The 71,110-nt window shown below is 45.9% G+C and overlaps 5 protein-coding genes across 5 annotated transcripts in view; 2 read left to right on the top strand and 3 right to left on the bottom strand.

Moving 5' to 3' along the window:
• The window catches only part of LOC134469517 (uncharacterized), a 16,344-nt gene extending 9,291 nt beyond the window's left edge, over positions 1–7,053 (top strand). Inside the window, exons 13-21 of the mRNA XM_063223819.1 lie at positions 69–268; positions 715–829; positions 1,158–1,327; positions 2,232–2,341; positions 3,570–3,703; positions 4,856–5,045; positions 5,297–5,438; positions 6,339–6,447; positions 6,950–7,053. Coding sequence (XP_063079889.1) covers positions 69–268; positions 715–829; positions 1,158–1,327; positions 2,232–2,341; positions 3,570–3,703; positions 4,856–5,045; positions 5,297–5,438; positions 6,339–6,447; positions 6,950–7,014 — 1,235 coding nt within the window. The 3' untranslated portion in view covers positions 7,015–7,053. The remainder of the gene's footprint in view (positions 1–68; positions 269–714; positions 830–1,157; positions 1,328–2,231; positions 2,342–3,569; positions 3,704–4,855; positions 5,046–5,296; positions 5,439–6,338; positions 6,448–6,949) is intronic.
• A 10,066-nt stretch (positions 7,054–17,119) lies between these two features.
• On the top strand, positions 17,120–30,945 carry zpax1 (zona pellucida protein AX 1). Its single transcript, XM_063223818.1, has 22 exons — positions 17,120–17,315; positions 17,406–17,464; positions 17,561–17,656; positions 19,659–19,783; positions 20,212–20,355; positions 21,084–21,182; positions 21,938–22,102; positions 22,497–22,593; positions 22,912–23,132; positions 23,855–24,005; positions 25,020–25,228; positions 25,397–25,514; positions 25,725–25,793; positions 26,132–26,262; positions 26,482–26,596; positions 27,090–27,259; positions 27,692–27,807; positions 28,666–28,796; positions 29,260–29,449; positions 29,837–29,972; positions 30,128–30,254; positions 30,801–30,945. Exons 1-22 carry the CDS (start codon positions 17,296–17,298, stop codon positions 30,875–30,877), a joined length of 2,766 nt encoding a protein of 921 aa, XP_063079888.1. The 5' UTR covers positions 17,120–17,295; the 3' UTR covers positions 30,878–30,945.
• A 1,328-nt stretch (positions 30,946–32,273) lies between these two features.
• Positions 32,274–33,311, bottom strand: ttc32 (tetratricopeptide repeat domain 32). The gene is made up of 3 exons (XM_063222586.1): positions 33,129–33,311; positions 32,842–33,008; positions 32,274–32,544 (listed from the first exon to the last, which is right to left on the bottom strand). The coding sequence occupies exons 1-3, from the start codon at positions 33,236–33,238 to the stop codon at positions 32,417–32,419; spliced, it is 405 nt and encodes a 134-aa protein (XP_063078656.1). The 5' UTR covers positions 33,239–33,311; the 3' UTR covers positions 32,274–32,416.
• Positions 33,312–46,288: 12,977 nt separating this feature from the next.
• matn3a (matrilin 3a) lies at positions 46,289–64,711 on the bottom strand. The gene is made up of 8 exons (XM_063222585.1): positions 64,529–64,711; positions 59,548–59,636; positions 58,564–58,827; positions 57,924–58,146; positions 55,027–55,152; positions 47,804–47,902; positions 46,831–46,900; positions 46,289–46,394 (listed from the first exon to the last, which is right to left on the bottom strand). Exons 1-7 carry the CDS (start codon positions 64,692–64,694, stop codon positions 46,845–46,847), a joined length of 1,023 nt encoding a protein of 340 aa, XP_063078655.1. The 5' UTR covers positions 64,695–64,711; the 3' UTR covers positions 46,289–46,394; positions 46,831–46,844.
• A 4,839-nt stretch (positions 64,712–69,550) lies between these two features.
• laptm4a (lysosomal protein transmembrane 4 alpha) overlaps positions 69,551–71,110 on the bottom strand; it is a 42,991-nt gene continuing 41,431 nt past the window's right edge. The window contains exon 7 of the mRNA XM_063223817.1: positions 69,551–69,693. Coding sequence (XP_063079887.1) covers positions 69,619–69,693 — 75 coding nt within the window. The 3' untranslated portion in view covers positions 69,551–69,618. The remainder of the gene's footprint in view (positions 69,694–71,110) is intronic.

Genomic DNA, 71,110 nt, shown 5'->3' with positions numbered 1-71,110 from the left:
CAAGGTGTGAGCTCAGGGTGTTGGGTGTAATGTACCGGCTCCTGATCTCCGTTCTCTTCCTGATGCAGACATGGCCACGGTGAGCGGGTCATGTGACCAGCGTCAGTTCCACGTCACCGTGCGGTACGGCAGCAAGGGTTCCAACATCGAGACGGTGATCGGCCGCCGCGTCATGACTGATCAGCTGGCTAAGGAATACGGCCTCCGCAAGAACGCCACGCACTTCAACCTCGTCATACCCTTCGACTCTGCTGATGTGGCCAATGAGGTAGGCCGCACAGGGAGGCTGGCTGGGGGTGGGGGTGCAGGGGGTGGCTGTCGGTTTTTCAGGGTCTCCATTATGGGTGTAAGTGCAGTGCAGTGGTCCCTGCGGAGCACTTTGAGTCCTCCGGGGGGACAGCCACACTCCTGCGAGAGCGGCACGATCACGAGAAGGCCGTTCTCCAGCGAGAACTAAGATGTATGCATACATGCTTAATCCAAATTTCAGAGCGTGAACTAAAGAAATGGTATTTTTTCGTTTGCCCAACTCATGACTGTGCACTACTTTTCGAATTTATCTCTTAGGAAAAATTGGAATCTGGTGAATTGCTTGGGTTTTAGTTGCACCATGCGTGTGTGTGTTTGGTGCACCGTGTGTGTTTGGTGCACCATGTGTGTGTGATTGTGTTTGGTGCGTCGTGTGATTGTGTTTGGTGTGTGTGTTTGTTTCAGGCGGTGACTTCTGGGTCTGTGAGGGCCAGGCTTGATGTGAGTCTGAGGAACCCCGATGTGGGAATGGACATCACCCACTTCTCTACAGCCTGCACCTTTCCGGCCCACACTATTGGTAATGTTTATTTTTAGTCATTTTAAAAGATCAACTTTCACTAAACTGACCACTGTTTAACCGTTTTTAGTGGGTCACCGTACTTGCATACACATGCTACACTAGGTGCCCAAGTGGCGCGTCACCTCCACAGGCTGCATTTCCCAATTGACGTGCTCAAATGCAAAGCCAAGAGAATCAGGAAAAGGAGAATTTATCTTGTCACCAGAATGTGATTTGAGAGGGATTTTTGACATCCCTGCTGTAGACTTTTGCAACCATCTCTCAAAGTGATGAGATTGAAGATGATGAGCATGCAAAAATTCCAAAATGATATGCGTGTCCCCAGAGTGTGACTCCAATGGCAACATCGCTGCGTTGGCCATGAAGCTGGACTCAGTGGCGAGCCTCAACCCGACCCAGCTGACGCTCAACGACCCCTCGTGCGGCCCGGTGTACAGCGACGAGCGCCTCGCTTTCTTCTACTTCACTGCGGACACCTGCGGAACCACCAGACAGGTACGTAACGCCACCATGCTGTGACCTAGTGCTTTAGGTCAGAGGGTTGCCAGTTCGAATCCCACCCGCTCAGCTATGACTTAGTGCTTTGGGTCAGAGGGTTGCCGGTTCGAATCCCACCCGGTCAGCTGTGACTGAAGTGGTTAAGGAGATGGGCTTTAGATCAGACATCTTTGGGAGCACCAGACTGGTATGTTGGCATCCTAGAGCCTATAGTAAGAACCACTGGACAGGTACGTTGGTTCCACAGGTGTATACCCCCAGTAATGGCATGCCACCAGACGGGTACGTTGGCAGCCGTGGCTTAGTGAAATAATTTCTCAGAGTAAGATTATTCAAGCCCGTGCATTTCCTGCATCCATGTGATGTCAGGTGATAATAATGTATGATGTCAGGTGAACGCCCCTTTAGGAGACCTGCGGATAGGAGGTCGTCTTAATATATTCTTAATCTAAAGCTTATAGAGATTGAATCCTCCTCTACTCTCTTTGATCTTAAGCCCTTCTCAACCACTAAGCCAGAGGGTTGCCGGTTCAAATCCCACCCCTTCACTCTCCCTACACCTCTGGCTTTGTGTGGATTGATTAAAGGTGTCGGCTATGGGTAATGTAATGGTTTCCCAGTCAACGAAAAGAACCCCTTACATTAAAGTCCACAACATGAGGTTCCTTGTGCATAAGAGAAATGGGAGCCTGGTGTTCTGTTCTTTGATGGGTGTCTCCATTTATTTCTTGGCTCCACATTCTTTTCCTTGCAGTGATCAAAGTTAACGGCTCAAGTTTCTCAAACTTGTGGTGATTGAAGGTGGATGGCAATTACAATGCCTCATGTTTTCAGTGTGTGCTTGTCTGCTAAATGTAGTGACGTTCTAATAGTCGCCTATTTTCTTTTCTTCTCTTCCCAGTTTGAAGATGGAATGATGGTCTACGAGAACATTGCCACCGTGAAAAACGCCCAAAATGACAAAGCAGCCGCGACGCAATCTGACAAGACGACATCTGAGCCTAAATATCGGTATGCATTACTATAATATAAATATCGGTAAGCATTTCTATAATATAAATATCGGTATGCATTACTATAATTTATTATATGGTTGTGACGTCATCTGTCGAATGCTCCATTCATTTCAACGGGGCTCCCCAACGTTCGCACGTCTGTTATTTTTCGATAACGGACGGGTTGGTCTATAACAGACCGCTGTCAATGGCAACAAGACTTTTCACTGCTAAAGCGACTTTTCAACAAGACTCTAATCAGCTGCTGTGATAGACAACACCTGTTGTCCTGGCTACCTAGCTGTTAGCGGTGTTCCACAACGGCACTGTTTTGTTTTGCGCAGCAACAATCTTTTGACATTTAAAGCCTAGACTTCACATTAAATAGGCCTAAAGAAATGTCCCCGCCATGTGTGAATCATTTAAGTATATCCATATAATAAGCGGGTTAACTTTCGGCGAGTCGGTCGCTTTGTGGAATAGCAGCACTTCAGAGAGAACAAGACCCCTCCGCTCCGCGTCGGGGTCTAAAGATTCTCTCTGTCGTGCTGCTATTCCACGGTAGCGACCTTCTCGCCGAACGTTAACCCTTACATAAATATCGGTATGCGTTTCTATAATATAAATATCGGTATGCGTTACCATAATATAAATATCGGTATGCATTACTATAATATAAATATCGGTATGCGTTTCTATAATATAAATATCGGTATGCGTTTCTATAATATAAATATCGGTATGCGTTACCATAATATAAATATCGGTATGCATTACCATTTGTGCTGAAGTCCAACACAGTGAGGTACCAGACCAAATGTGAAATTAATTGCAAACTTTTCCATACTGGAATACAAGAAGGTTTGCGATGTGGTTTATTGATGCATCGCTACATGGGCAAATAGGCTGTGTCTCAAAGTCATGTGATTTACAATAATAACTGAGCTGCATGCCTTGTATGAAGTTGGGCTATACAAAGTGCTTAACAAATGGTTAAACGATATTAAAATGATAATGGAGTGAGGTAGAAAAGGGAAATGAGAGGAAAGGAGACAGAATACAGTAGAAACGATAAGTAAATGGAAAATGAATTAATTAAGGAAGACAAGTATTGTAGACCCTCTTTAATATCTACTTGAGGCCCAAAACAAGTTGTGTAGATAGATGGATTTATTATTATTAATTTTCCTGCAGGTTTAAGTTCTCCTGATGTAGATTTATTATTCTTCATTCTTTTCCTGCAGGTTCAAGTTCTCCTGTGTCTACATGGTGAACAGCAGCAGGACGTTGGCCTTCTCCACCGCAGCGCAGCAGTCTAATGTCCCCATGTCCAGCTCCAGCGTAGGAGAACTCCGGGTCCAAATCAGACTCGCTAAAGGTACAAAACTGCTTAATAGTGTAGTACTGGCAGGGGAACAAGCCTAGACGGAGATGGAACCAATTCTGGGAATTCAAGTATGACTTGTCTCTGACTTGGTCTGTCCGGTAGCCTGTCTTTGTGTCTGTCCCCAGACTAAAGCTGCAGTGATTTCTATGGCTCTATTGCCTCCACTTATCTTCATGGTCGAAACTTACAACCTGACACACGCAAGTCGATAAATCCATGTCCACTAGACTTGTGCTACAGCCAGTAGTACAATGGAGTCAATTCTATGAATCATCTGACTTGGTTATTAGGGGTCAGTTGTCTCCGGACAGGAACGCGCAGTCAAGGGGCCTAGTGTCCACAGATGTGGAAGTTTCTCATGTGTCTGTAGCGAAGGGATAGAGTTGCCCAGCCGGGACCCGGACCTTCTGGGGTAGTGAACTGGGGCCCTGACCACTACACCAAAGAGCCAGGCTCGTTGGCGTGACAGTCAGAACTCACTCCCATCGCAGTGACATTGTTATTGACTTGGTCTGTCCGTATGCCTGTCCCCTGTGAGCTTTGCTGAGTTCTACAGCTAGGGCGAGTACCCCGTAGTTGTCATTAGGCTCATACGACTTATTTTTGTCGATCGATGGAGAAAAATCATGTGAGCGAGAACTTGTTGTTGGTGTTATTAAAACTGGTGTGAGCTCATCGTCTTATTCATATTTGTGGCCGACTTTAAATGCACAGTTTGCTCTACTAACACACCGCCTGTTAAGAGTGGGGGGACCGGCAGTGAGGGGGAGCTGAAGTGGGGACCTGCGCAAACTTGTGAAGGGTGTGAGGCAAGACTCATACACAAGTGACTGAGTTGTTGACCAACCAGTTGATGGGAGCGTGAACTCGGAGGCGGTCTGCAGACGAGCGTTGAAGGGGATAAGCAACTGCAGAGGTTGCAAGATCTGACTGCAGTTGCATTGATCCTGCGCTAGTTTGACACCAAGTGACCTGTCACCTCATCGACGCAACATCACCGAAATTTTGAAGTTTGGATGAAAATGCTGCATGACGGTTAGATTTCCTGTCAGAGTGCATTGCTGTCTAAATGCGCATGCATGCGTTGATGCCTAATCGAATGCACTTATTGACTTGGTCTGTTCGTGTGCTTGTCCTCTGTAGACGTGAGCTACAGTGATTTCTACAGCGAGGGCGAGTACCCCGTGGTGCGCCATCTGAGCCAGCCACTGTACTTTGAGGTGGAGCTGCTGCAATTCCAGAACCCCGACGTGGAGCTGGTCGTCAAGGACTGCTGGGCAACGCTGAGCGGCGAGCACAAATCTCAACCACGATGGGACCTGCTGGTGGATGGGTAAGGCTGCTTTTTTTTTTCATATATACCATATATATGTCTCCAGGGCTGTTAATGGCCCTTGAGGATGACTTAATCAGCCCCCCCAGGAATTTGGGTGCTCATTACATTGTATGTATTGGGTAGGGGGCCCTTTTAGATGACTGTCACGGGCCCAGCAAAAGCTGTCAGCCACCCTGCCCTCTGTCTTTGGTTCTGTAAAGTAATAAGCCTCTGTGTGCTTAACGGGTGTCTGATGCCTATTCCTCCAGCTGTCCGAACCCTGAGGACCCAGAGCATGTGGTTTTCCACCCTGTAAGGCCGGACAACAGGGTGATGTTCCCCTCCCTCTTCAAGAGGTTCCAGGCCAAGATGTTCTCCTTCGCCAAACACGAGGACGATCCCACAGGACAGGTTGGTTCAGCACCCCCACTTTTGTTAACCACCAGTTGACCACTATGCGGCAATCAGTCATATATTAAATTGCAACAAGGGAGCAATAGGCTTTAAAGAATGAGCACAACTCTATAAAAACAAAGTAACGGGATGCTAATTCGCCAAAAAGTTGACTAAAATGTCAAAAGAGGAGAGGACTGCACTACTAGGCCCTAAACATTGTAATCTTCAGTCCTGGTTACAGTTTGACCAGACACTGTTCCGTTTCTTTTTTATTTCATTATTGAGAGTGACCAATATCTTCAGGTTTGCTCCCAACACGTTGCTAGTTTTGCTCCTAAGAGGTAGAAATTGTGTGGTTATTTTTGCTGTGACGTCCTGACTTGCAGTTAAATTGAATCAAGACTTTTGGCATCTTGCCCGGTGTAGTATTTGAACACTGAAACAAAAAAGCATCAAAGTGGTTTCCTGTTGTAGCCACTTCAATTGAAACATGAGTCCATTACTGTAGAATGTGGACATCGTAAATGACCCAATGACTCGTGCTGTGTGTTGCAGGTGATTTTAAATGACCCAATGACTCTATTTTTGACTGGCGATTTTCCACTGCAACATTGCTTTTGAAATGATGTGATGTAGTGGTCCATACACCGGGTATGAGCTCCAACAAATATAAACTTAAAGCTTTTCATTCTACAATCGGCAAGTTATGTTTTTGGGGGGCTCCTACAGTATGCGCACTGTGCAGGCACTCAATCCAGGTGCCAGACAAAAGCGGTAGAGTATACAGTTTGATAATTGTTTTGTGGATGTGCCGTGCGCATCCCAACTTCCAAATGGGCACCGAAAATGAGCCTGTTCTGTTTGGCAGGTGATTTTAAATGACCTCATGACTCATGCTCTGTTGTGTGTTGCTAGGTGCTGTTCCACTGTAACGTGGTCATCTGTGATCGGGGAGCCCAGCAGAGCGGAGTGTGTGGTGGACCATGCGCTGGCCTGCAGATGAGCACACAGGCTGGGAAAAGGGGTACGCTCAACCTACCCTTTACCACTTATACTTTTATTAAAGTCCTTCAAAATGAATATATGAAGAGTGACTTAAAACGAATAGGCTGGTTTATTCACACCAGTTTTATTGCTAAAATGACACCACGTGCCATTGTACTGCCCAGGTTGTGAAAAGGTGTACGGTGAAACTATTCACATTTTCAGAGGACTTAAAATTGTATGACGTGCCAATGTGAACAGGCTTGTGTTATTCAGAACAGTTTTTTTTTGGTTAAAATGGCACCACATGCAACTCTTGTGACATTGTGTTGTGTTCTTTCAGAGAGGAACATACCGCACACTCTAGCCGAAACGCTGTTTCTGTAAATAAAATTCAGCACGATGGACATGTGTGCGCTATCTTCCTCTCAAAGTGATCTTACACACGCTACCTGCACCTCGAAACCTCTGGTGTGCGTTGGTTTCCTCTGACTATTGTTTCATCACCAGATTCTGAGTCTCTCTTCCTCTTCCCTCCACAGGTTCTCGTGCTGCTCCTGAGCGCCAGGTGATGGATGTTGTCTCTGGGTTGATCATTTTGCTCTGACATTAAAAACAATAATAAACTTTGTTTTTAATCTCACAACACTTGCCTCTTTTTCTTTCAACACGACAATGATTTTGTCAATTGGTAAGCTTGTCCAATATCCCAACATTTAAGATGTTTCATCCCTTCTATATATCAATGGTTACACAGAGCAATATGAGGTTGAGTGGCTGTAGAGCAGTGTTTGCTAACCAGGGGTACGTGCGTGTACCACTAGGGGTACGCATGCTTGCTGCAAGGGTTATTTGGAAATATTTATTTTTTGTATGGAGTGGCCTAACTGTAGGGCACTGGGTTACTATGTTAGCGACCCAGGTTTGATTCTGTCGCGGGTCGTTTACTGGTCCTTACCAGTCCCTCCCCACTCCTTTTCGGTGTCTCCTCCACTGTCCTGTCAAAAATAAAGGCTAAAATGCCCTTAAAAAAAAAAAAATGTATGGAGCACAGTTCCAGTGGGACAGAGAAGGCACTCTAGGCCATGGTTTTGGGGTACTTAAGGCACAACTCCCTGGGTAATGGTTATAGCATGGGCAGCACCGTCAGCAGGGCATGTATTGCACATATCCAAGACCTGCTATAACCGTTACACTTTCCATAGTGTGCAGGGAAGCTGACGGTGATAAAGGGGTCAGTTGTAACGCCTGCATTCCACTTGGAGTCAACAAGGCATCAGACTTAGGTGCCGTTTCCACGGCAGGATATATTTTTAGCAGGGTTTTTTTTTTCTCCTCCAGGTGTAAATGCTACATGGGGATAAATCCTCCAACAAATGTGATTTAGCTCCCTAAATAGGATTTTTCCTAAAAAAAAAAAAAAGCCTGGGTTTTTTTTTATATCTGGACTTTGAAAATCTGCTACATGGAAACGGAAGGCCAAAACCAATGTAACCAGGAGAAAAATATCCACATATAAAAATATCCTGCAACGTGGAAACGGCTCCTTAGTCCTTCCATGCCATGAGGGCAAGTTGTTTCGAGTGGCCGGTTTAGGAGAATCACAATGGCGCCATCTGCTGGGGAAAAGACTTCCATGCCTACACCTACACCCATAGTTGTGAAAGTGTGAAGTGAAAGCCCAACTGAACTCTAACTCCCATTGTCATTGTGACTCAGCACGCCACAGGACACAAGTGCACACAACAAAATTGCATTTATGCCTCAGACGTGCAAGGGGGCAGCCCCAATGTTGCCTCAAGGGAGCAGTGCAGCAGGACGGTATCATACTCTACCTCAGTCATGGAGGAGGATGGGGCAGAGCACTGGTTAACTACTCCCCCCACCAACCTGGCGGGTCGGGAGTCGAACCGGCAACCTTTGGGCTCCTTTTTCCTGCTGTGAGGCATGGTGGTGCAGAAACTTATTTTTTGTTTAAAGTTATTGAATAAAACTTGTATCAATAACTCAAGAGTCTCTCATCATAAGGACTATGTTGAGTTGGATCCATAGCTGTTCAGGGAAATTCAAATAACGGAGAACAAAGAAAATGTCCCACAGACACTCCAGCCTTCCTGGTGACAGTCGAGGTTTAAAATAGAGTCGGGAGACCGCTGGCTTCTCAGTCTTTAACTTCTTTTTTCCCGCCATACATGGAAAGGCCTGTAAGTATGCACAAATGATAAGCCTTTATTCAAACATGGCTATTTTTAAGTTAAAACCATGAGGGCACACACCCTTGCATGCTCACTGGCTTTTAAAACAAATATTTTTTGGCTGAGAAGAGTGCCTTGAACTCATATTTATGATGACATTTTGTTTTCCACCACACCAAGAGCATCTTCAAGATCTTTTCCCACAACTCCTCAGCACTTTTTCTTCACTTCAGGCCAGTCAGTATGTTCACTCACTTCAGGCCAGTCAGTATGTTCTCTTCAGGCCAGTCAGTATGTTCTCTTCAGGCCAGTCAGTATGTTCACTTCAGGCCAGTCAGTATGTTCACTTCAGGCCAGTCAGTATGTTCTCTTCAGGCCAGTCAGTATGTTCTCTTCAGGCCAGTCAGTCTGTTCTCTTCAGGCCTGTCAGTATGTTCTCTTCAGGCCTGTCAGTATGTTCACTCATTCACTGAATATCTATAGAGGGTGCAAGTTTCAAGTTTTCTTGGCCCCTGCTGTCGACGGGTGCGGGGGGGATGGGGCTGGGCATAGGGGTATGTTGTCCCGGGCCCCTACTGTCGACGGGTGCGGGGGGGGATGGGGCTGAGCATAGGGGTATGTTGTCCCGGGCCCAGGGAAATAGGGGGGGGGGGGGTTCTGGGCATAGGGGTATGTTGTCCCGGGCCCAGGGAAATAGGGGGGGGGGGGCAGAATTGGGTCCCCATTACATTATATGTATTGTATGTCCTGGGCCCATCAAAAGATGTCAGTGTCCCTGCGTTTCTCAACGGGGGCACTGAGGAGGAGACGACTGAGGAGGAGACGACTGAGGAGGAGACCACTGAGGAGACGACTGAGGAGGAGGAGACCACTGAGGAGACGACTGAGGAGGAGGAGACCACTGAGGAGGAGACCACTGAGGAGGAGACGGCTGAGGAGACCACTGAGGAGACCACTGAGGAGACCACTGAGGAGACAACTGAGGAGGAGGAGACCACTGAGGAGGAGACGGCTGAGGAGACCACTGAGGAGACCACTGAGGAGGAGACGGCTGAGGAGACCACTGAGGAGGAGGAGACCACTGAGGAGGAGACCACTGAGGAGACGACTGAGGAGGAGACGACTGAGGAGGAGACGACTGAGGAGGAGGAGACCACTGAGGAGGAGACCACTGAGGAGGAGACGGCTGAGGAGGAGACCACTGAGGAGACCACTGAGGAGGAGACGGCTGAGGAGGAGGAGACGACTGAGGAGGAGGAGACCACTGAGGAGGAGGAGACCACTGAGGAGGAGACGACTGAGGAGACCGCTGAGGAGGAGACCACTGAGGAGGAGACGACTGAGGAGGCGGCTGAGGAGGAGGAGACCACTGAGGAGGAGACCACTGAGGAGACCACTGAGGAGGAGACCACTGAGGAGACCACTGAGGAGGAGACCACTGAGGAGACCACTGAGGAGACCACTGAGGAGACGACCACTGAGGAGGAGACCGCTGAGGAGGAGGAGACCACTGAGGAGACCACTGAGGAGGAGACCACTGAGGAGGAGACGACTGAGGAGACCACTGAGGAGGAGACCACTGAGGAGACCACTGAGGAGGAGACCACTGAGGAGGAGACCACTGAGGAGGAGACCACTGAGGAGACCACTGAGGAGACCACTGAGGAGGAGGAGACCACTGAGGAGGAGACCACTGAGGAGACCACTGAGGAGACAACTGAGGAGGAGGAGACCACTGAGGAGGAGGAGACGGCTGAGGAGGAGACCACTGAGGAGGAGACCACTGAGGAGGAGACCACTGAGGAGACGACTGAGGAGGAGACGACTGAGGAGGAGGAGGAGGAGACGACTGAGGAGACGGCTGAGGAGGAGACGACTGAGGAGGAGGAGACGACTGAGGAGGAGGAGACCACTGAGGAGGAGGAGACCACTGAGGAGGAGACGGCTGAGGAGGAGACCACTGAGGAGGAGACGGCTGAGGAGGAGACGACTGAGGAGGAGACCACTGAGGAGGAGACCACTGAGGAGGAGGAGACCACTGAGGAGACCACTGAGGAGGAGACCACTGAGGAGACGGCTGAGGAGGAGGAGACCACTGAGGAGGAGACCACTGAGGAGACCACTGAGGAGGAGACCACTGAGGAGGAGACGACTGAGGAGACCACTGAGGAGGAGACCACTGAGGAGGAGGAGACGGCTGAGGAGGAGGAGACCACTGAGGAGGAGACCACTGAGGAGACTGCTGAGGAGGAGACCACTGAGGAGACCACTGAGGAGGAGACGACTGAGGAGACCACTGAGGAGGAGACGACTGAGGAGACCACTGAGGAGGAGGAGACCACTGAGGAGGAGACGGCTGAGGAGGAGACCACTGAGGAGGAGGAGACCACTGAGGAGGAGGAGACGACTGAGGAGGAGACGACTGAGGAGGAGGAGACGGCTGAGGAGGAGACGACTGAGGAGGAGACGACTGAGGAGGAGACGGCTGAGGAGAAGGAGGAGACGACTGAGGAGGAGGAGGAGGCGGCTGAGGAGGAGACGGCTGAGGAGACCACTGAGGAGACCACTGAGGAGGAGACGGCTGAGGAGGAGACCACTGAGGAGGAGACGGCTGAGGAGGAGACCACTGAGGAGACCACTGAGGAGGAGGAGACCGCTGAGGAGGAGGAGACGACTGAGGAGGAGGAGACCACTGAGGAGGAGACCACTGAGGAGGAGACCACTGAGGAGACCACTGAGGAGACCACTGAGGAGGAGACCACTGAGGAGACGACTGAGGAGGAGGCGGCTGAGGAGGAGACCACAGAGGAGGAGACCACTGAGGAGACCACTGAGGAGACCACTGAGGAGGAGGAGACGACTGAGGAGGAGACCACTGAGGAGGAGACCACTGAGGAGGAGACCGCTGAGGAGGAGACCACTGAGGAGGAGGAGACCACTGAGGAGGAGACGGCTGAGGAGGAGACGACTGAGGAGACGACTGAGGAGGAGACGACTGAGGAGGAGGAGACGACTGAGGAGGAGGAGGAGACGACTGAGGAGGAGGAGACGGCTGAGGAGGAGACGACTGAGGAGGAGACGACTGAGGAGGAGACGACTGAGGAGACGGCTGAGGAGGAGACGACTGAGGAGGAGACGACTGAGGAGGAGGAGACGGCTGAGGAGGAGACGACTGAGGAGACGGCTGAGGAGACCACTGAGGAGGAGACCACTGAGGAGACCACTGAGGAGGAGACCACTGAGGAGACGACTGAGGAGACCACTGAGGAGGAGGAGACGGCTGAGGAGGAGACCACTGAGGAGGAGACGGCTGAGGAGGAGGAGACGACTGAGGAGGAGGAGGAGACGACTGAGGAGACGACTGAGGAGGAGACGACTGAGGAGGAGACGACTGAGGAGGAGACGACTGAGGAGGAGGAGACGACTGAGGAGGAGACTGAGGAGGAGGAGACGGCTGAGGAGGAGACGGCTGAGGAGGAGACGACTGAGGAGGAGGGAGGAGACGACTGAGGAGGAGACGACTGAGGAGGAGACGACTGAGGAGGAGGAGGAGACGACTGAGGAGGAGACGACTGAGGAGGAGGAGACGACTGAGGAGACTGAGGAGGAGGAGACGACTGAGGAGGAGGAGACGACTGAGGAGGAGACCACTGAGGAGGAGGAGACGACTGAGGAGGAGACGACTGAGGAGGAGGAGACCACTGAGGAGGAGACGACTGAGGAGGAGGAGACGACTGAGGAGGAGGAGACCACTGAGGAGGAGACCACTGAGGAGGAGACCACTGAGGAGACCACTGAGGAGGAGACCACTGAGGAGGAGACCACTGAGGAGACCACTGAGGAGGAGACCACTGAGGAGACAACTGAGGAGGAGACCACTGAGGAGGAGGAGACGGCTGAGGAGGAGACCACTGAGGAGGAGACCACTGAGGAGGAGACGGCTGAGGAGGAGACCACTGAGGAGGAGGAGACCACTGAGGAGGAGACGGCTGAGGAGACCACTGAGGAGACCACTGAGGAGACCACTGAGGAGACGACTGAGGAGACGATTGAGGAGGAGACGACTGAGGAGGAGGAGGAGACGGCTGAGGAGGAGACCACTGAGGAGGAGACTGCTGAGGAGGAGACGACTGAGGAGACGGCTGAGGAGGAGACGACTGAGGAGACGACCTGAGGAGGAGACGGCTGAGGAGGAGACCACTGAGGAGACGACCACTGAGGAGGAGACCGCTGAGGAGGAGGAGGAGGCGGCTGAAGAGGAGACGGCTGAGGAGACCACTGAGGAGACCACTGAGGAGGAGGAGACCGCTGAGGAGGAGGAGACGACTGAGGAGGAGACGGCTGAGGAGGAGGAGACCACTGAGGAGACCACTGAGGAGGAGACCACTGAGGAGACCACTGAGGAGGAGACCACTGAGGAGGAGACCACTGAGGAGGAGACCACTGAGGAGGAGGAGACGACTGAGGAGGAGGAGACCACTGAGGAGGAGACGACTGAGGAGGAGACGACTGAGGAGGAGACTGAGGAGGAGACGACTGAGGAGGAGGAGGAGACGACTGAGGAGACGACTGAGGAGGAGACGACTGAGGAGACCACTGAGGAGGAGACGGCTGAGGAGGAGGAGACAACTGAGGAGACGACTGAGGAGGCGGCTGAGGAGGAGACCACTGAGGAGACGACCACTGAGGAGGAGACCACTGAGGAGACCACTGAGGAGGAGGAGACGGCTGAGGAGGAGACCACTGAGGAGGAGACCACTGAGGAGGAGACGGCTGAGGAGGAGACCACTGAGGAGACCACTGAGGAGGAGACGGCTGAGGAGGAGACCACTGAGGAGGAGACGGCTGAGGAGGAGACGACTGAGGAGGCGGCTGAGGAGGAGACCACTGAGGAGACGACTGAGGAGGAGACGACTGAGGAGGAGGAGACGACTGAGGAGGAGACCACTGAGGAGACCACTGAGGAGGAGGCGGCTGAGGAGGAGACGACTGAGGAGGAGGCGGCTGAGGAGGAGACCACAGAGGAGGAGACCACTGAGGAGGCGGCTGAGGAGGAGACGGCTGAGGAGACGACTGAGGAGACCACTGAGGAGGAGACCACTGAGGAGGAGGCGGCTGAGGAGGAGACGACTGAGGAGGAGGCGGCTGAGGAGGAGACCACAGAGGAGGAGACCACTGAGGAGACCACTGAGGAGACCACTGAGGAGGAGACCACTGAGGAGGAGGAGACGACTGAGGAGGAGGAGACCACTGAGGAGACCACTGAGGAGGAGACCACTGAGGAGACGACTGAGGAGACGGCTGAGGAGGAGACGACTGAGGAGGAGACGACTGAGGAGGAGGAGACGACTGAGGAGGAGGAGACGACTGAGGAGGAGACGACTGAGGAGGAGACGACTGAGGAGGAGACGACTGAGGAGGAGACGACTGAGGAGGAGACGACTGAGGAGGAGGAGGAGACGACTGAGGAGGAGACGGCTGAGGAGGAGGAGGAGACGACTGAGGAGACGGCTGAGGAGGAGATGACTGAGGAGGAGACCACTGAGGAGGAGACGACTGAGGAGACGGCTGAGGAGGAGACGACTGAGGAGACGGCTGAGGAGGAGGAGACGACTGAGGAGGAGACGACTGAGGAGACGGCTGAGGAGGAGGAGACGACTGAGGAGGAGATGACTGAGGAGGAGACGACTGAGGAGGAGACGGCTGAGGAGGAGGAGGAGACTGCTGAGGAGGAGGAGGAGGAGGAGACGACTGAGGAGGAGACGACTGAGGAGGAGACCACTGAGGAGGAGGAGACGACTGAGGAGGAGGAGACGGCTGAGGAGGAGGAGACGACTGAGGAGGAGACCACTGAGGAGGAGACGACTGAGGAGGAGACCACTGAGGAGGAGACCACTGAGGAGGAGACCGCTGAGAGGCAGTCAGTTGCCCTTGAGGGGCATTAGTCCATTTTACTGAAATACATAGTGTAGCGAAGGGGAGTAGAGTTGCCCTGCTGGGACTCGAACCCAGACCTTCTGGGGTAGTAAAGCGGGGCTCTGACCGCTACAGCAAAGAGCCAGGCTATTTGGTGTAGCAGTCAGAGCCCCAGTTTACTACCCCAGTAGGTCTGGGTTTGAGTCCCAGCTGGGCAACTCTACTCTCCTTTGCTACACATAGCGATAAAACCGAAAGACAAAGTTGGCACTGATTATTGATTATTAGGCTAGGTGAAACTAGTACATGCGTATACATTTGACACTGAAAATAGAATTAAAATGTATAAACATTATATGATGCATACAAACACAGTAGTAACTGAATACAGTACGCATTATCTGTAATGCCATTACAATTTGCACTTTAGTCATTCTGGTTTCACCTAATAATTCTGTATGAGGAAACGAAGGGGGCAACTTTCTTTTCTTTTTTTTGTCTTTTACGACTTTATTCTACAGGACAGTGTGAGAGGTGGACGGGAAGCAAATGGGAAAAGAGACGGGGAAGGGTCGGCAAAGGCCCCGGGCCAAGAATCGAATCCGGGTCAGCCGCATGGTAGACGAGTGCCCTACCTGCTGGCCACGGCAGGGCCAAGGGGGCCGTTTTCAGGAGTAAACTAGAATGGGCACTCGGTAGAGCGCAAACCTTCGCCTACGCCAATTATTTTTTTCTGGCCATCTTCAGAGTGTGTGGCGTTTCATTTAAATCGGTTAGTTTCATTTAAATATTTGGCCCAGTCTTGACCTCTTATTCAATTCCGCATGCACACGTTGTTCTGGCATATAGTGCTTGGCAAAGAAAAACGTTTTTGACCTTTTCATGACCTTGACCTTGACCTTTGACCCAATCACTCCCAAAAAGTAAGCGATTGTTCCTTGGGTCATGACCAATCATCCCAGTAAATTTCATATAAATTGGCTGAATTTACGTTTTTGACCTTTTCGTGACCTTTGACCTTTGACCCAATCACTCCCAAAAAGTAATCGATTGTTCCTTGGGTCATGACCAATCATCCCACTAAATTTCATAAAAATCGGCTCAATTTACATTTTTGACCTTGACCTTTGACCTTTGACCCAATCACTCCCAAAAACGAATCGATTGTTCCTTGGGTCATGGCCAATCATCCCACTAAATTTCATAAAAATCGGCTCAGTTCTGTCTGAGTTATACGAAGTACAAACAAACATTTTGACCTTGACCTTTGACCTTTGACCCAATCACTCCCAAAAACTAATCGATTGTTCCTTGGGTCATGACCAATCATCCCACCAAATTTCATAAAAATCGGCTCAGTTCTGTCTGAGTTATACGAAGTACAAACAAACAAACAAACAAACAAACATATTAACAAATAAATAAATAAATAAATAAATAAATACACAGCGGTCAAAACATAACCTTCGCCGACTTTGTCTTGGCGAAGGTAATCATACATATATGTTTTATATAAATACTTCTACTAGGATTTACTGCTGAAACAATGTAAATAAAATTATTGAGAATTCTAAACCATTCTCCCATATATGATATGGGTCATGTAAGCCTGCCACATATTCCACACATATTGGAATGTTTATTCCCAATTGATTTCTCTAGTTTAGTAGTGTTTGCCTGCTAGTTCTCACTTTTTTGTCAAACCCTGTAAATAGACCTAGAGCACAAGGTCTACTTCATCGATAAATGTAACTAAGTTGCACCAGGGGGTGTTCACTCACGGAACTAGCTACTAGCCACAACTGGCTAACCCTAACCACGGGCCAGTGCAAAATGAATGGGTGTCAATGGAGTTTTCTACCATTATAATTTTTGTGATTTTTTTATAATTTTTTGTCCTGAAATATTAATATTAAGTTCGAAGCTAGAAATAATAAGACCCCATTTGAGTAGCGTTTCGATTATTTTGCGCCACTAGATTATTATATACTGGGTCACAAAGCTCAATTTTTATGGGGCCAAACCCATAAACATTAGCGCGATGCTAGCGAGTACAGGTTGAAATCTTCTAACCTGCTGTAAAACTACACAACTGAACGATTTGTCAATACAGCCTATTGTTAAACAACAGTCATAGTGCTTACCAGGAATGTTTTGTTGATGATATTTGTGACTGGAAATCGCAGTAGCAATGTATTTAGCATGGGTTCCCCTATCCATTCCATACATTTTCCCACATGAAGGACTGGCCTACGCTCGTTACTGCAGTATGCATGCAAAGCTAACTGGCTACAATGGGAACCAATGAGACTGAGCCTTCTCCCTGTTAGAGATTCTCTGGTTGCACTGATTTAGCAGACCTGAGGTTGTGGATCACATTTCCTGATGATAGATTAGGTAGGTCACGTGACTGTCCAATTAGCAACAGGTGCTGCTAGGCCTACACCTGCGACCCCCGTAGAACTCAACACGAGGAACTTGACTGGCCAATTAAACAGCCAGCTGTGCGAAATGAGTGGGGGGGTTTTTCAATCACCTGACAACGATATGAAACTGATGAAGACACGCCGGTGTCATTGTCCTCACCTGTGTCGCGAGTGTGGTTCGTGTCTTTATAACGATTGAGCCACCGGACAGACAGTAGGCCTACCGTTATCCTTCCAGCGGTGTCTGTTGTGAGGGTGTTCAGTGGGGTCACACATTGAGCCTTTTGTGGTCGTAAAGGGTTCAAGTTTGTTTCCCCCGTTTGCACTGACTGTTTTTTTTCTGTGGAGAAGATGGCTCGGGTTCTGCATTTGTGAGTAGCCTATTCCAGTTTTGTGTAGCCGAAATGTTCTGCCAGCCGTTTTTTGTCTTGTTTACTGAAATGTTGTTGGTTACTCTGTAGATTGCCATGGCTTTTGATGGTTACTGTGATGACTTCAGGTCAGGGGCGATACAAGCACAGTAAGTGTTTTTCTGTTGGACTGTTTGGAATACTTTGATCAAGTGAATTTTTGTAAAATTAAAACCGCTGTGTAATCCCTTTCTGTCGCTTTCAAGTAAAAGGTCTCCGCTCTCAGTGTCTTGGAAATATCATGCGTGTAACTTTGGATAAATCCCTTGCCATTGGAAACCGTTTGGAAGTTGATGTCCTCAGTGAGTTTTACATGCATTCATTTCTTTGCACTTTCCGTGTTTTTTTTTAGGAACACTATGTAGGTCCCATTCCATCAGCCCATGTTGGTAGTGAAATGGTTTAAGACCGTTGACAAACTTTAAAAATAATTGAGGCCTGATAAGTGTCCAAACCTACTTTAAAGGTGCACTGTAAATGTGTGTTTTCTTTACTGAATTTGGGTTGCACATTCAGAAATGTTACCTTTACCACGAGTAGTCTACTTACCACCACCCTCAAATTATAAGTAGGGCAATTTATATTTTTATGTCTGAACTTTTTTCATTCAAAGGTGATCTTCTCTAGGCTATGGATTTTTTTTTTTTTTGTGTGCTGCATACTAGTAAATATGAGGTTTTATTTAATAGATATTTATGAAAAGATCAAAACTGTTGTAAATCTTGCCAAATTCAACAAGCACCGTGGTAGCAATGGCCTACCTACTATGGCCACCATCCTGCACAGTGCGTCTTTAGCTGAATGAAAATAAAATGACTTTACTTGGACCATACTAGGAAATATCTGTTTATTACTTAGTAAACTTTCATGTAAAGATCAAAATAGGCAATAGGCAGCCCAGTTTCAATGAGCAGCATAATTGCAGTACCTTTTTGACTAAGGCTGTAACGATACACCCAACCCACGATTTGGTTTGTATCACGATATGATCCACGGTTCGATACGCCCCACGATTTATTATTTTTTCAAGGGAAAAAAATAAAAAGAAAATAAATTATGGGCTATATTTATATATAGGCCCATGCTTTTTTTTGCATTTACCTGCCTACATTAATTTTGTAGGTCTACTAAATGATGTTGCAGATATAGGCCTACCACTGCAACCTGTTCCCCAGGTGTTGACATCAAAGCACAGCACAGAGAAATGAATATTAATTCAACAAGGAAAAATAGGCTTAGATCATATCATGCTGAGATGCTGACCATGTGTGACAGACAGAGATGTAGAGAGAAGGGTCAGGGTTCCAGTATAGGTAGCCTATAACAACTGTCTCACATTATCAAACATTATCCAATTAATATCCAAACAGAAAACATTAACTGAAAACAACACTGGTCATATTTCATCAGGAAACATGTTGTATTAAGTTACTTACAGAAATGCAACACTTAATTTTGATGTTTAATATTTTTGTAACTGTTTTGATCGTGCAGCAGCGCGCACATGCTTATACAAACAAAACTCGAAATGAACCTCAGTTATGTTCTCAGTATTGGTATCTCAGGTTTGGTTTGTGATTTGACATTTTGTCAGCGGGAATAGATGCAGAGGCTGAAATGGAGCACGTTTTCGCTAGGCAGGCGGTCAATGTGGGGAAGAAATAATGCTGCCTAATATCCACATCGACCTAAACGTTCGCCCGGCGACTTCAGACACTCCCTTATGAGCGTATAGAGCTCTAGCAATTTAAAATTTGGGCAGGCGGAGCATCTCGCTCTCTCGCTCTCTTTCTCTCTCTCTCCGCTTAACGTCTATCTCCACTCAATATACATCGGCGCATGCATGAATCAAAAAAATCTTCACACGTTTGATAAAGCCTTCTTGGTCTGTTGTTCATTTCTGTGCTTTACCTTCCGACGTTTGCCCAAGTTTTTTTTGTCTCGCGGAGGTTGCTGAGGCAATGAATAACAACCAATGCACGTGCTGGTTGAACGGAACATTTTACAGGAGAGAGGGGAGAATGGAAGTGTTAGGCTACTCGCTCATGTGCGCCCCATTTCTAATTGTCTTTGAGCGCATACAAGCATTAAGCGCATATGCAAGCATTTGCCTGTATCCTGCTGTTTTCTAGACTGAGGGGTAACAACTTTAAAAGGGCGCATCGCGATTCTGCGAGGAAGGTTCGCGATAGGGGTTCGTGGGTCTGCGTACCGCGATCCCTCGGTTCGATGCAATATCGTTACAGCCTTATTTTTGACCATCCTGCACAGTGCGTCTTTAGCTCTACTCTACTTGTCCTGCAGATGGCAGCAGCTACATGGCCGTCTCCCCAGCGATGGCATCCCAATGTGGCTACAGCATGCACTCGGACCCCTGGGGCAACACCAGGCTCTACAGCACCGCCATGGCCTGCCATGTTGAGAATCGGGTATACACACACACACACACCTCACCCCCTCACCCCAGTGGCCTGCCATGTTGAGAATCGGGTATACAACCTGCCCCCCAACACACACACACACGCACACCTCACCCCTCACCCCTCACCCCAGTGGCTATGGTTTTAAAAACATGTTTTGAGCATCTTGGCAAATTCATACTCTTAAACGGCACCAGTGCTGAGCTTGATTTGATCTTTGCCAGAACTGGATTAGAGCTGTGTCTTGAATGGTGCACTTCAGTGTTGATGTTTCAGAGCATGTTGTGTATTAATTCTGCACTGAAACATGGTGCCCGAAGTGCACAAGAGCTCCATTTTGGGATTAAGCATTGGTCTTCAGTGACTGGAAAAAACCTTCCAGAATTTGTTTCGGGCCTTTTCCAATGTCTGTTCACCAATCCTCTTCTCCTGTCCAGGATGACGAGGTGTTTTCTGGTGGACTGCGTCTGCGGCTGTACGGTGAGCAGGGGACTGACGAGGACGCCCATGAGGTCAGCAAGACGTGCCGCTACGACCAGTGGGCCGACCGCGAGATCATTTGCCAGAGAAACTTCATGGAGGTACGGTAGCCTATATGGCCACATCTTATGGCATTGCCTTATGTATGACCATGTTTGTTTCAGCCTCTCACGGTTGGGAGGATGGATAAAACGACAGCACAGGTCTCCAAACTTCCTTGCATGGCTGCTGGATTGCTCATAAGGTGTAGAGGACATTTGGCTGGTCGACTGATTTTGGCCTATTCCTCTCCAATGCCGTGTTATCAGTCCTCGTACCGCTACAGCTGACTTCTCGAGTATCAGATTTAAATATATAATTTTGACTGTTGCGGTCAAAATGGCTCGTAATGGCTAACTAAAACTGTTACAGACTCTTTTTTTTGTCTCTCAATGCCTGGCGGACTGCTCCTGTCACATGCCCGACCTAATTTTAAATCCCAGTCCTGCTTCCTTGGTCCAATAATGGTCAGCAAGGCGTAGGACACATTGGCAAAGCTTTTTACAACAAAAGTCTTGCAAGGCTGACAACGATGTGTCCAATCCAAACATTTTTGACCGATAGACGGACCAATGTGATCCAGAGAGTTCAAGAATAACAGTTTTCATAGGAATCTTATTTCAGTTATTTTAATGTAGTTCTGAATGTCAGTCCGTTGGTCCATCCACCGTGACTAGTTTTCCCAAAGCCTCCTATAGAGATGCCTGGACGCATCTAAAACCCCTTCTTGCTTGGTTCCAGTGGTGACTATTTTTGAATGGCTGTTTGTCTGTCTCGTCTTTGCTTGCAGGTGTCTGTGAACAGGCTGCCGCCTCCAATTGAAGAGGGAAAAGACGTGATGATGGGGGCGAAGACTGGAGACGACCAGCTGACTGGGGCCGGCCAAGAGGCAAGTACTCTTCATCCTCATCCTCCTATTGTTTCTACCCAGAGCCATGGGACTCTGTACATTCTAGTGCTCTTCATACTCATCTCCCTCTTGTTTCTAGCCAGAGCCATGGGACTCCGAGTGCGTTTTAATATGTGACCTTGCCTCCTCCACTTGCTTCTCGTCATGATGACATCACTGACAACAGCATTATATTTCAATATCTTGCAAAAGCTCAATTGTAAAGTCTTTTTCTCATTTGCAATTGGGATGGTGAATGAAAAACAGTCCCTCAAAAGTTGTTGTGGCGAGGTTGACAGCTGGGAAACTTTATCGTTTTCTCCACGGAGGAGGGGCCAGGAGGCGGGACGAGGAGACAAGCACAAGTGGAGGAGGCAAGGTCACATATTGGGATGCACCCCCTTGTGTACATTCTAGTGCTCTTCATCCTCATCTCCCACCATTTTGACTGGCCCTGCCTCCTGGCCTCGCCTCCTGGCCGCTGCTCTGTGTAGAAGCGATGATGTTTCCCAGCTGTCAGCCGAGCCACAATGACTTTTTGGGGACTTTTTCATTCACCATTGCAAATGAGAAAATGACTTTACAATTGAGCTTTGACAACAACATTATATTTCAATATCGCACAGTGATGCCATCATGACTTATTACTTCTTGGTATGAGGCCACAAGCCCAAGTGGAGGACGCAAGGTCACATATTGGAACGCAACGCACACTCTTTTCTAATGCTTTCAAACTTCCTGTTTTGTCTTTGTAGCCGGTGACGTCTGCCAGTAACATCTGGAGGATGGTGTTCTTCACCCCTAAAGAGAAGTCCATGTCCCTGTCTGATGCCCAGCGAGCTGGATATGGGGTCGGCACCTCCCCCACGAGACTCTTCTTCCGAACCCCCTACAACAACTCCGAGACCTACTCTGAAAACGTAAGTTGTGGACATTGCCCTACTCTGAAAACGTAAGTTGTGGACATTGCCCTACAAAAGGCAAAGTGCAGTAACTACATATTGTCAATTGACATCACTGAATGATTTTGGTAACACTTCATTTTTAAAGTTATGTGATGTGTCCTTTGGTAAAGCTATTCATTTGTCAAATTTGCTGTAACTGCAATATCCTACATGCACGTAATATCAACTTGCCAGGCCTTTTTCTCAGTTTCATGTTGCTGCAGTTACTGCAGTTAGCCTTCTGTTGGCCAGTGCTGGTTGCTCTGACCGCTAGACCACATTTCAGGTTTGTTTTTTGTTTCTTTGTTTGTATAGTGTTTTATTGGAACACGGGCACCATTTTTACCATTACTTTTTTTTTTGGCTCTAGGTTGCGGGAGTTCAAATGAGGGTTGTGAAGGTCACCACCTATTTCAAGGACATGTGGTCTGTGACTATGCTGGACACGGCTGCAGCCTGCCCCACAGGTGAAGTCTATAGCCCTGATCTCATGAGATCTTTTCCAAAATGAGCAACATTATTGTATTGGGCATTCCATTGAATTGCATTGCAAAATGTATTTATTGAGGTTTAAAAAGTATGTTCTGAGAACATTTGAATGGCAAGAATTCACAAATAGTTTATAGGACTTCCTAACAGTCAATTTCAATATTTAACATGCATATGAAGAGCTCTTTTCCAAAACGCTATATCCACCATTTTTGCATTTTAGTCACTACTATCCAATATTGATTGCATGTTAGTTACTATCCAATCTTGCTTGCATTTTGCTGCTTGCCCTCCAGGTGGCACCCAGTTCAGTGAGCAGAGCATCACCTGGTTCCTCCCGCGCCACATCTACCCTCTCCTGGCCGGCCACTCGTCCGACACCCTGGAGGTCTACATGGGTATTGCAGCCGAGCGGCTCAGCGACCAGGAGATGAGCAGCAGGGGCTACATCATGGCCGTCACCGACTCCCACATCACCGTCCAACTGCCCGTGGGGGGACCCGATGGCTTCTACAAGGTACCGTAGGGGTGGGGGGGGGGACCCGATGGCTTCTACAAGGTACCGTAGGGGTGGGGGGACCCGATGGCTTCTACAAGGTACCGTAGGGGTGGGGGGGGGACCCGATGGCTTCTACAAGGTACCGTAGGGGTGGGGGGGGGGGACCCGATGGCTTCTACAAGGTACCGTAGGGGTGGGGGGACCCGATGGCTTCTACAAGGTACCGTAGGGGTGGGGGGGGGACCCGATGGCTTCTACAAGGTACCGTAGGGGTGGGGGGACCCGATGGCTTCTACAAGGTATCTACAGTCCCAACACATGGGTTTCGTTAATCCTTGCACATCTGTACACTGTTTCACACATTCGTCTGGTACAGCAATATTTGTTTGTTCCAAAGAGCCATGCCCCTGGTTACCAATGTCTCCTCTCTCCTCAGAGCCATGCCCCTGGTTACCAATGTCTCCTCTCTCCTCAGAGCCATGCCCCTGGTTACCATGGTTACCAGTACCACATCAACTACTCTATTGAGCCGATGTCCCCCCCCCACCCTCTCTCCTCAGAGCCATGTCCCTGGTTACCAATGTCTCCTCTCTCCTCAGTCATGCCCCTGGTTACCAGTACCACATCAACTACTCTATTGAGCCGATGCCCCCCCTCTCCTCAGAGCCATGCCCCTGGTTACCACATCACCTACTCTATTGAGCCGATGCCCCCCTCTCTCCTCTCTCCTCTCTCCTCAGAGCCATGCCCCTGGTTACGAATACCACATCACCTACTCTATTGAGCCGATGCTGGAGGTGCTGTGGAGGGAGGAAGACCAGCTGACGAGATACAAGGTCCTGTACCCCATCACCACCCCCGCCATGCCCAGACCCCCCCACCTCTGGGACGGTGAGTAGCGCTGTTGCATTGCACTACAAAGTCCTGTGTCATTTGTGTTGATTCAGTTTTAAATTGTTCCTTCGACTTTACACAATAGAGAATTAAAAGAGAGAGCAGTGTTTGTTGCATTACACAATACAGAATTAAGAGAGGTGTTTAGTGTTTAGTGTTTGTTGCATTACGCCCACTGTCTTGTTCGTTACTGTAGCTGAGGAGTGTTTTTGACCTGACCTTGGGCACCTTCCTCCATAACCTACTAAAATGACATTCTATTCCTTTTTAAAATGGCTTACCGGTATTTAGTTTCCATGTCACCTAGTTCAGTGGTTCCCAACCTTTTTCTTAAGGGACCCATGTTTTTACTATTGTAAGCTTTGGTGACCCAACCACGCGAGCGCCCGCATGAGACGGAGTCACAAGATGCCCTGTTTCCTGCAAAAACTAATTTTAGTTATTTTATTCCTCAATTTGTAATGTTTAATGTAGCACTTTGTTGCTTCTATGCATTTATTAGTTAAATGCTTTGTCTTTTATTCAACATGGGCTATATATATTTAAAATGAAACCCCTTAAAATCAAGAGGGCTCCGCGACCCCCTGTGGATCTTTGGCGACCCATAAGGTGGGTCCCGACCCATAGGTTGGGAACCACTGACCTAGTTTAATGCTCTACCTCGATGGCCATTGAGTTCATCTTTGACCTGACTCCGGGCGCCGCCCTATAACCTACTAAACTGGCATTCTATACCAGATTCTTTAAGTATATAGAGATATGCCAACATAATAGGTTTCTATGGGCACCTAACATGACCAGGTTCCGGTCTGCCTAAAGGGGTGTGTCATAATGCTCCTACAATGAATAGAACAGTCCTTAGGTCTGCCTAAGGGGGGCCATAATAGAACCAGGAAACAATGGGCCAATGGAACCTCTCTCTCTACTCTCTCTGCTATACCCTTAGACTAGAGGGGACACCGAAATGGCTTTTATTTAATTTCTAATGTTCTACCTCTCTCTGTTCCTTAGATACGGTTGCTGAGGAGCGCATCTTTGACCTGACCCTGGGCACCTTCCTTCACGACGTGCAGCTGGTGAACTTGACCTTCACTACAGGGGTCATGAATATCGAGGAGGCAAACTCCCGTGGCTTTAACGTCCAGGAGCATCGCTTCCCCAACGCCTCCAAGACATTCACGCTCCAAGTGCCCTTCGATGACCCTGTGGTTGCTAAAAGCGTATGTTGATTAACTTTTTTAACAATGCATTTGGCACTTTTTTTTTTTTTTGACGCTTTTTAACCAAGTGACTTACAATCAAGGACCTGATCATAGCCAACATCGCTAGTGATTTAAAAATTGATTTCTTCATTTATTTTTGAAAACTTTTCTTTCCCCCATTTGCAGCATTTCGATCGGGACTCCACAACCTACACGCTGCCTCTGACGTTCGGCTTCATGATCCTGCCGGAGCTCACTCCCTTCTCCCACTCAGTAGTGCTGGACGCATCTCTTCAGGATGTTGGTGAGTTGCAGCTTTATTAGTGTATTGTTCTGTATTCCGTCACACTTGTGCCTTATTTACCACTTCTGCCTTTAAAACTAAAACGCTGATGCAGGTGTTTTGCACCTGTTGCATAGATTTTTTGACAAGGTTTACGTTTAACTCTGGCTTTTTTTTTTAAAACTTAAGTGCCAATTGTCTTATCTGGCTACCTTGTCGTCTTCCCTCTAGTTTTTCCTGTTGTGACGGGCACCTGTGACGACGAGGCGTACTACGTTACTGTGGCATATGGTTCACAGGGTGAGTAGAGGCTTACTATGTGGCGTATGGTTCGCCATATTGACTCTTACTCAAGTGTTGCAAGCAGTCATGGCCTTTTTAAATCGGAGGGTGGCAGGTTCAATCCCACCTCTTTCCAGCACCTGCACTCGAAGTGCCTAACCCCACTTTGCTCCAGGGCCTGTAACCAATACCCTGCACCTAAACGCGATAATAAAAAAGGGCCATCTCAAAGTGTCATGTAAGACAAACTAGTGGGGGGGTGGGGGTTGTGCTCTGAAACGGTGGAACAGGACTCAATTACAAAACGGCATTCATTACACATAATAAATGCCGAACACATTTATCTGGTTTCCAAGGTAACAAGCTGAAGACTGTTGTGGGCAAGCGTGAGTTGACCTCTGAGCTGGCCAAGGAGTACGGTGTCCGTGACAACGCCACACACATGACCATGAGGGTGCCCTTCCTGTCGCCAGACTCCGTCTTCACGGTGAGGCTCTTGGTCCTTCTGGCTGAAGTGCCCTTTAGCAAGGCCGCTAACCCCACATTGCTCCAGGGACTGTAACCAATATCTGTGGCGCTTTGGATAAAGCATCAGCTGTTACAGGCTAAGTGTGATGTAATGACCTCTCAGCTTTTTGCGTGTCACTAATGTGCATGTCATGTCTTTGAGGTGTAGTTACTAGTTTGGCGTGTGTTTTTGTTCTAGTTTGTGATCCCCTTTGCTGCTGGCGGCCGGCTGGACATGAAGCTGCTGGAGCCCACTAACCTGTGGAGCCTCAACGACTTCTCTCTGGGATGCACCTTCCCCATGCCCCTAACTGGTCAGTACCCTGTAAATAATAACCACCTTCCCCATGCCCCTAACCGGTCAGTACCCTGTAAATAATAACCACCTTCCCCATGCCTCTCACCTGTACGGTTAAAACGATGCCCTGTAAATAGTAACCACCTTGCCACGAACCGGTCAGTACCTTCCCCATACAATACGTATTTATATACTTCCCCATGTCCCTAACTGGTCTGTAGCGTCCCTAACTGGTCTGTCTTCAAACTACTTCATATGTACTTCAGAAGAACAGTTTGCCCTGCAGAACTGCCCTTGCAGATATTGTCTGTAGCGTCAACGTGACGCTACCGCACAAGGGCTAAAAATTGGACTGTTAGAATGACGAGAAATAAAAGCAGCAGTGTATGACCGTTGGCCATGTTCTTGCAAACGTGTCGTAGTCCACAATGCTATATCTCCAGAGTGCCATGCCAATGTGTCATCCACAATATTAACCTGTCATCTACAATGCTGTCCTGTCTCTGTAGAGTGCCATGCCAATGGGACCATGACGGCGTTGGCCCTGAAGGTGGAGTCTGTCCCGGACCTGGTGCTGGAGCAGCTGACCCTGAGGGACACCTCCTGCAGGCCGCTCTTCACCAACGACCGCTTCGCCTCCTTCGCTTTCCCCGTCAACAGCTGTGGAACCACCAGGAGGGTGAGTGAAGAGTCAGAGTAGAAGGCCACACGCACTGTAGCTCTGCTTTGACTGGGTCTGACTAAACGCAGGACCTGAAGAAAACAAAAAACAGATCTTGTCTCCTTTAGTCAAACCCAGAGATCTCTCCTCTCCGCCTATCCATAGATCTTGCCTCCTCTCCTCCTCCTATCCAGACATCTTGCCTCCTCTCCTCCTCCTATCCAGACATCTTGCCTCCTCTCCTCCTCCTATCCAGACGTCTTGCCGCCTCTCCTCCTCCTATCCAGACGTCTCGCCTCCTCTCCTCCTCCTTTCCAGACATCTTGCTGCCTCCTTTTGTTTGTGGCCTCATGCTTCACTGGCCCCTCTGATCCAGTCATTTAATTTTCCAAAGACAAACACTTAATCATTTAAAGATGTTAACTGACTGACTTTCTCCATACATTGCAGTTTGTGAATGGCATGGTGGTGTATGAGAATGAGATCAGCGTGGCTGGTGGCAATCAGAAGCAGATCATCCCATTGGCTCAAAAGAAGAGTGGCAAGAAGGCCCAGCCACCATACAGGTACGCTTTTGGAACGCACCCTGCAGACGTGTGGCTTTGGATGTCCAATTGGGAACGCACCCTGCAGACGTGTGCCCTTGTGGCTTTGTATGTCCAATTGGGAACGCACCCTGCAGACGTGTGCCCTTGTGGCTTTGTATGTCCAATTGGGAACGCACCCTGCAGACGTGTGGCTTTGTATGTCCAATTGGGAACGCACCCTGCAGACGTGTGCCCTTGTGGCTTTGTATGCCCAATTGGGAACGCACCCTGCAGACGTGTGGCTTTGTATGCCCAATTGGGAACGCACCCTGCAGACGTGTGGCTTTGTATGCCCAATTGGGAACGCACCCTGCAGACGTGTGGCTTTGTATGTCCAATTGGGAACGCACCCTGCAGACGTGTGGCTTTGTATGTCCAATTGGGAACGCACCCTGCAGACGTGTGGCTTTGTATGTCCAATTGGGAACGCACCCTGCAGACGTGTGGCTTTGTATGTCCAATTGGGAACGCACCCTGCAGACGTGTGCCCTTGTGGCTTTGTATGTCCAATTGGGTGGGAAATAAACACTGCATGCCACCTTAGATGAAGTGTTTAGGAGGGCAGAGGATAAAAAGGGTATTGGTCAGGTTCTTACTGGATAAAAAGGGTATTGGTCAGGTTCTTACTGTAGACTTCTGGCTATACATGGGTTCAGTGTTGGAAAAAATTAGCTCGTGATGAGGGGCAAGACACTGGCAGCCAACCACAACAACGTGTTTACAATCAGAGGTTGAGCTGTGCGCAGACAGGGGAAAACCAACATTTAAAACCTGTATATAGAAGAGTGGGATGTACTGTCTGCACTGTAAAGTGTTCCCCGGTCTCCTGTCTTCCAGACTCACCATCTCGTGCTACTATGAGGACTACGACTTCAAGATGCTGGCCTTCGTGCCCTCGGCTCGCCAGTTCAGCCGCACGCCCATACACGGCATGGGGGAGATGAAGATGCAGATGAAGCTGGCCACAGGTGAGGGCATTTATTTATGAAACTGGCCACAGGTGAGGGGACTTCTTTATTAAGCTGGACACAGGTGAGGGCATTTATTTAGTTTGAAATGCATGTTAAATGCAGCTGGTGATTTATTTTGAATTGCACGTTTTGTTAAAAACGAAAGCTGGAGAGAAGCTCTCAGTGGGACCTTGTACTCCTGTGCTCGATTTGTTTGCTGCATAGACATTTCTCGGCCGTGGCAGTACTTCAGCACCACGGCCAGCGATCTTGCCCAATACGCCACGTAATCCATCTCTGCAGTGGTCCCTGCGGACCCCGTGAAGCGCTCTTTGATCAGTCCACCACGTGGACAGCCACTCTCCATGATCGTGCCACTCTTGCAGAAGTCCATTCTCCAACGATAACTAAGATGTATGCATACACGGTAGCCCCAAAACCTCTGTAGTAATGTTCTGATGTGTGCGCTCTCTCGCTCCAGATGCGTCGTACTCCTCGTTCTACATGGCGGAGGACTTCCCCGTTGTGGAGTACCTGAAGCAGCCGCTCTACTTTGAGGTGGAGCTGATTGGCTCAGAGGACCCCGAGCTGGTCGTCTTCCTGGAGAACTGCTGGGCCACCCTGGGGAGGGACCGCCTCTCGACTCCCCGCTGGGACCTCATTGTGGACGGGTACATAACACTACCCCTTCCCTAGCTCTCAACTAGAGAAATCGCATTTACTTAGCTGATGATTTTGCTTTAATCCACATACTGCTTTAGCCATGTCTGGGTTTTAAACAGTCAGTTTTTTGAGGGGGGCTAGAGCTTCATTTGTAAGCTAAAGTGTTCACAAAGTACTGTGGTTTGACTGTTTTTAAGTGAAATGTCTCCAAATATTTGCTTGAGACTGGTTGTTTGCCTAGAAATGTATGATCTGTAACTGCCTAGTATCTTTACTGTTAAGCAATGCTTAGGGTCCCTCAAAGTTTTTTTTTGCTTGAGAAATGGACCCAAAGTCATTGTTGTAAACAAGCACATGGTTTAAGGATGAATACTGCACATTCTATTGCCCAACAGGTGTCCAAACAACGATGACAGCTACACGACCACCGTTCTGCCTCCAGCCGCCGGGCTTCAGAACCCTTCTCACGTCAAACGTTTTGAGATGATCATGTTTGCATTCATGCAAAACGACACCGTGGTCAAAGACCAGGTAACTTGGGGCCTTCTCAAATATTTCTCCTACACTTCTTCTCCACTAATCTCAAGGCACTTCCTGGAGTGATATTAATACCTAATGTGTTTTCAATGAGGTCAATCGCAGTACAGGCTAAACTCATCCAAACTACAAAAAATGGTCTTGTGCAGATCTTCGTCCACTGTGATGCCGCCATTTGTGATAACAATAGACAGACGAGCGGCCTGTGCTACAGGGACTGTTCCAGTTACCCAGGACCCATGCGGGGACCCACGCGGCCAGACGGCAAGAGCAAAGGTGAGGATTTTTACGCAGTGATTTCAGACTGGGCACTTTAAAATGCTCTACTCCAAATGTCTTCTGAGACTGGGCAGTTTAAAATGACTAACTACATGCTCTACCTCAAAGTAATTAAAAATACCATAAAGATACTTTAAGTTTTCACTTTGTACTTGAATAGGTGGGTGTGTCATCTTTGAATCCCAAATCTTGCGTGCTTCCAGTAGCTTCATGATTATTTACTGTAGAGCTTGAATATGTACCTACACAAACTTAATTTGCTGTCCAAATGTGATCCTACGGTGACTTGTAGCAATCACACTAGGGATTTGTGTTTGCACTCATGTCATTTATTCTTAACACTCAGTTACTATACACATCTTCAGCCCTTGGCTAGGTCCCTTTTATTCCCCATCTATGCATGTCCTAGTCAGTGTATCACACTACTGAGCAGATGGCTCCACCCAGAGGCCTTAAACATAAATGTTAGGACATGTCATTCAGTCTACCTCAAAATGATTTGCCAATTTGAAGGTAATGATTCTCTTTCTCTCTTCTCTGCAGGTCAAAGTGGTGTCCAACTTCCCTCTTGGTCAAAAAAGCAGCAACTCTCTTCTGGTTGGATCAGTATGTCACGGTGACAAAGACTTGGCTTGAACGGAAATGGACTGGCTTTGAAATGAATAAACGGACTGTTGTCTTAACAACATCTCTCTTGTCCTGGTTGTTTTGAATGGTTGAATTGGTCTGGTAAATCCCATTGGGTCATTCGTAACTATGCAGTTGGTTGGAAAAGCTGTTTACATTTTTCTCCTCAGGTTGTTTGCTTTAAACAAAATAAAATGGCTTTCTGGTCATGTCAGATTCAAAGTGATTTTTGGTGATTGACGTCATTGACCCACAAACATGCATATTTGCATTCTAGAGCAGAAGTGTTGCGCCTGCCTTGTTTTCAAACTCCTTTTTTTTTAGTTCCCAACTGTGGTCAAGCAAATTCATTTAACCATTTGCCCTCCTGAATGCCAACTTTTCAATTGTCTTGACATGTTTTTTGGGACCCCTCTAACGAAAAACGACCCCTCAAACGAAATGCCTCATCTCAAAGGGCTATCCCTTAAAAAAATGTGGGTGTTCACCTCTTTCCCTAGGTGCCCCTCAGTGTAGGGCTCTCAAACTTGGTCCAGCTAACACACCCTGAAGGTCATAAAAGCCAAAGAGCATAAGCATTGTAGCCAAGTCACATGTTTAACCTTGAGTGCCTCATTTCCTCTACATTAAGTAAAACTCTTTGCAATGACTTGGTCCAGGTAATGACAGACTTAAAACAGCTGGTAACCACACACATTCTGGTTCGTATATTTCTGCAACTGACCAGTTCTGTGACATTGGACCTACACTATTGACACAAGGACCAGATGACCACTGAGCCAAAATTGCCCACGTCCCCCTGTACTAAACTCTAACTAACTTGTAGGCTATTAAACCCATAAACATTTCTGGACGTGTAAGCTTGTTTGCAGCATTTCAACCAGAAGGTCACTTCTCAAAGGACCTCAACACATTTTTTTTTTTCAATTAGTTTTACCCATTTCTTTTTAGTTTAGTGAAAGTTTCTTGTCTGTTGGCTTTGAAACTGCTTTTTTGTGATGCACACCTCTTGAAATGATCAAGATGGTCACATCACTGGAAGTCTTTAAATTAGTTTTTAGATCTGTCCTCTGGGAAGATGGGACACTATGTTGCCTATAATTCTGCACACCATTTAGTGTTCGGTTCTTCAGATCACAACCTCCCTCATTGTACTAATATGCATTTCCTGGAATAGGCCTACTTAAATCCAATAGGTTTTCTTGTCCATACAAGGAGTTGTGAAATATAAATGGACGATATGGTTCTGTGGGTAATGTCGCATGCATGCTACTTGACCCCTTAATTTCCCCCTGGGCTGGGATCAATAAACAATACTCTGCTCTCTAAATACAAACTTCCCTCATTGTGCATTAGCCCTGTGCAGCCACGAATCAAGACCATGTAGCAAACTGTTTAAAATTAATTTTATTTTTCAAGTCTTGTCAGCTTTGAGACTATGATTTGTGAAGTTCTGTGATTATGGCAAGTGTACAAAAGTGCAAAAAATTATTTGGTAAAGTGCTTCAGTTCTAGAAGTCCAAGTGTAGTGTTCAGTATCCTCTTGTGATCTTCTCCTGGCGGTCTGTGATGGTCTGCTGAAGACTCTGCTTGGCGTCTTCGAAACCAGGATTCAGTTCCAGAACCTTTCTGAAGTCCTTCTCGGCCTCTTCAAAAAATCCTGCAAATTTCAGACAATACAAACTGTTATCGTGTCAGGTACTTCAATAGCATACCTATGGCAAAAAAAACAAAAAACAAATAGCCTCTAGGCCTACTAAGAAGCTGGTTAAGGAGTAAACCAAACAGGTGTAGTTGAATTTAAAATCCCCTAATAAGATTGTGGGGTTCTTATTTTCTTCAGTACTCCAGACTCTGCTATTAGATGATTTACCTCAGTTAACCTGGTTGATTTTACTCCTGAAGTGAACCAGCTTTAGTAGGCTATTGTAGTACTATAATTTCTAAATGTTCATACCCAGTCTGTAGTGTATGAGTCCCCTGTTGTAGTAAGGCACCTCGAATTCATTCTTTTGCTTTATGGCCAACGTGTAATCCTCAATGGCCTCCTTGAAGTCAACCCTAAGATATTTGATCTGTCCGCGGTTGTTTAGTGCAACTGCGAGCTCGTTGGCGTCACATTTTCTGAAACAAAACAAAACATGCATACTTTTATGAACGTGAGCTCAGAGGTTGAGTGAGCTCTGAATGAACGTTCAAAAACACACGGGAAGCAGCAGATTTTAACTTGTCTCGTCAAATTACCTGGACGGGTTCTCACAGGACTGTATATAAAGGCTGTATAATTCCTCCGCCGCCTTAAAGTTTTTGTTTTTAAACTCGTTATGAGCCTCCTTGACAATGTTGTCTTCCATAATGAGCAGTCCTGTGGATAAACAATGCTACTTCTATGGTTGTGTGAGGGGGAGGTTTCCGCGACACAAGTGTGTGCTGCCACCTAGTGAGTTGGAGTAAGTACAGCTTGTTCACGCCTGTCATATGACATAGTTGTAGTGTTTTTTCAACACTGGGGTATGGGGTCCCCTAAAATGTCTAGGATTGAATAGAGAATACCAATAAAAAATAATAATTAAAATAATACAATATAAAGATTACATTATATTAATTATTATTAATCTTATATTGTAAACTAATTAATATTGTGATTGAAGATTGAAACACTTTGACTGTCATGTCAGTAGTCTAATAGCCTGCAAGTTAGCTCAGTCATGTTTGTTGGTCGCAGATTTTTTTTTTTTATGGGGTCCCCAGAAGTTTGGAATGTCAAAATGGGGTCCTGTGACAAAAAACTGTTGGGAACCACAGTAGCCTATGAGTGCGTTTTAATATGCGACCTTGCCTCCTCCACTTGCGCTTGTCTCCTCGTCCCGCCTCCTGGCCCCTCCTCCTTGGAGAAAACGATAAAGTTTCCCAGCTGTCAGCCTAGCCACAACAACTTTTGAGGGACTGTTTTTCATTCACCATCCCAATTGCAAATGAGAAAAAGACTCTACAATTGAGCTTTTGCAAGATATTGAAATATAATGCTGTTGTAAGTGATGTCATCATGACGAGAAGCAAGTGGAGGAGGCAAGTGGAGGAGGCAAGGTCGCATATTGCAGCGCACTCTATGACTCCAGACCATAGAGGTAGAAAATAACACTAGAGGTGACCCCGCCCCCCTTCTGACGGCAATCTGTGGCGGCCATTATCTGTAGGTAGGTCTGATAAATGGAAATGAATGGACAAGGAGGCTCACCTCTGTCAAAAAATAGCTTAATAATGTGAAAATGTCCATCAACACACTCTACAAGGACAATAGTTGAAGTGTGTTGCTAAATATGTGCAGAATTAAAATAATTTGATTTTTTGATGTATTTTATCGACTCATATGATTTAAGTAGATATTTATCCTGACATTTCAAATCTGGTCTTTGATTAATGGGTTACTTCATATTCACACAGTTTTAGTCCATTTTTTAACAGAGGTGGGCGTGTTCTCCATTGACTTGAATTGACTGAAGGTGCCTACACTACCTACAGACAATGGGAGGCGCCATGTGCCACTTCCCAGTGCTGTCGTGAATTGCCATGTCCTCTCTAGTGTTATTTTCTACCTCTATGACTCCAGACGCCTATTCAGCCTGTGGGGTTTCCAACACAGTGGGCTCGGGACCCCATGTCAGGTCGGCTGAAATGCAAATGAGGTCACCTGAGATGTCTAGGTGTGAAAACAGAATTAATTAGTAATGTACAACTGTATAACACAATAAGTTATTCATATTCTGGTTGAAATGCTGCAAACAATCTTACACGTCCAGAAATGTTCATGGGTTTAATAGCCTACAAGTTAGTTAGCTCAGTCATGGATTTTTATTTTTATTTATTTTTTGGTCATGATTTTTCTGGGGGCACCAGAAATGTGGGTCCTGAGCCGACAAATGTTGGGAACTACTGGCCTACCGTATGTTATAGTGATGGGTGATGGATAAATAAAATGTTGAAATACAAATATTATATAAATATAATTTTGAAAGACTATGTTGTCTTCTTTTCATAGGCTACCACTTAAGACATAAACTACAACAACTGCAAACCCATACCATAAAGTCTTAACCCATAGGCCTACTGACGCGCATTATGATAACCAGTAACAACAGGACGCTGACAACTGAAATTATCTGTCTGTCTGTCGTAGGGTTGCCAATCGACAATGACAACAATATGGGACACTGTCTGTCTGTCTGTCTGTCTGTCTGTCTGTCTGCCTTACGGGTCACGTGACGGCACGCTCTATTAGCGCACATGGATTATGCACGGACCTACGCCAGGTCTGAATTGGTCAACTGTCAATGGAAAAAATACTTAATTGTCTTGCGGGTCTGGGGGTCTGTATTTTTCCTAGATGTAATTTCCTGCCATTTAACACCCCGTGCCCCCTTTCAGCTCAATGCAGAACACGTACTTTTATATCTAAATATGGGACGATTCCGTAGTATTTCAAGGGACGGTTGGCAACCCTAGCTATAAGTCTTTCTCGCATTAAAGGCACATTGGGCATGTCCTTGACCATGGAGCACAGAAAGACCTCTCACATCTAGTCTCCACGGGAGAGCGCGTTCACGATGACCCATCCAGCAGCAGACCATTCAAGGTCAAAGGGTCGTGCTGTCTAGTCATGAAACATATAATACATTAAACCTCTTCAATGACTTTAGCAGGTCAGTGGCTGCTTCCCACCTCCACTGCTCATCTCTGCTCGCACGGTTCAGTGTCAGACAGAAAATAAACAAAATTCAGTCCGTCTGGCTGGCTGTAGGCCCATATGGATTTATTTTCAGCTATAGCCTAGGTGTTCATTCAATGTTCAACATTTCACAAGGAATTATGAATATATAGCCTAACCTAATGTTCAACTTTGTATTTGAAAAATGGCACTATTTTTTGGAGACCATGTGGCAATAGATGAAAGGTGGTGGTAATATTCTTGGGTGGTAATAGTGGTGGTAATGGACTGAGTGCATGGGTCAAAAGAGGGGGTAGGGGTCGAGAGAGGACCCGTCTGAAAGGCCAGGAAGCTGTCTTTCCCCTTTTTCCCCTCCTCCCTTTCCCCTTTTTCCCTCCCTCCCTTTTTTTCTCAAAGGGCCCAAAAGTGGTTGTTTGCTGTGAGAATTACCACTGCGAGTCAAAGTCCACCCCTGCCTGAGGAGAGGAAGAGCGATCAATCACCCCGCTGTCCAAAACAGTGTTAGCAAGCCCATTCCCTGGCAACCCACGCCGTTAGAGTATCTATGGCACCTCTCTACTGCCAGGGGCGTTATGATGTGTGCCCTCGCCACCGGAGGCGTTATGATGTGTGCCATCGCCACCGGAGGCGTTATGATGTGTGCCATCGCCACCGGCGACGTTATGATGTGTGCCCTCGCCACCGGAGGCGTTATGATGTGTGCCATCGCCAGGGGCGTTATGATGTGTGCCCTCGCCAGGGGCGTTATGATGTGTGCCATCGCCAGGGGCGTTATGATGTGTGCCATCGCCAGGGGCGTTATGATGTGTGCCCTCGCCAGGGGCGTTATGATGTGTGCCATCGCCACCGGCGGCGTTATGATGTGTGCCCTCGCCAGGGGCGTTATGATGTGTGCCCTCGCCAGGGGCGTTATGATGTGTGCCATCGCCAGGGGCGTTATGATGTGTGCCCTCGCCAGGGGCGTTATGATGTGTGCCATCGCCACCGGCGGCGTTATGATGTGTGCCATCGCCAGGGGTGGCGTTCAGGGGGGTGAAGAGTGACTGAGTCACCAGGGTCCTGTCTATGTAGGGGGCCCTCACAGTTGCTACGTTTACATGATGCATTTAATTCGGAATTAATTCACTGTAATTCTGAATAAAGCTTAATTGCAATTGAAAACGTCATGTAAACACTTCACAATTCATAATTAAATGAAAGATCAATGTAAACTTGACCAAACTATTTAATTCAAATGATTAATTTTGAATTAAAAACACCATGTAGGCCCTACTGTGGCTGATATGGTAGGGCACACGTTTACCACTCGGCCGACCCGGGTTCGATTCCCGGTCCGGGTCCTTTGCCGGTCCTTCCCCAGCTCACTTCCTGTCTCTCCTCCACTATCTTGTCTCACAAAAACCAATAAAGGCTGAAAAGCCCCCCCCCCAAAAAAAAAATATATATAAAAAACGCCATGTGACTGTAGCCAGTGTCTGATTCACAGATATATGGCTGGGGGTGGGGGGGTCCATTGGAGCTGATTGTACATAGGGCCCACAATATGCTGGTACGCCCCTGGCCATAGCAGTTGGCATGTGTTGTGTGTGTGACCCGAGGTTGCCAGAGCTTGTTTGCCCTCAAATACATCCCGGCAGTCAATGTCGACACTTAGATTAGTTGGGGATGAGAAGTCATGGGGTGAGCAGAAGTGTTAGATGGGGATTTGTTAGACTGATTTGTTGGTGTGAGACTGTGTGTGTCTGCTGCTGAATGTTTGTTGAACCAACATCTCTGTTTGCTGAGTGGTGGTCCTACAAGCTGTATAGACATCATGGCTGGCACCCTGTATAGGTGGGTGGCCAGAAGCTCTGCATGGCCTTTACCCCCCCGGCCCGACCTTACCGGACTAGCCTACTACGCAGGACCCCCCCCCCCACACACACACACACACACCTTACTGGACTAGCCTACTACGCAGGACCAGACACACACACACACACCTTACTGGACTAGCCTACTACGCAGGACCCCCCCCCCCCCCCACACACACACACACACACACCTTACTGGACTAGCCTACTACGCAGGACCCCTCCCCCCCCACACACACACACACACACACACACACACACACACCTTACTGGACTAGCCTACTACGCAGGACCCCCCCCCCACACACACACACACACCTTACTGGACTAGCCTACTACGCAGGACCCACCCCCCCCCCCCCCCCACTAGCCTACTACGCAGGACCACTGCTAAGGTGTTGGAGGCCCTGAGCATAACTGGTCAGGAGGCCCCCCTCATAATCACATAATAATAATTAATGTTGAATAAATCTTGAATTGAGTAATGGAATAAATTTTTTAAAGAAAAACATGATGGGCATTTTGATAACTAATACATAGGCCTTTATGTTTTGTAATGTAATTTTATATTTTATCATGATGTTTTTTAGTCCATTTCAATTTAGGAGGCCCCAATTTGGGGGGCAAAGTGGTTGAGGCCCTAATCGCTCTGCGTACTCTGCTTATGCCGAGTGTTACGGACTGGAGGGTAGAGAGATGGGGCTTGCGACGACATTTTGTCATTTAGTCTCTAAACTTGATAATCATTACCCCTAGACAGCAAACCTTTTCTGAGGTTTTTTTTTTTGTTTGTATTGACCTATGTGGGGTTTTTTTTTGGTGCTAGGCTGCTTTATCGATTTCAGAGACCTTGGAGGTCTCTGTCTTAAGGGGGGAGGTGTTACGGACCCGTGGGGCTCCTCCCCGCTCTTTACCGTAATCACCTCCGTAGGCGCAGCACGGGTTTCTGGAAACCAGGTGCGGCGCGTTGACTGTGATTGACAAGACTCAAAAGTTTGCCAGAAGCAGCGTTGGAGGCCGCCGCCTCTCCTCCTCTCCTGCACCTTTTTACACTTTGATTTCCATTCACAAACATCCACACACTTTACACCCACTTTTATTTATCCTCACTTACTTCATTTTCAACATTTATCACTTTGACATTTAAATAATAAATCTAAGTAAAACTTGATTCCGTTTCTGTGGTCTTCCATTTCTGGTACGTTGGACTTTGGGTCAGGACGTAACACTAGTGGCGTCCCTGCTATTCCGCTATGCATATCTCGCATCTATGTGGCAGACAGACAGCAGACGCTAACACAATGCTGATATTGGCTATAGGCAATGATTAGTTTTCCCAACAGTGATGCCAAATTTACATTGGGTTTCTTCTACTACTTGTAGAATCCAGTGTCTTGGAGCATTCAGCGTTGTTCTGTCATTTTTGTTCCATCAGGTTTAACGATGAGCAAAACTCTGGTTGTGCAAATGCAGCTAAGACGTAATCATGCCAGATGTTTTCCAGGTTTGATGTCTGAAGAGAAGAGAGCCTGTCTGTCACATGTCTGTGATGTTTAGACACTTCAGCCACTGAGAAGATGTACTGGTTGCCCTGTCAGCATAGATGCCATGACCTCCTGAGTTCATCATTTAGGGCAGCCATGGGTTAAGCCAGGGATGGGCAACTGGCGGCCCGGGGGCCACATGCGACCCGCCTCCTCACTCAATGCGGCCCGTAGATAAAACAGTGGGCCTAATTAAGAACATAATGACCATATTTTTAAAAACAACTACTGAATCAATCTTGTAATTATACTGTTGGCCAATGGAGTATTGAGTATAGAGTATTCTCTTCCTTCCAAACGATATGGGCAGTCATTGAGCAACCAACTGCACCTCCAACTCAGATGGGAGTCAGATCCGTGGTCATGTGGCCCTCCGATTGTGGCGACGAAAAAACGTGGCCCTCCTCATCAAAAAAGTTGCCCATCCCTGGGTTAAGCGGTTAGGGCCTCAGACTTGTAGCCCAAAGGTTGCAGGTTCGACTCCTGGCCCGCCAGGTTGGTGGCGGGAGTAATCAACCAGTGCTCTCCCCCATCCTCCTCCATGACGGAGGTACCCTGAGCATGGTAGCCTACTATACCCCCGCACTGCTCCCTTAGGGCGCCACTGGGGGCTGCCCCATTGCACAGGTGAGGAATAATACATGTAATTTTGTTGTGTGCAGTGTGTGCTGTGGAATGCTGTGTCACAATGACAATGGGATTTGGAGTTTCCCAGGTAGGCTTCACTTCACTACATCTACACACAGTCTCAGATTACTGTCAATTGTCAAAGTAGTAAAATGGCATCAATGCGTTGAATAATAATGGGGATCAGATGACATTCTTACTGCAAGTTTACATTCATTACTACCTTCTTTACATTCATTACTACCTTCTTACTGCAAGTTTACATTCATTACTACCTTCATTACATTCATTACTACCTTCTTGATTGCATTACCACAGACCATTACCACTTTATTAGATAGTTGTAACAGACATCAAGATTCATCAGACCAGGGAACATTTTCCAATCTTCTATTGTCAAATTCTCGTGAGTCTGTGCGAATTATAACCTCATTTTCTTGTTCTTAGCTGACAGCAGTGGCACCTGATGGGGTCTTCTGCTGCTGTAGCCCATCTGACTCAAGGTTTGAACTTGAGCTTGGCTGTAGGCCTATTTTAGGGGGGATTTAGCCCCCCCTACATTAGTATTAGCCCCCCCCACCCCCCCTAACGATTTTGCAAAAAAAAAATTATGGTAACACTTTAGAATAATGGATGCAAAAAAGCATTATAAAGACTTAATAAATAATTAACTATTGATGAACAAAACATTAACAAACGTTTGTAAATGACTAGGAAATGTAAACAAATGCTTGTAAATGACCAGGAAATGCTATGTTAATATTTTATATTTATCAAACATTTACAAGTTGCTTGTAAATTAATAAAATACTCTTTTATAAGGTGTGTAAAATCTTGCAGATATCATTTGTAGATATTTTATAAAGCATTAATAAAGCTTAGTTAATAATAAAAACATTTGTTAATGTTTTATTCATCATTAGTTAATTATTTACTGAGTATTTACTAAGGAATATTATCATAAAGTGTTACCAAAATTATATATATATATTATTATTTTTTATTTTTTTTTACATTTTTCCAAAAACAAATGCAGTAAAGCACTGAATACGAACCACCAAGAAGGCAAGTTAATCTGAATACAAGTTCATGGTTGCTTATTTATTGTTTAATGGCAGGGTGCACAGCAATATGTTATGCGGGGGGGAAACAGGTAGAGGATTGTGCTTTGTGACTAACAACACCTTAAGAAAAGTATAATTACTTACACGGATGAAATCTTCAGACCCAAAGTACCAATTTTCACTCACAATACCCGTGTAATAAATCAATTTGACATTGTCTTGAAATTATAGTTGAGCTTCAATATTTGTCGTAACAGTTTGAAAACACACATGAACTGATTAAAATAGCTACTGATGGAGTAAAAATTACCAAATATCTGCCGGGCATGCATAGTTTTCCAAGTAAGGAACCTGTTTGAATGAATCGCTTCCTGACCACTGCTTCTCCTGGAGACGCGCAGTTAGTAACTCCTTAAAGTTCCTAGTCCTTGTGTAAATTATGCTCTCGGCATTTTGTATCTAATCATTTTAACTTCCGTACATAATATCCATCAGTTGAAACATTTTGAAATGTTTTGTTTAGCTTACATAAGGAATGTTCATTCAAATGTGAATTAAAAAAAAATCACTGTAACTAGTGTACGGTATGGTGCTCTTAAAATAATTGTTCAAGAAGACGCTTTTGCACACCTCTGTAGGTGGGCAGTTGCGTAGGATATTATGCCACTGGGGTTGTCATTCAAGTGTAAAGAAATCCTGCATATTGTCCATTCCACCAACAAACTTTAATCCAACATGAAGAAGGTCGGATGACCGAAACAATGTATTAAAGTTTGTTGGTGGAATGGACAGTGTGCGGGATTTCTTTGCTCTTAAAATAATGAATTCATAGACAAAACCTTAGCAGGTGAGCTGAAAAAATTTTGGCGTGCGCTGTGCGCGTGCATTTTCTTCCTCTGGGGGTAAGCCCCCCCTTGTCTCTCAAACCTAGTGACGGGCCTGGCTGTGGCTAGTAATAACTTCCATCTCAATACCCAATTTGGCAGATAATCCATTGTGTGATGCATTACAGTAGCCTACATATTTTTGCCCCTTGTGTTAGTTATATTCAAGATCATGAAATATCATTCAGATTCTATGTGTCTGATATATTTTAATTTACCATAACACACTATGTTCACGGCATCGATAGTCTTGTTAGTCTGTGTTTTATAATTTTCTGAGCTTGGATGTGTTCACACTCCTCATGGTAAAGAAAATACTGACATCAAGAAAAGTAAGAAGACTGATAGTGACTCTGGGAAAACCACTAGCCACTGTGGCCGACTTGACTTGAAAACCACTAGCCACTGTGGCCGACTTGACTTGAAAACCACTAGCCACTGTGGCCGACTTGACTTGAAAACCACTAGCCACTGTGGCCGACTTGACTTGAAAACCACTAGCCACTGTGGCCGAGAAGTGAAATCCTTATCCCACGTGATACAAAGTTTCTCAGGTATGAGCTACAAAAGTTTATCTTCTACTGGCCTTGAAAATGAAACAGTAAATTAATGATTACTATGAGGCCTTCTTCTTTATTCCCTTTGCACAATATACTATGGGCTGAGGACACTCCTGCTCTGCCTACTCCATCTTGAAAAGTGAAAAGTGAAAGCCCATTGGGAAACTCCAACTCCCATTGTCATTGTGACACAGCACTCCACAGCACACAAGTGAACACTGCACACAACAAAATTGCATTTATGCCTCACCCGTGCAAGGGGGCAGCCCTCAGTGGCGCCCCATGGGGAGCAGTGCGGTGGGACGGTACCATGCTCAGGGTACCTCAGTCATGGAGGAGGATGGGGGAGAGCACTGGTTGATTACTCCCCACACCAACCTGGCGGGTCGGGAGTCGAACCGGCAACCTCTGGGATGCAAGTCTGACGCCCTAACCGCTCACCCATGACTGCCCATTACACTTAGACCATTCTTTTATCCAAAGCGACTCACAATTATTCATAGGGTATTACAGTTATTTTACAGAGTATTGGTTACAGTCCCTGGGGCAGTGTGGGGTTAGGTGCCTTGGTACAGGGTATTGGTTACAGTCCCTTCAGGGCAGATGAACTTGATGCATAAATAAGTCGTCTTTGATTTGTACGCTTGTTGGGCCCTTGTAGGTCTTTTCCCTCACTTAAAAAGAAGTGTGTGGTGTGTGTATTGCATTGCATGGTCTGTAAGAAGTGTCGTGATGTGTGTTGCAGTGTGTATCCATGTCTGGACACTCTGAGATGAGACAGACATGAGGATGGAGGGGGCTGTGCAGGGGCAGCGCAAACAAAAAAGGGGGGGGGGGGTCATTTGCTCTTGGTCCCAGCAGGGCCCCCCATATTGGTGGTGGGGGCCCTATTGTGACCTTGGCAGGCTGTGCGGGGGGCCCTATCGGTGTCTGGCCCTGGGGCCCTGTGCGGGGGGCCCTATCAGTGTCTGGCCCTGGGACCCTGTGCGGGGGGCCCTATCAGTGTCTGGCCCTGGGGCCCTGTGCGGGGGGCCCTATCAGTGTCTGGCTCTGGGACCCTGTGCGGGGGGCCCTATCAGTGTCTGGCTCTGGGGCCCTGTGCGGGGGGCCCTATCAGTGTCTGGCCCTGGGGCCCTGTGCGGGGGGCCCTATCAGTGTCTGGCCCTGGGACCCTGTGCGGGGGGCCCTATCAGTGTCTGGCCCTGGGGCCCTGTGTGCATGTCTTCCACCCCTGTGGTTCTCTGTGTTTGAGCTGAAGAGCGTTTGCTGATCCCATCTCTGTATTTGCTATAGGTCTATAGGGTTATGAAAGGCCTCAGTGTTGTCTCGTCCCTCTTGGCACAGGGGAACCAGCTAGGTGTATTTCTCTCCCAGCGTTGAAAATGTTCAAATGCTCTTCTTGACATGGAGGCGCAAAATCCCCGGGCAGTATCAGACTCACGGCGTGGCACGACATCCACACACCTGAAGGGGAAAGAAGCCTGTCCTGCACCGTCTGCCTTCCCACAATGCTCTGCTGTATCTTGTATTACATGCACATGCTATATTACAAAAGACAAGGCTATCTCACCAGGCTAAGTGTTGACTCTGCCAGGGAGCAAGTACTGGACTATAATATTATATAATGATTGTACACTACTGGTCAAAAGTTTTACAACATCATTTTACAGATATTTAAGATGATTGTGTTAGTTCCAACTTCAATTTGAATTCAAAAGCAGTTTATTGTGGCACTGCACTCTGGAATAAATGTTGACGACAAATAAGCAATTTGATGTTGGAAAATCTCTTTGATGTCAAGCTACTATACATTGACCAAAATGTATTCTAAACTTCAAGGTGTTTAAAAAAGTTTAACAGTGTATATTTCCTAATATATTTCCTAGATGAATAATTGCATGAGCTAATCGGATAGACTGTTGCTGTCTGATTCTGTAATGCGTGAATAAATTCAGCTCAACCAAAGCCCTACACCAGTGTTTCTCAAACTTTTTCAGACCGAGGACCACTTTGTCCCCCCAAATATGTTCAGGGACCGCCTACCAACTGAATTCACAGTTGATGGGTGCTAATTTGACACTGCTAATTTCGATGCAGATCACTTTTTACAAGCTTGTCTTATTGTAGTGAAAATGCTATGTTTAGCTTTGTAATAATGTTACAAATATAGCTTACGCCTAGCTTGTCTTGGTAAAATAGAAATCCCCTCGCGGACCACCTGAGCTGTGTCACGGACCACTAGTGGTCCCCGGACCACACTTTGAGAACCACTGCCCTACACAGTACATGTCTACAGGGTTTGGAGCAGCAACGTAACTGTTCAATTGGTTGTTATGGCTCTTGCATCTAATCATTCAATCACATTTGTTGTGAAGTTCAATAAAGTGTTGGCAGGTAAACCAATAGAGTCAATTTTCTTCTTGGAGCAGGCGTCACTCTTAATTATTTCAGTCTCTGAGGGTGCTGGCCCAAATTTCAAATTCAATGTTTCAAGAAGGAGGCCGCACCTTGCATAGTAGTGTTTTTTTATTGCACAAAATGCCAAATGTTTTTTTTATTGCCGAAACGCGTCTGTGCAATAAAAAAAACACTACTATGCAAGGTGCGGCCTCCTTCTTGAAACATTGAGGTTAACCAATAGAACAATTGCTTTTTCTTTGAAAAATGTTTTTTTTTTTTTTTTACCTTATTTAGACAGGAGAGCAAAGAGGGGACAGGAAGCGAGTGGGAGAGAGACGGGGGAGGATGGGGAAACGACCCAGGGGGAGGGAGGGGGGAGGATCGGGAAACGAGACGGGGGAGGATGGGGTAACGACCCCGGGTCCTGACACAACAGCACAGTGCCATACCGCTTGTGTCTACGGTTGCTTTTTCCAATCTTCTGAATACATGCGTCTGTGGTTGATATCCCCTATTGGGTGTGAAAGGTGTTGTGAATTAACAAAAAAAGTTGAGTTGATATGCATTTTAAGGCAGAAGGTGGACTTTCATTAGTTTAACAAACTGGAAATGTTTTACTGTGCAATTTGTTGTGACATTGATGGAAGTGTTGTATCAGATTATATCCTGTATAGGCTAAACGCTGACAATGTCAAAATGTTCAAGATATATTTTAAAAGATAAACATTTTTAATTGTAGGACACCATCCATCAGTAAACACGGATAAAAACATGACGAGTGCAGACAATTCAAAATTAAACTCACTACTTTAATGAAAAAATATTTTGCTACATATTTTACAGAGTCCAATTTCTTTCATTTTACTAAATTACAGAGCAAATACACTTGTCTCTATTGTACACTCAAACTATAACTCCAATACATGTGCTGATGTCATGTACACTCAAGCAATAAGTCCAATACATGTCATTTGTATACAATACATAGATTTCCCGTTTACAGACATTCACGCTGTGAGGAGGGGCAAGATGCTAAGCAGGCAGCCAACCACGTCAATGCATTTTTTGAGTGACAGCAGTTTACACCAATCAGAGGTTGAAGAGTGGGCTGCCAGGGGCGTGCAGTCAGGGATTGTTTACAAACGGGAAACCCATGTATTGCTTCTTCTACAGCAGATGTTTTTAACGTAAAACAAAACTGTGGCTTCAGATTAAGTAAAATTCATTGAATTTTAACAATGCAGGGGAATGCTAACAAGACATCACACACCTTTAGCACTTCAATAGCTCCACTAAACGAAACACAATAATATAATAAAATAAAATAATTGCATAATATTTCCAATGGGCCAAAGTTAAAGTTTAACAAAAAGTAAGTAAAAAAAAAAAAACAGTGAAAAATCTCTGAAAACAGTTCACATGAAATGTCCCATGAGCAAAACAGACAACACAGCAGTATGTGAGTGAATGGTCCGTCTGTCTGTCTGTCTGTCTGTCTGTCTGTCTGTCTCTCTTCTCTTCTCTTCTCTTCTCTTCTCTTCTCTTCTCTTCTCTTCTCTTCTCTTCTCTTCTCTTCTCTTCTCTTCTCTCTCTCTCTCTCTCTCTCTCTCTCTCTGGCTTCTCAGGGCAGCTGAGGGGTCAGTCTGGTCTGGTCAGGGAGGGGTGCGGGAGGTCTATGGATGAGACGGGAGGTAAACACAGGATTCCAGGGGGGGGGGGGGGGGCAGCAGCGGTGCAGGAGGGGTGCAGCAGGGGTGCAGGAAGGTAGGTCCGGGAGGTAAATACTGGATGCCGGGGTGCCAGTGATCCCGAACTGGGCGCTTTGTTGACTCTTCAGCAGACCAAACAAACTCTGAAACACACACACAGGTCACAGATGGGGATAAGTAGCCTGTACGCAAGCAGACGCAAGCACGCACGCACACACACACGCACGCACGCAGTGCCACCCATCATATGGGCCTCCAATGCTTTAACTCTCTCTCTCTCTCTTTCTCTCTCTCTCTCTCTCTCTCTCTCTCTCTCTCTCTCCCTCTCTCTCTCTCTCACACACACACACGTAAACATTTACATTTACGCCCTCATGCATTCACACATCATATGGACTTTCCATGCTCACCTTGTGCCATCTATTCTTACACACACACACACACACACACACACACACACACACACACACACACACACACACACACACACACACACACACACACACACACACACACACACACACCCCACACACACACACACACACACACTCACACCCCATGTGTGCGTCCCGTCCTCACCGGGTCTCTGCTGTCTAGACGTGGCCGACGGCGATCTCCAGCTGCTGGACCCTCCTGGTGGCTTCAGCCAGTGGCCACCGCAGTCAAGGAAGACACAGGGGCACAAAAACACACACACATCTCATACGTGCATATCACCATACGTGCATATCACTACCTTATTTTCCTGGGGGATGTTTCAAGAAGCTGGCTCAGTAGCGAACCAGGTTAAAGGGTCAGTTTGGTCAATTTCAACATGCAGTTGTAATGCTCACACTACCCTGGACTTGTCAGTGCCTGAGATTTTTTTTTCTTCTTCTTCAGCCGTTTCCGAGATCCTGGTCATTGTAATGGGGGCAGCGCTTTGTTTACATTTCAAAAAAACATTTTTATTTATTCCCAAAAACATCCAAAAGGTTATAAAACATCAGCAGACAACTAGCAAACAGCAGTACCTTTTGGGAAAATATTTGGAGTTGGCCTATGTTTCATTTTTAAAAAATGTAAACAAACGCTGCCCCCATTAGAATTGCTCATATCTCGGAAAGGGCTGAGCCGAAAAATGTGGCATCACCAGGTACTGACAAGTCAAGGGTAGCGTGAGCAATACAACTGCATGTTGAAATTGACCAAACTGTCCCTTTAAGTTACTGTAACCCTGATGTTGTGGTAAATCATCCAATAGAAGAGCCTGGAGTTCTCCTTTTCTAAACTAAAACCCCCAATGGTCTCAGTGTCCCGTCACACACATACACATACACATACATATACATATAGCTCTGGAGTTCAACATCAATATGGTGCATATTAAGGAGCTCTGGTACATAAAGTGCATTCATTAAGTGCATAGGCTACCTAGTACGGCCTCCTACAAACATAGATACATATTGGGAACATATGGGATAAATATGATTATTATGTTTGTGATTATGAGTATGACTATGATGATGATGATGATGATTATTATTGTTGTTATTATTATTATAAAGGATATGTCGAGCTGTGAGATCCTGCAGGGACTTCTGGGTAAGCTTCTGGAATGCCAGTCGAGCCTCACACTTGCAGGGGTCTTCAATCACCTCCACCTTCACCTCTTTGGAAACAGACACAGTGCCAGGAATTTATAATCGCTGCAATTGCCAAAAAACACACACACACACACACATTTCACTTTCTCCCTCTTTTGTAGACAAAGTGCAAGGAATTTACGATCGCTGCAATTGCCGCAAAACACACACACATTAGAGGCGACATACTTCCACCTGGATGCTTGGACTATTCCCCTGGACGCTTAGTCGCTACCGTGTTTAATCTCTTCTCTCTTTCTCTCTCCCTTCCACTATGTGAGAGTTATGGCTTATTTTTGGCAGCACTGGAGTTCTGTATTTGTTGAGCTCTGGGTCAACGTTTGGGTCACTTTAGTTGACCTGAGCTTTTCCAGATGTTGATGTGACAATATGCTCGTTCTACTCATTTCTTAGCCTCAACAGAAACCTAACGGTACCCCATGGCACATACTCTCTCTCCATACATATATATCTCATGTGGGCATGATGACACTAATACTTCAATGGCTACAGTTCATATGATGCATGCTGTAGGGAAAACTCGACATCTAAGCAAACAAACACACACACACACACACACACACACACACACACACACACACAAAAACAAAAAGCCTCCATAAACATTGACCCATGCCTAATTTACGCTAGATAAGTAAACAGGTGAGAACTACACGGTAAACAAGGGAACCAAGCCTTTTTCTTTTTAACACACGTCAAAGTTATTTGTAAAAGTGGACAATATACGGATGAGGAAAACCACCAGTGACCCCTGACCTCCTGTTAAGGTCACATGCTGCCACATCTGGGATACACGGAGGCCATATTGCCGCATGGAAACTAACCAGTCAGGAAGAAGCATTTTACCTCCAAAGCAGACGCTAATGACTACTCCTTGAATGAATGAAGCGAAGGACAGCACTCTTGGCAAATAAACAAAGAAAAATCTGAAGAGTGCTGTCCCTCGCATCATTCACTCATCTGTGTTTTGTGTAAGATTCAGCACCCAGACCTGTGTTAATCATTAGGTAAATTACCGTCGGTAATAGTGTGAGTATGTCTCCTTCCCTTGACTACCCCTTACCATTATGACCGCAGAGTACATATCGCAGTGTTAATTCGACACTTAGTGAGTTTAACATCTTCTAGAGTGCATTTGAACACAGTGTACTCTCTAAGTGATGAAGTAACACTTTGTTTTACTGTGTGTTGCCATAAACGTGACATTGATTTCGTAGGTGGCTCCTCAGCAAAGGGACCTTCTCCCAGCTGGCCTCAGTATAACTCACACTGCTCACTAGAGAGTTGATTGGTTTTTTTTCTGAAATGCCTGAACCAGTTGAAAAACCTTTAAATGAGATTCCACACAGTAGAGAGTTGGCCTGTTGAAATAGTAAATGGTAAATGGACTGCATTCATGCAGCGCCTTTCCACTCCATCGAGCACTCGTATTCAACCTCACATTCACCATTCACTCTCATTCACACACCGATGACCGTGGGTGCCACGCAGGGTACCACCCTGCCACCAGTGGACAATCTTCACCATGACCCAAGAACGTACACAGAATAAATGCAGAAAAAAAATACAATTTGGAAAAGAGAGAAGAGCTATAAGCTATGTGGAGCGGACAGGGTTGATTACATGTCATTAGCTGCTAGGGGTGTAAACCACAGCCTCCATGACGATACGATTCGATATCCACTCCTTCAGGCAGCGATTCAATTATTTTTGACACTTCAGAATGCCCCATGATACAATACGATTCGATTCGATCGTCAGCTGTTGGATCGATACATCGCTACATATCGATTATTATGTACACCCCCAGTAGCCGTAAAACATGTAAAATGCCGACTCCACCTCGGAGCCAAGTGCTACTGGCGTGGCTCCGAGCGTCCTGCTTACGTTGGAGGGAACATGTTCTCATGTCCCGGTTCAGGGTGTAGCCGTCCTGACAGTAACACATGTAGGACTGGCCGTTGCTCATGCAGATGTGCTCACAGTCGTTTCCCAGCGCACAGCTGTCCAGCACCTCCACGCCTGAAAGTAACCACGGTAACCACAGTTAAAGACCTGTTGCCTCAAAGTAACCATGGTAACCACAGCTGTCCACCACCTCCACACCTGAAAGTAACCACGGTAACCACAGTTAAAGACCTGTGGCCTCAAAGTAACCATGGTAACCACAGCTGTCTACCACCTCCACGCCTGAAAGTAACCACGGTAACCACAGTTAAGGACATGTGGCCTCAGAGTAACCACGTGTGGGGCCTCATGTATTAAGGAGCTGGTTCAGGAGTAAACCAGGTTAAGTTAAAGAGGTAGGTAACACTTCCAAATAAGGGGCCATAATTAACAGCAAAGTATCTATAACCTAATACTTTAGTAAGGGTTAATAATCATTACTTAACTCCACATTATACACATATTAATTGTTATTAATGCATATGTCAAACATTAGCAAGCAGTTACTTAACTATTAGATAACTATTACCTTGTGTTATAAGTTCATAGCACAACAATTATTTAACTAATAGATAAGTAAGGGTACAGTAATAGTTAAGTAGCTATTAGGTCATACTTAACTAAGGACCAAAATTAACACTTACTTAATACAAAAGTAAGGCATAACTAATGAATAAATAATACCGAAATATTGTCTGTAGATTGAGTACCCATCATGCACTGCACTTCTTGGAGCTAATATTCTCAGACATTAACTTAATTATCACAAAGGAATGGTTTAGTTTCTCCTCAAAACTATTACTCTTCATAATGTTCTGCATTTATTGTAGGGTTTTACCATTAAAACTAATAAGTGGTATATGAACAAATTACATCTCATCACCCCACCATCATTGAGAAGTGTACGTCCAATCCTTGCTATATAATGGCTCCTGTTGCCCTTATTACAGTGATTTGAATGAGTGAAAGCTAGATGTCACAGTAGATTAATTACTTAACTATTAGGTATGCGCAGCCAACTCTATTATAAGGGTCCCAAACACCAATATCTATGGATTAATTAACCATTAGTTATCCGCAGCCAACTCTAATATAAGGGTCCCAAACCCCAATATTTATGTATTATTTATCCATTAGTTATGCCATACTTTTGTATTAAGTAAGTGTTAATTTTGGTCCTTAGTTAAGTATGACCTAATAGCTACTAAACTATTAACTGTGCCCTTACTTATCTATTAGTTAAATAATAATATGCTATTGTTATCTAATAGTTAAGTAACTGCTTACTAATGCTCAACATATGCATTAATAACAATTAATATGTGTCTAATATGGCGTTAAGTAATGATTATTAACTCTTACTTAAGTATTAGGTTATAGCTACTTTACTGTTAATTATGGCCCCTTATTTGGAAGTGTTACCAAGAGGTAAATCATCTTGTAGAAAACTCAAGAAATGTATTGATGTATAAAGTACTCAACTGGAGTACGAGTACAAGTACAAGTACTTTATCAACAAAGTGACTTGAGTAGACCCGAGTTCATAAACTACTTACTTTAGTACAGAAAATAAATTGGAGTAAAAGTATTAAATTTAGCTTAAAACTTAAAAGTATTCTTAAATTGAAGTAGAGAAAAATAACACTCTGTTTAGATACTGCATTTTAAGATTCAAGATTCAAGATTCAAGATTCAAGATTCTTTTTAATAGTCCCGAAGGAAATTTGTCTTGGACATACATACTATTAGTACTTTAGCAGTGCTATACAACTCTGCCTGAAAGTAACCACAGTTAAAGACATGTGGCCTCCGCACTTTGACCTCTCCACATTCCACACGTGGGGTAGAAGTGAAAAGAACTTGAACTTGGCTGAACCTCAAATTAAAGGTGCACTGTGTAGGATGGTGGCCAGAGTAGGTATTGCACTGTGTAGGATGGTGGCCAGAGGAGGTATTGCACTGTGTAGGATGGTGGCCAGAGTAGGTATTGCACTGTGTAGGATGGTGGCCAGAGTAGGTATTACACTGTGTAGGATGGTGGCCAGAGTAGGTATTACACTGTGTAGGATGGTGGCCAGAGTAGGTATTACACTGTGTAGGATGGTGGCCAGAGTAGGTATTGCACTGTGTAGGATGGTGGCCAGAGTAGGTATTGCACTGTGTAGGATGGTGGCCAGAGTAGGTATTGCACTGTGTAGGATGGTGGCCAGAGTAGGTATGGCAACTATGCCGCCTATTGAAACTACCCCTAAAAAATGTATTGCAGTGTTTAATTTGTTCATTTGGACAATGATACATCTCTACAGCTTTTATGTGTACTCGCAATTGACTGTTAAGAGTTACTCCGTAGAAGTCTTTCAACTTCTCTTTTCATTGCTTTATTTTAAATCCCAAAGACTGACAGAGGACTGTGCATTACTGATTTACCATGCCAGTCTATTTCCAAGGTCCGGTGACAAAGATCTCTCCTCAAAACTTGCAGGGCTCAGTACCATGCCCCTGTTTGACACAATCACCTAATCATGATACACACCCGACGTTTAAGAATATCCAAGAGTAACTCTGCTGAGGTGAGGTTGTATAATCTTTAACAACCACTACACTGTAAAACATTGCAGCCAGTTAAACGTAAACAAGTAAGTTGCCCTGCTGCCTTACACTTTCAAGCTAATTCAACTTGAGTTGAGTTTAACCTATGGAGTCATGAGGAGTTTTTCAGATGATATGGTAAAAAATGTTCCAGAAAAACATCTTCTACCCCACCTTTAAGGCAGCAAGGTGACTTACTTTTTCACGTTTAACTGGCTGCAATGTTACAGTGTACGGGAAAGACATTGAGGGAACACTAGTGAGTGTTTTCTGTTTCCAGTGCCCTGAAGCCAGCTGAGAGGTAGTTATCTCGCTGGCTTGCAGGTTCTTACTTCTCCTTAAGGAACAGGATCTTAGGTCTGCGTTCAACACGTATCCATCGTAGCAGTCACACTCGTAGGAGTGCGCGTTGCTAATGCATACTTGTTCGCAGTCATGGCGACCCCTGTCACAGTGGTTCTGGTTCTGTCCTGCGAACAAGCGCCACGAAGGGTTAAAAACAAAACCACGAGCGCCACAAAGGGTTAAAAACAAAATCAAGAGTTGGGCTGTGGAAAAACAGCAGGGCGATATAAGCAGCACGTGAAATCGCACATAGAGAAAAAATAAACAAACATAAAGCCTGCTGTGTTAGAAGTTAGCGGTGGGTTTGCTTGGAGCACACTGCATACAGGAGGGGCCGTTTAGGGAGCACGTGAAACCCACTGAAACCAAAACCACACATGCACCCCTGCAAGAGGCCAGGTCAGTCAGTAAGTAGCTCTCACTTTACTTGACGGTAGAAAGGACAAGCGTTGGTTAAATAAAAAAGCCCAAAAACAAGCTGCCAGCTCTGATACTCTGATTTTAAGAAAATATGATTCACTTATAGTTCAAGCATGAGAGGACTTGGCAGAGGAGCTGATGGGGAGGGGGGGGGGTCAGTTGTCCCGGGCCCAGGAAGAAAAGGAATTAGGTCCTCAATAGATTGTAGCATACAGGACACCCAAACGAGAACACAAGAACGAAACAAACTTCCAAATGCATCGTTTTGTGAGTACAGACCATATTTGTACTCCTGTAGAATTTGGGTGTCATGGCATGTGATTGTACTGTATTGAGTTGGGAAGGCCTTTCAGATGACTGTCATCCTGTGCCTGTTCAACTATGTGGGTGGCCCTTTAAGTTGGCCTTGAGAACTCTGTACACCACAAAATGAGTTTTACTATGTGGGCTACTGTTCACACCAAATCCTGAAACCGCTGGATAGCACCACAAGCTTACAAGAAGCATAACCTATTAATACACAGGAGAGCAGAGGTGCCGTTTGATGAAGCGGGGAGCTGGCACAGCACATAGCAGACAAAACCATTACACACACACACACACACACACACACACACATACACACACACACACACACACACACACACATACACACACACACACACACACATACACACTGCTGTTAGCAGCTACGGTAGCAGCTACTGCTCTGGCAGTAGGCACTGAATACATTTGTCTTAACAAGAGCACAACCAGAGCTCAAAGAATAAACAACTTAGCCAAGCATGAAAGAAGAACCATGACACACACACACACACACACACACACACACACACACACACACACACACACACACACACACACACACACACACACACACACACACACACACACACACAGCTGTAAGCCAAGCATTCGAGAAGAGCCAGGACACTTTCAGCGGTAGCATATAGCAAGTTCTTCTTCAGCATTAAAAAGACAAAATACACAAGTAACAGCTGAAACATCAGAGCCTGCAGAGTCCAAAGCTGCTCCCACAGTTCTCCTCTTTGCCAGTGTGCAGACAGCGATTTGATTTGCAGCAAGACCCGCTCCTTTGGGGCCTTCTTAACGCACATGTTAAAAGTGCCAGAATGATGTGAAAATACCTACATTCATATTTTTAAACCTTTTTCTAGCGCTTTATTCATGTAGTCAGCCAAGCCAGAAGAATGTGAACCCTTCTTGTGGTTCCTTTAGGAGAAGAGATGGACACTACAAGCAGGAAAGCCGGCACACACATAATCCAGAGGCAGACAAACTGGATCGAGAAAGCAAATGACCTCAAGGATTCTTAAGTCATTCACTTTCAACTCTTTCAAGGTTCATGGTCATGGGGGAACCTAACAGTTCTCTGAGGAACCTTTAACAAATGTATAAAGAGAAAAGTTCTGGGAGGAGGCCCAAGGTTCCTTATTGGATTGGGTTCTTGGGTCCTCTGAGAAACCTTCAAGCACCCAAGAATCCAAAGGTTCCATTGCCAAAGGTTTGGTTCCATTGCCGTTGCCGTGGAAGAACCCCGAAAAGGAACCTGTTTCTCGAAAGCATCATTGCTGACCAGTTAGCAACTTACTAGGTTTCCAATGGGAAATTACATCGCAACCAAATAAATTGCTAACTAAGTTAGCTAACTAATCTAACTACAATGCTAACTAAGCTAACTAAGTTGTCGACAAAGGCACCCCAGAACAGGGTTTGCCCACCTCTAGACTACAGCGTTACAGAAGCAGCACGTTGGCTTGTAGCAGCAGCAGCAGCAGCGGCAGCAGCATCTTATTGGGCTTCTTACTTTTCAAGGAACATGTTTTCTTGTCCGGGTTCAAGACATAGCCCTCCCGACACTGGCAGTAAAAGGAGTTGGCGTTGTTGACACATATATGCTGGCAGTCGTTTCCCATGGCACAGGGGTCCAGACCTGCAATATACAGCCATGGGGGTTAAGACGTCAGTCAAGCAACACTCACGCCAGGCAGCCCATACGCCACATAGTAGCCTGGCGTGACCCGCCCATAACACCTCTCATCATTCGTATTCATGGTCTGGAGGTTCTATGACCAGACGCGATTAGAAGGGCGGGAGGATCGCACTCAGCTCTGGTTTGAAGCGATTGGACAGTTGTCACCCAATCGTTTGCTTATTGGCCGGCCGCCTGGTAGCCGACTAAACGCTCCCCAGAAAAGAAGCTCCAGACCATGAATACGAACGAAGAGAATTATAATGGGCGGGTCATACCAGGCTGGCCATATAGCACAAGCAGAGCAACATACAGGAGCAACTTCATTGGCTGGCCAATCACAAGAGATATGCAAGTGTGTGTGCGTGTGTGCATAGTGTGGGTGTGGGTGTGGGTGTGGGTGTGGGTGTACAGCAGAAGTCTCAACCTCAACACATATATGCTGTAGTGCTGGAGTAACAGATATATGCTTGAGGTTGCATGCAGGCACAATACAGATCAAACATACATAGAGCAATAATTCCTGCTGTCGCAACTGTCTTTGTCACAAATTAGTGATACATACAACAGGCTATACGATCATATTTTAATATTGCATAAAAAGATATATACAGTATATATTTCAATAAATAAATTATTTTTGCATAAAAAAACAGTAGATTAAACATTTTTTGTTTACAAACGGTATTTCATTATATATCATGTTTTAGCATAGCACAGCTACAGTAGAGTTAGTGCAACTGTGGGTATCCTTATGAACTTAGAATATTAGAACAGAATAATGGAATGTACACATTTGCAATATTGCATTTTTATGTAACCCTGTAGTGCATTTCAGTCGTCTTTACATATTGATTTTTAAAAAAAAAAATTGAAGTATGAAAGCACTAAAAAGTAGAAAATGGTGATGATCTACATGTCTATATGCATATGTGTTGCCTGAGCCATGGTGGGGAAATTGTTGCAAACAGCTTGTGTTGCCCTGCCCGGGAGCCAATCACAAGCTTCAGTACAGTGTTTACCAATAGGGTTGTCACCACGGCACCCAATTGGGTCACACGGCCCGTTTTAGCCAAACCCTATTGGTGCAGAGATGGGTGTCCGTGGCAACCAGACAGTATGGTTTCCCCAGACAACCATCTCGGAACACCTCAGCCGTAAAGCACTTTGGCAGGAGGACACCTGCTCAAAGAGAGAGCACTTCCTCTTTACAATCAGACAACACAATATCCTGGAGAGAGACAGACAAACATTAGTGACACTCAGCAAAGGCAATTAGCTAATAGCAAACATGAAACAAAACATTCACAACTTTAGAACAGCTTTTGGGGTAAAGGCTACTAGCTAATAGCAAACATGAAACATGGAACATTCACAACATTAGAACAGCATTTTTCCCCCCATACATTTCATTTTTTCATACAAAAGGACAAAAAAAGAAATACATGTAAATATTTCTGAGACAAGAAATCCGCTAAATGACAATGTCACCGGTTCCACTAAACCAGGACTTGTGTGCTGTGTTGTTGAGTTTTCCGAGAGCAGATCTATTATGTTTCCCATAGCTCCCTGCCTCGAATAGAGCTAAATATCTATAAAAATCTACAGAAACAGGCCGACTCCAGCCTGAGAGTTGATCTGAAGAATATATCATCACCCACAATATAATAGTAGTTTTCGCAAAGTCATTCATGCCTGGAGGCTAGGTTGGCCAACAGATAAATGGAAGCACTCTTCTGCTAACATAAAGGCCGGCTGGCGGAACAGAGGCAAGTACAAGTACACAAAACAGAAAAGTAATACCAGTGTGCACAGAGCACGGTACAGACCGGATACTATCTTTTTCAAGAAAGAAAGATCTTGTTTCAAGGATGCGTTCTCTCAGTTTGCAAAGCCTGCACTCATTTTATTAAGTTGTGTAAATAAAGCGTGCACACATTTACCTTAATTGTGGACACGTCTTATGAAGACGGTGCGCTCGTTGCTATTCAGTCATGCCCATGTTATATGTATACCTGGTGAGCACAATTTACTAAAGCATGTACACGATTTGTAAAATGTGCTCTCGTCATTTTGAATTCAAAGAATAAAACATGATTGTCCGATAACGTAAACACGTTTTAAACATCGTGGCCACGCTTTAATAAATTGTGCTCATGAGATACAAAACACACAAGTGCACAGCACAGCAGAGAACGCTGTTTAAGTAACTCAAGCCTACAATTTACGCAAAGGTGCGCATGCTCCGTTTTCACAAAGGCGCGGTTTAATAAATCGAGAATACGCTTTGCAAAGTATTGCCCCTTGCCTGCACTTAACCTTTTCATGTAGATGCAATCGCCAGCAATGCGATTCACTACTTGCTGAAAAAGCTTCATTGTAACAACATTGCTTTGGCTTTAAAAAGCGAAAAAGCGATTTTCTAATCATATTCCAAGTCATACCACAGACACAGAGGGTCTCGAGCCAGTGGGTCAGACAGAAGCTCACAAAGTACACAAAATAAGAGAAGTGTGAATGATATTATCCTTGTCTTACATAATAGTTTGTTAGCCTATCCAATAGGGCTGTCACGGTATGAAAATTTAAACTGACCATTATTGTGACCAAAACTTTTACGGTTTTCGTTATTATCTGTGTAATTATTATTGTCAGCACTTTTTACCGCAGTTATCGACTATCGTGACACCCCTTCTATGTCATCCCATCTCGAGGCTTTGTTTTGGGCCTACCACAGAGGGTCTCCCGGAACTTAGACGTGAGCTTCTCGATGACGCCAAACGACTCGACGTAGAAGACGTGGTCGTCCAGCGGCTGGCTGGCCATGAGCCTGAGCGACTGCATGTCGGCGCGGTCCACCCCCACCGCGTAGATCTCGATGCCCGAGCCACGCGCCGCCGCCGACACCTCCTCCACCTGGTCTTGTGGGCGCCCGTCCGTGACGATGATGGCCACCTTGGAGATGAGAAGGTGTGAGGTGCGCGCACATCCCAAAAAGCAATTGCAGTGGGTGCAGGATAGATATCAAAGAACGCACAAGGGAAAGGAAAAAAATATTCGCACACCACAAAAGCTCCCTTGTCATGATTTGATGACGCGGAAACGGTGTGCCAGTTTTTCATTAAATAACGTCAAGGGTGGCCCTAGCATGGCGCTAACAGTAGATGGGGCACTCGTCTACTACGCGGCTGATCCGGGTTCGATTCCGTAACTCTCCCTTAGCTTGCTTGCTGTCACTATCTTCGCTGTCCTATCTCGTAAAAACACTAATAAAGGCTTGAAAAGCCCAGAAAAACGTTATTTATTTAATAAATAAATAAATAAACAAACAAATCACGGCCAGGGAGCTATTGTGGTGTGCGGATGGATCACCTTGGAGATGCCCATGTTAGAAGGGCGTGCCCCCGACTGCACGGTGAAGCAGTCCTCCATGGCCGTGCGGATGGCGAGGCCCGTCATGGTGCCGGCGGCCAGGGGGTCGATGCGGGCGATGGCCTGCTTCATGCTCAGCTTGTCCGGGTAATCCTTCAGCAGGAACTCGATCTTCACCGTGCTGGCGTAGTTCACCACGGCAACGCGTGTGGCGTCAGCGCCCACGTCCAGAGTGTCCACCATGTCCGCCAAGAAGATCTTCACCTGTTGGAGAAACAAATATAAGCCTAAAGGAAGTATAAAGGAATCCCGCACACTGTCCATTCCACCAACAAGCTTTAATACAACGTTTCGGTCATCCGACCTAAGGTTGGATGACTGAAACGTTGTATTAAAGCAGGGGTTCTCAACCTTTTCCAACTTGGGGCCCACTCGAAATTCGGGGCCCAACTCTGACCCGATTACGAATAAAACTCACATAAGTCAGCAGCAACACACACCAAAATGTGATTATAATTTTTAGAATATTATTTCAAGGCCCACTTGGTATACCTTCAGGGCACACCAGTGGGCCCCGGCCCATAGGTTGAAAATCACTGTATTAAAGTTTGTTGGTGGAATAGACAGTATGCAGAGTTTCATTATACTTCAATGACAAGCCCACCTGTCCAAACTACAGATGTGTGCAAAATCGTCATTTTGAACTGAAGAGAAACAAATATTAACACTCTTTTCTCCCTCATTCTAAAGCACTGCTTAACAAAAAGGGGAGAAAAGACAAGTAGACCGCACATATTTAGTACATGGAACAAATTTTGACAATGAAGACAATAAAGTTTCTCTTAGTTTAGTTCAGTTTAGCTTAGCTTAGCTGAGCTGATCTTATTTTGTCTTGTCTTGTCTTGTCTTGTCTTGTCTTGTCTCATCTCATTCTATCTCATCTTATCTCTTGTCTGATATCATTTCATCTCATCTTGTCTTTACCTTTTCGAACTCCTGGGGCCGGACGCTGCGTGAGCTGTCGATGATGAAGACCAGGTCCAGGGGGCGGCTCCTGCAGTGGTTGTCGGTGGCTGTTGCGTAGAGCAGGGGAGCCCAAACAAGTGTCAGACATACACACATACGGTAGCCTATACAGTATACAACATAGCAACTCTGCCAATGTCTTATTTATATCTTAATATGTTTTGTTTAACTGCACACTGGAGACTGGTTCAATGCAATTTCAAACTTCAGTGTTAACCCTGTTACATAGATTTTTGACAATGAAGTAAACTTGACTTGACTTGACTTGAATACAGTGATGGGCAACTTGGATTCAGAAGCTCCAATCCAGTGCCGCGTATTCCAAAGGACCTGGTTTCACCTGTCCAATTCAAGCAGGTGATTGGCATATTTGGACAGGTCATTTGGAATGTATGGCACTGGACTCTAGCTTCTAAAGGCATGATTACACCAGACGGGGCCTGAGCGATTCCAGTGATGGATGTAATTGACTTTGTATTGAGTCGCTGGTGACAAAAGAGACAAAAGTGATGTGGGCGACTAGAGGCGATTTGAGCGACTTTGTAGTTGGCGATTTGAGCAACTTTGTAGTTGGCGATTTGAGCGACTTTGTAGTTGGCGATTTGAGCAATTTTGTAGTTGGCGATTTGAGCGACTTTGAGCTTCAGCGAATATTGTGCAGATGAGCTATGATGCGGTTCAGCCGCCACAGCCAATGGGAATGTTGGAATGCTTGCATTCTGCTTTTAACTGACATACTCTGTCACCTCTATCACTTGTATCGCTCTTGCTGCTCAGTCCAGCTATTCTCTGTCGCTTAATATTGAGACCACTGGTATATTCGTCCAGTACGTCCAGATTGCCTATCGCTGTATAGTCTGCTTAGGGCCCAATAGGAGTAAGTACATGCACAACATCTAAAATATTAACAACTTAACCAACCAATTTAAACTCATGCAGTATCTCTGCTTGGTGGGGGCAAAAAGAGATAAGTAGCTTACACATAAAACTTAATTTCCTTTCAGATTTATATGACATGTCATGCATTATGGATCTGGATACTACTTTTACAAATTCAAACATATTAAAACATGCTAGCATACATTTTAACAGATTTGCTTCAACTCTGTGAGACGAAACACATAATATATTCATATGTCATCAATAGATACTCTCACAAGGTCATGTTAAGAGACATTACACATTAGGTTTGATAACAAGAAGGTATTATAGTTGAGTTACCTTATTTGTGGTCGGGAGATGAGCGGTGACCATTAGTTAACAAATGCCACTGAGTTGGAGGCTGTTTGTTGTTGATGATGATGATGATGTTGATGAAGACGATGAGTAATGACAGTGGTGTCAATTGGGACCCTTTCTCCAAAAACACAGTGTCTGTGCAAGTCCTACAATTTGAACGTCACAGTGGTTTCCAATTATGCTACAGTGATTTTGAGAAAAAGGGTCCAGGTTTTGAAAGACATGGTATTAGTTGTTTGATATGAGCCTGTAAGTCGCTTTGGATGAGAGAGTCAGCTAAGTGGAATGTAATGTAACGTCATGAGAATGACCAACGGAATGCGTTTGGCGTAGCTTGTGTTGTGTTGTGAGGGACCTTTTGGGTTCTTGTCACTTTGATTTTGTTGCACCTTTCAGGTCTTTCTTCGCTGGTCTTGTTTTACGCCAAACTGATGAACATTTTTAACAACAAAAAAACCTTTTGTCTTGTTTGTTTGTTTTTTCAAATGTTTCAAATGGAAGGAAGCCCTGCTGTAGCATATTCTACCTGTGGTGGTGGGTCCACTTTGGGTACTGACCGGTAGGACCATGGCCGTGGTGGTCGGCGCCATGGTGGTTGGGATGGTAGTGGTGGTGGTTGGGATGGTAGTGGTGGTAGTTGGCTGCGGGGTAGTAGTCTCCGGCGGTGTGGTGGCCACAGTGGTTGTCGGCGGAGGGGGAGTAGTGGTGGTGGTGGGTATGGCAGTCACCGGTGGCATGACTAGCGGCAGCTGTTTACAAGGCTTGGGCACCACAACCCCCTTATATGGCGGCAGAGGCAACACCACCCCCTTATATGGCGGAAGAGGCAGCACCACCCCCTTATATGGCGGAAGAGGCAGCACCACACCCTTACTGGGCGGCAGAGGAGGCAACACTACGCCCTTACTGGGCGGCAGAAGAGGCAGCACCACGCCCTTACTGGTCGGCAGAAGAGGCAGCACCACCCCCTTACTGGGCGGCAGAAGAGGCAACACTACGCCCTTATTGGGCGGCAGAGGAGGCACCACCACCCCCTTATAAGGCACAGCAGGCTTTTGGTAAAAGTGGTTGACCCTTGGCAACACCGGGGCGGGGGCGGGGGCGGGGGCTGGGCCCTTGCTAAAGCGGTTGTTGTTGTGGTGGTAGTGGTGGTAGTGGTGGACGATGGGTGGCGTGGGCACAGGGGGCTGAAGCCGAAGTGGGGGTGAGATGGGCAGGGGGAGGGGGTAGGAGGGGCGGTGCACCAGGGGCGGGTGATGTATCCGGGGCGGCTGCTGATGGTGCTGCTGCTGGTTGTAGTGGTTGTAGTAGTTGTAGTGCGATGGAGGCAGCGGGGGACTTCGAGACTGGTGGTGGTGGTTTTGGAGGAAGTGCTGATGCTGATGTTGGGGCTGGTTCTGATGGAGCAGGTGGGGTTGGTAGTGATAGCCATTAAACCGGTAGGTAACGGCATGAGCTACGGACCACCAGAGGAGGACGAGGAGGAGGAGGAAGGAGGAAGAAGAGGAGGAGAAGGAGGAGGAGAAGCAGTAAAGCAAATTAGTGACATGGAAAAAAGCGCTTATTGGCTGGCAGCTGATTAGTTTTAAGCCTCGTAGTAAAGCGGCCTGGTCGTGCTTCGCTTCGTTTCATACAGCGTGTGTCTGGCTGTGTTTCCATTGACGGCGGCGACATAGGAACTGTATTGCCCTATCCAACCAGTGAAGAGATCGAGAGAGCGTTGGTCAAATATTGTGTCAATTCTTTTGGGCCTGAATGAAGCAACACTCACTCTGGTCCCTCAGCGCTCCAACGTTCAGCTTGACAGCATGGATGTAGGCTACATGTTGACATGTTTCATGGATGTAGGCTACATGTTTACATGTTTTGTTTTGTGTGTGTGTCCAGTTCTGGATGTTAAAGGGCAACTCCTGCCAATTTCAATGTGCTGTTGTATTGCTCACGCTACCCTTGACTTGTCAGTACCCGGTGACGCCACAGTTTTTGGCCCAGCCCTTTTCGAAATACGAGCTAGTCTAATGGGGCAACTTTTGTTTACATTTTTTAAAAAATGAGCATAGGCCTGCTCCAAATATTTTCCCAAAAGGTATCGCTGTTTGCTAGCTGTCTGCTGATGTTGCATAACCTTTTGGATGTTTTTGGGAATAAATAAAAATGTTTTTTTGAAATGTAAACAATGTTGCCCCCATTATTGTCTCTCTAGAAGAGACAATAAAGGCTCATCCTAGCATGTCAGTGAGAACACAGCCAGATCTTCCTAACAAAATGAAGTGAAGTATTCTGCCCTACAAAGATAAAGTGCTGTAACTACGCCAACATTGAAACTGAAAAGGCCTTTGAAGGTATTAGATTGGATATTGTAGTTACTGCAAACTTGTCATAGCAATATCTCTAAAACAGGGCACATTATCTATTGGACCTTAAGTCCAATGCCTAGTTACTACACTTTGCCTTTGCAGGGCACGATAAGGGGCTTGTTTTTCTGTCTTCATTAGTCAGACTTGAGGGGTCTCCAGTTAACAGGAGGAGTGGGCGGCATTCTACAAGCAGAGGGCCAACCGAATTGCATATTTATAAAATATGCTTTATATTGCAACACCTGCAAGTAATAGCGAAACCAGAGAATCTGGCAGCTGTATTGGCCCACTGATGTTAACTTGGCCAGGCCCTAGACCTCTGTAGATTTTTGGCTCTTATTCCTGCTTTTGGTTTTGTTGCTTATTTTATATTTTTTCCTATGGTTTGGAACAATAATAACTTTCTTTGGGTTTTAGTAAACGCACACTGTTTGAGGTGCGTACGGCAGACAATAGACTCAACTTGAAAAAGAAAGGTCGTCGCACACTCAGAACTTCATGCAGTTATTTAATTCGACCAACGTTTCGGCTTACGTCTTCATCAGGGTCATCTTATTGGAACAATAATAATAATAAAAAAAAACATAGGCCTAACGATATTTGATATTAAATGTCTTAGGCGGAGCAACATCTATAATATTCTATAACAATGTTGATATAAAGCAGGAGTGAGAAAACAATTTCTCCAAGTACATAATCAGCAGAGTTTAGTCAAAGTTTCGCCTGTGTGACCAAATCTAAGACAACACACTGGTATATTTTGTGAAACACCACATTAAAGTGTATTCAAGAGCTTCTGAAAAATGTCAAGACATGTAGATGCTGTCAACTATTCATGGTTTTACAGTTTGCTAGTTGGACTCTGAAGTGGCCTTTTAATCTATCCTTGGAGAGGCATCATTACGCACTCTTTGGCGCACACCGAACCCAGAGTAATATGTGTTTTTCTTACTCCACTTAAACAAAATAATCAATTAACAGTAATAATAAATAAAAAGCAAGTACCCATGCATGGCTTCAATTTTATAAATATTAAGGAATCTGCCAACTGTCTATTTTAGAGTAAACGTGGACACTTATACTTTTGCTGCGCTGTCCAAAAGTCAATGGAAAATAATGCAACTGAGCAGTTCACGTTGCATTTAATTCAGACACATTGCACTGTTAACTGAGCATTATTAGCAACACAGAGCGAGAGATAGAGGGAAAGAGAGAGTCAATGAAGAAGGGACAATGATCATGTCCCCGCTTGTATTTGTATAGCACATACGGTATCATATCCAACCACAGTTAATAAGGATGTGTAGCCCATGATGTTACGGGAGCATCATCTGTAGACCTACCTGCAGGGTTTAGAGTCCTCTGTGGTGAGAACGGCTGCGGTCTGCCACCAGTCCTCCGTTGTGCGTAACTTTGCGCGGCTACTTGTGCAGGGTCAACGTAAGTTCCACAAACCAACACCAGCCAGACCGAGAGGCCGTAGATCACGCTGCCGAAAAGGGTCTTCATTGTAGGCCACCTCTGGTCCGTGCGAAGTCCCAGACTATACTAGTTATTTCCACTGAAGTGCTACTCGGTTTTTACAAGGATGCCAGAGCTTGGAGACATTACTGACAGCGCGTACCCATTCTCTACCCAATCCAGAGAGGAATGTTCCACTGGGACACGCCCATTTTTCGGGATAAGGTGCGAGCCGACTGTTCTCGTCTTTCAGATGAAAAATGACAGCGATTGTAAACAGTCCAAAGCAAAGGAAAGGAAAGCATGGGCTACTTGCCATACCACTAAACATTTTGGGATGGTGAGCACAGGTTATTTTATACTTTACTCTTAGGGCAATAAAGTTAAATTGAGAAAAAATAATTGAGAAATTAAATTAATTGAGAAATGTCACTGAACTAGTAAAACAGTAGCCTGGCTCTCGCGAGACCCCGAGTGCTTCGAGTCAGGTTAGTAAAACAGTAGTAGATTCTCTCGAAAGAGGAAGGTCTTTAGTTGTTTCTCTTGCAGCCTTCAAGAAACAACTAAAGACCTTCCTCTTTCGAGAGAATCTACTAGACTAATGCTTGAGCTGGCCTTGCCCCAGGGCAGACTCTTGACATGATGTTTAGTTTAGTTTGTGTGTGTACTCGTTATGTACTCTTTATTTAAAATAAATAAATAAATAAAAAACTAACCCCTCTTTGCAACTGCACTTGTTGTTCTGTATATCTCCTGAGCACTTTGTATTTGCTTGTGATGTTGGCTTAATTGTGTCCTCTTTTGAAAGTCGCTTTGGTTATAAAGCGTCTGCCAAATGTAATGTAATTTAATGTTTACCTACCAACAATTTATTTTTAAGTCAAACGTGGTTGTGTCATCGAAATTGCACAAATGATTGCATATTTGGACCCCTGTAGGCTACGGTTCACTGCATGTCTTTGAGGACTAACAGCTCACAATTTACAACTGTAGTGGCGATTTTGGTTAAAATTTTCATTTTTTAAAATTACTGTACAGCCGTCTCCAAAAGTTTTGTCGCCTATCCAACAGCTAATAACCTGACTGTCAATTAATCACTTGGCTTCAGAAGTCACTCATATAAAAGCTACAACCCTCCTGAATGAAGTTTTATGTACAAAAATAACTTTGTTATTAGAGCATTTCAAATGGGCCTCTAGTAGTAGCTGGGAACCTCTGGTGTACTATTGGCTACAAACATTAAAAAAAAAAATCATGGAAAAATGTTTGATTACCCAAACCTAACCAAGCTGTTTCACACATTTATTACAAAGGAATATATGTTTTAATCCATATGTTTAATCTTCAGACATTGCTAATGGTTTATTATTAGAGAATGACATGAAATCGGACAGCTCTGTTTTGGCCCTTTCCAATGGTTGGTGTATGACACTTGTTGCACTGCCACCTCAGCCATGCTTTAGTGCTAAGTGCCATACTGTACAGTGTTGGAAAGCTTACGGTAGACTATTCTCCTTCCCTATCGAGATGGTGGAAATGCTCAAAACTGATTGCCCCCCATTTTGGGGAGAATGTCAAATTTTGTAGATGGGTTGCCTGGCCAGACTAGAGACTTGCAGTGATGAGAGCCAGGCTAGTTATGTCCTTTACTGTACAGAATCAGTGGAGACAACAATAACAAGTTTACTGATTTCAGTAGGCCTACCTGACTTTGTTTTCATTTCTGTTATGTCTGCACTGCAGAATCATAGTTGAGGAGCTTTGCTACCTGACAGGGCATTTGAGCCTTTTCAAAAAATGTGTCCTTTTGATGAATATTTACTGTACCACCACCCCACCACCAATTCCTCCAGCATTCTTGAATACTGCATGTTCATGAAGGGGCCTCCTATTCATGCACCAGCCATGTTGATCTGCGATACTCAACCCACCAGGGCCGTGCACAAGGCCCCATGTCTAGTGAAGTACGTAGGATGGCTCGCGAGGCTAATGCACAAGGCCCCATGTCTAGTGAAGTACGTAGGATGGCTCGCGAGGCTAATGCACAAGGCCCCATGTCTAGTGAAGTACGTAGGATGGCTCGCGAGGCTAATGCACAAGGCCCCATGTCTAGTGAAGTACGTAGGATGGCTCGCGAGGCTAATGCACAAGGCCCCATGTCTAGTGAAGTACGTAGGATGGCTCGCGAGGCTAATGCACAAGGCCCCACGTGACGTCTAGTTTTTCACATCAACACACCAGGCCATCATGTCCTGAGTTTAGGTGTTTAGCGAGATACAATAAAATAAATGAAAATAAATCATTCAAATCAGTTACAAATCATGGGTGCCATCTGAAGAGTTCTCAGTCTGGAATGAAATGTGCTCAGTGGGATGGGTTATTTTATCTGCAGGCCCGTTTGAAGATCCTTCCAAGTGGTGGGGCAGACAGAGTCTACAAAGGCTCTTTCTCCTTTGCTCTCTGCATACACATGGACCAGAGAACAGAAAGTGCATAATTCCCACTTCAGAAAGTGCATATTATTATAATTCCCACTTCACAGACACAAGCGCAGACCAAAAGAAGGCAACGTAGGGGCATTTGATGGATACAAATGAGTTTTTAAACTTTTATTTAAGCCATTCTGTGAAATAATGTGCATGTGTGTGTTTGTGTGTGTGTGTTTTTTCTTTAATCCACAATGTTTCAGACTGCATGAGGGAAAATAAATCTACAAAGTAAAAGAGGCAAAAGAAGCATGCAGCATCACGGATGATCACTAGAGTAGCCATTACACCCTGCAACCACAAGGGGGCGCTCCCGTGCCGTTGAGACCAGAGCCGTATCTGATTGAGACACCTGGTGTTTCTCAAAGTAAAGTGTTCTGGCCTTGCTAGTGCAAGTATTAAGTAACATTTTTCGAGGATTTCACCAAAAACTATCCAATAACTAGTTCTACGAGTAATTAATAACCGGATGCTCCTTGATGAAATCCATGAAAAATGGGCGTTCCTCATCCGAGCAAGGCTGGGACACTTCACTTGGAGAAACACCCAGCCCAGGGAGAGCAAGGCTGGGACACTTCACTTGGAGAAACACCCAGCCCAGGGAGAGCAAGGCTGGGACACTTCACTTGGAGAAACACCCAGCCCAGGGAGAGCAAGGCTGGGACACTTCACTTGGAGAAACACCCAGCCCAGGGAGAGAGACACCCCATCTCTGCACAACTCACTGGCCAAAAGGAAAATGCAAACCTCAAGGTGGGCTACTGGCTAGTATACACAAGTAAAGGGTGAATCACAACAATAAAGACTGCAGCCACCATGGGAAGAAAAGAAAGAAACTCGGCCTGGTGGGACAAGAGCAGCCAGGTCAAGCGGAAGGTTATTTCTCCAATAAGTAAATATATATATCCTTATTTATTTCTTTTTTTAAAAAGTGCTACTACCCTCTTTTCTCCAGAGACTTCAAAAACACGGTTAAGATTCAAACCTTTTTAAAATTAATTCATTAATCAAAAACACACAATACATACTTAAAATGGGAAAAAAAACATTACAAAGGAGAAAAAAAACAAAAACAGGCAAAGGTGAAGAGCGATTAAGAATCCAAATGGATTGTCTGAGGAGGTCTCGTCTCGTCTGCAGCTAAAGTGCCTCGAGTACCTCCACCACCAGGGGGCAGCACAGGCTATGGTGCTGGGTATCCACTAACATCTGGGGCCGATAGTAAGAAGCTGCTTCAGGAGTAAACCAGGTGAAGTCAAGACATAAATCATCTAATAGAAGAGCCTGGAGGCCTGTGTGTTCTGAAGAAAACGTGGACTCCAGGCTCTCCTATTAGATGATTTACCTCTTAACATAACCTGGTTTCCTGCTGAAGCAGCCTCTCAGTAGGTATACCCCTCAGAATAGGCTCCGTTAGCAGTGTGTTAAAATGTACACAAGGTGTGTCAACAAGGTGTGTCTCCATTAGCATCACTAAGACGTCAAAAGAAAACCTCAACAACGCGGGCGGGAGACACAGAAGCCAGAAACAGACACAACCTAAAGGAAGTGGTGAAGAGGGAAACACCAGATAGTTATATGAGGAGGAGGAACGAGAAGGCAAGAAAATAAGGTGACAAATCTTTGTTTTTTGTCTTTTTTCTATTTCCATGTTATGCATCTGTCTTCTGTTATGTACACGAGCTGGCGTCCTCCTCGGCTGGCTGATGTGGAGAGATCTCAGTCGCCTGAAACATCTCGCCTCTCTGACGTCACCTGAACACCACTCAGGGTGGGGCGGTGATGATGCTGATGATGGTGATGGTGGGGGTGGGGGTGTGGGGGCGGTGATGATGCTGATGATGGTGATGGGGGGGCGTTGATGATGCTGATGATGGTGGTGGTGGGGGGTGAGGGTGGGGGGCGGTGATGAGAGTGGTGATGATGGTGCACAGGACAACTGGTAGGTGATGATGGTGATGGGGGGGGCGTTGATGATGCTGATGATGGTGGGGGTGGGGGTGAGGGTGGGGGGCGGTGATGAGAGTGGTGATGATGGTGCACAGGACAACTGGTAGGTGATGGAAGGGGGGGGGGGGGTACCAGGGCCGGTTATTAGCCATGGGGTGGGGTTATCTAAGCGGACATGTAGGGTATTAGGGTTGGGCATGGGGTGATGGGGCAGGTTAATTGGGCTTGGTGTGGAGGGTGTTTAGGCGGACATGTAGGGGCTATTGGGCAGGTTCTTGGGCACGTAGGGTATCAGGGTTGGGTGTGGGGTTATTGGGCAATCTAGGTGTCGGGGTGCTCAGGGCAGGTAGGGGGAATCTACGCGGGCATGTAGGGAGGGCCGGTGCATTGTGGGTAATCTAGGCGGGCATGTAGGGAGAGGGAGGTGGTGGTGCATTATGGGTAATCTAGGCGGGCATGTAGGGAGGGGGCGGTGCATTGTGGGTAATCTAGGCGGGCATGTAGGGAGAGGGAGGTGGTGGTGCATTGTGGGTAATCTAGGCGGGCATGTAGGGAGGGGGCGGTTCCTTCTCTGGCATCTTCATGGCCATCTCATAGGTGGGAAGCACATACTGTGGAGAACACACACACACACACACACACACACACACACACACACACACACACACACACACACACACACACACACACACACACACACACACACACACACACACACACACACACACACACACACACATTTAATTAAGGAAACAAGGACTCGATGCTCCTCTGTTAGGTGATTTACCACTACTGTACCTCAAGGTTAATCTAGCCTGGTTTGCTACTGAGCCAGCTTCTAGGAACGCCCTGCGCATTTGATGCTACGGTGATTGTATGGCGGGAGTTACGTTCATCACATTAGCTCTTAGCTTAATGCTATTTCAGCGGTGAATGACCGCCAGACAGCGGAATTGTAAAATAGGCTATAAATAGATCTAGCGACGGCATATTTAGATACTACAATGTTGATTTATCCCTTCGATTCTCAATATCTACGTACATAAGTGTGCAGAATAAAGAAAATAATAGGTAGTAGCTTGGGTGGTAGCCATGTTTGTTTTCAGGTACCCTGATGAGAGGGAGGTGGCACACAGCATTTTGGGTACAAGGCAGCACCAAGTCAGCATCTGATGCTGCCCTCAAATATCCCCGTTACGCCCACAATTGCAGTGAACTGCCAAGAGAGGAAATGAAGCAATTTTTTGTTTCGAATCACACTTGGTGACTTGCTGTCCAGTTAGCTCATTGGAAGGACGGCTGCCTCTCCCGTTTCGAATCGACCCTACATTATAGGGCTGTGTGCTTGTCTGAGCAGTACTCTACTCTACTCTGCTCTGCTCTGTGTGTACCTGGGGAGGACTTTCGAAGGCGGGGTAGACGGCGATCTCTACTGTACTCTAATACATAGGGGTGCAACGGATCAGAAATCTCACGGTTCGGCTCGTTCCTCGGATCAGAGCCCACGGATCGGATCATTTTTCGGATCAGCAAAAAAAAAAAAAAAAATCATTATTTTATTTTTTTAATTGATAACACAAATAAACATAAGCTGTGTCTTTGTTAGGGGTGGGCATAGATAATTTTTTGAATGTAGATTAATCTCATTGCAATTATGAAATTAATCTAGATTAATCTATATCAAAATGTCTAATTGAGAATATGCACACTACCAAAATAATGGCTTAAAGTCTTGTGACCTACTGACAGATGGCGCATAGACCAGAACTCATGTCCTTAATTGTATCAATCTTTTAGGCCTATTGAAACACAATTGCCTCAGCGGTTCAGCATTTGAGAGAGAGAGAGAGAGAGAGAGAGAGAGAGAGAGAGAGAGAGAGAGAGAGAGAGAGAGAGAGAGAGAGAGAATCGGCATTGACTGTTAAAAAGGGCAGCGGCTGCTTTAAGAAGGCGGAGACTCTGCAGGGACATCAGAGCGCACAGAAAGTCTAACCAGATGATTTAACCTGCTCGCTGTCCTGAGAATGT

The sequence above is a fragment of the Engraulis encrasicolus genome, chromosome 18 (genome assembly GCF_034702125.1).
Source record: "Engraulis encrasicolus isolate BLACKSEA-1 chromosome 18, IST_EnEncr_1.0, whole genome shotgun sequence".
Classification (NCBI taxonomy): domain Eukaryota; kingdom Metazoa; phylum Chordata; class Actinopteri; order Clupeiformes; family Engraulidae; genus Engraulis; species Engraulis encrasicolus.
Note: the sequence above shows the minus strand (reverse complement) of the source record. Positions and strands in the feature narration are given on the sequence as shown.

Bases quoted from the DNA above. Each gene is read 5' to 3' on its own strand.
- zpax1 (XM_063223818.1), top strand. From the start codon at position 17,296: ATGGCTCGGGTTCTGCATTT. The intron at 21,183-21,937 runs GCAAGTACTCTT...TTGTCTTTGTAG, and splicing joins TGACTGGGGCCGGCCAAGAG to CCGGTGACGTCTGCCAGTAA. The intron at 25,229-25,396 runs GTATGTTGATTA...CCCCATTTGCAG, and splicing joins ACCCTGTGGTTGCTAAAAGC to CATTTCGATCGGGACTCCAC.
- ttc32 (XM_063222586.1), bottom strand. From the start codon at position 33,238: ATGGAAGACAACATTGTCAAGGAGGCTCATAACGAGTTTAAAAACAAA. The intron at 33,009-33,128 runs GTAATTTGACGA...GTTTTGTTTCAG, and splicing joins TCCTGTGAGAACCCGTCCAG to AAAATGTGACGCCAACGAGC. The intron at 32,545-32,841 runs GTATGAACATTT...TGAAATTTGCAG, and splicing joins ACTCATACACTACAGACTGG to GATTTTTTGAAGAGGCCGAG.
- matn3a (XM_063222585.1), bottom strand. From the start codon at position 64,694: ATGAAGACCCTTTTCGGCAGCGTGATCTACGGCCTCTCGGTCTGGCTG. The intron at 47,903-55,026 runs GTAAGAAGCCCA...CTGTTTCCAAAG, and splicing joins GAAAACATGTTCCTTGAAAA to AGGTGAAGGTGGAGGTGATT. The intron at 46,901-47,803 runs ATATCCTTTATA...TGCGGTGGCCAC, and splicing joins GCAGGATCTCACAGCTCGAC to TGGCTGAAGCCACCAGGAGG.